The sequence below is a fragment of the Oncorhynchus masou genome, chromosome 29, assembly GCF_036934945.1.
Source record: "Oncorhynchus masou masou isolate Uvic2021 chromosome 29, UVic_Omas_1.1, whole genome shotgun sequence".
Classification (NCBI taxonomy): Eukaryota; Metazoa; Chordata; class Actinopteri; order Salmoniformes; family Salmonidae; genus Oncorhynchus; species Oncorhynchus masou.
The window spans coordinates 11,066,676-11,138,764 of NC_088240.1; the positions used below are offsets into that span (position 1 = coordinate 11,066,676).

The window sequence follows — 72,089 nt, forward strand, 5'->3', positions numbered from 1 at the left end:
CCCTTCCCCTCAAGTTCCTCTAACAACTCTCCCCCTTCCCCTCAAGTTCCTCTAACAACTCTCCCCCTTCCCCTCAAGTTCAAGTTCCTCTAACAACTCTCCCCCTTCCCCTCAAGTTCCTCTAACAACTCTCCCCCTTCCCCTCAAGTTCAAGTTCCTCTAACAACTCTCCCCCTTCCCCTCAAGTTCCTCTAACAACTCTCCCCCTTCCCCTCAAGTTCTTCTAACAACTCTCCCCCTTCCCCTCAAGTTCCTCTAACAACTCTCCCCCTTCCCCTCAAGTTCCTCTAACAACTCTCCCCCTTCCCCTCAAGTTCCTCTAACAGCTCTCCCCCTTCCCCTCAAGTTCCTCTAACAACTCTCCCCCTTCCCCTCAAGTTCCTCTAACAACTCTCCCCCTTCCCCTCAAGTTCAAGTTCCTCTAACAACTCTCCCCCTTCCCCTCAAGTTCCTCTAACAACTCTCCCCTTCCCCTCAAGTTCAAGTTCCTCTAACAACTCTCCCCTTCCCCTCAAGTTCCTCTAACAACTCTCCCCCTTCCCCTCAAGTTCTTCTAACAACTCTCCCCCTTCCCCTCAAGTTCCTCTAACAACTCTCCCCCTTCCCCTCAAGTTCCTCTAACAACTCTCCCCCTTCCCCTCAAGTTCCTCTAACAGCTCTCCCCCTTCCCCTCAAGTTCCTCTAACAACTCTCCCCCTTCCCCTCAAGTTCCTCTAACAACTCTCCCCTTCCCCTCAAGTTCAAGTTCCTCTAACAACTCTCCCCCTTCCCCTCAAGTTCCTCTAACAACTCTCCCCCTTCCCCTCAAGTTCCTCTAACAACTCTCCCCCTTCCCCTCAAGTTCCTCTAACAACTCTCCCCCTTCCCTTCAAGTTTCTCTAACAACTCTCCCCCATTCCCTTCCCCCCCTCTCTCCTTCTGTCCTACTCTTCCCAGTCTCCTTCCCTCTCATCCTCTCGCCCTCTCTCACCCACTTTCTCCTCCTCTCCTCCCCCCTTTCCCCCAAGCCTGTGGTGTCCCAGCACCACCCACCTAAGTGTCACTGAGGAATGTTCCATCACTGAAACAGGGGAAAATGGCTGGGCTAATATATAACCAATCACTCCGGTGAGTTTCCTGTGTGTCCTTTGAGCTCCACTACAGTCTCAAAGTTCAGGCCTGGAATGCCAGAACATGGCTCCTATTTGACAGGGGTCAGCGCACCAGTAACCTCACATTCTAAAAGACTATTGTTCCCAGGGCCAGAGAGACTCCACAAGACACACAGGCACACACACTCCCTGGCCCCTGGAGGACCAACATCAAGGGCTAGCTTTATTTAAATGACATCCGTCTGCACAGTAACCCTCCATTCAAGGGATTAAACAAGGTGTGTGTCCAGTGTAATATCGCATTGTATTCTGCATTGGCAGAATATTATAATTTCTCATTACCAATCCTGTCAGTTGGTGGATTTCAGAAAGAACATATCTATCAGATGTTTTATGTATGTTTTATGTATAAAAAAAACATCAATGAAAAGGCAAAAGAAGCACACAGGTAAGACCCCCACACACACAAACAAACAAACACACACACACACACACACACACACACACACACACACACACACACAAACCGCAGGTTGAATGTGTCTGAACAGTGTGGTGGTCTGTTGGTCTGCATCAGAGGTATTCAACTCTTACCCTTTGAGGTCCAGAGCCTGCTGGTTTTCTGTTCTACCTGATAATTAATTGAACACACCTGGTCTAAATCAGTCCCTGTTTAGAGGGGAACAAAGGGAGAGAAAAAAACGCAGTGGAACTTCGAAGTGCAGAGTTGAGTTTGAAGGGTCTGGATGGTGCCTGTGTGTCTGAAAAGTAATTCTTTTTGACCCTTTGGTAGGGTCAAAGGAGAAAGCAGATTGGCTGACGGAGTTGAAAGCAGATTGACTGACGGAGTTGAAAGCAGATTGGCTGACGGAGTTGAAAGCGGATTGGCTGACAGAGTTGAAAGCAGACTGGCTGACGGAGTTGAAAGCAGACTGGCTGACGGAGTTGAAAGCAGATTGGCTGACGGAGGTGAAAGCAGATTGGCTGACGGAGTTGAAAGCAGATTGGCTGACGGAGTTGAAAGCAGATTGGCTGACGGAGGTGAGGGCTGTTTGGCTGACGGAGTTGAAAGCAGATTGGCTGACGGAGTTGAAAGCAGATTGGCTGACGGAGTTGAAAGCAGATTGGCTGACGGAGGTGAGGGCTGTTTGCGCTATCCAAAACCGCAACCTGAGCCACAAAACCTCAGACACACACACAGGTATGTAGTCATGTTAACGGACACCTGAAATACTGTACCTGGCAGATCAAAACTACACCCACGCACTGTTAACCGTCAAACGGCTGGTGTGGGAAATAAATCCTTGTCTTGAGCTAATACCTGTTCTGACACAACAGACAGACGGATGGATGGAGGGATGGGTGGACTGTCTAGAAAGGACAAGGGGAAAGAGAGAGAGTGAGAGAGACAGAGAGACAAAGAGAGAGAGAGACAGAGAGAAAGAAAGAGAGTGAGACAAAGAGAGAGAGAGAGAGAGAGAGAGAGAGAGAGAGAGAGAGAGAGAGAGAGAGAGAGAGAGAGAGAGAGAGAGAGAGAGAGAGAGAAAGCGAGTAAGTTATTGATTAGTTATTTCACCTCTGTTTCCCATGTCAATAAAGCCCTTTGAATTGAATTTAGAGAGCGAGAAGATGCAGGAAAAATGCCACTAAGGTTTATCAGTTTATTTGCTCTTTCTTTTGTTGTCTCTCTCTTGGCCTTTCATCTGCAGGGCCAGGCTGCTGTGGGGTCAAATGAGAGTTTGGCTATTGAGAAAACATGATTGCAGTCTTTTTGCCCAATGCATTGATTAAAAAATATGAAGCTGTGTGTCCACTCTGTTAGAGGCGACAGAGATGAAAACCTTCACTCTGCCATGTCCCGGCCTATTCTCTCTGCCACAAAGAGCCTGTGAGAGAGAGACCTTGTGGCTTTGTTATAGCCTTTGAATACGATACAGAGCTTTTTCTATATGTAGCCTATAGACTGTGTGCTGGGAATAAGATTTCTTTTTACTGTACACTACAGATGGTGTGGAATGGACTCAGCTTCACTTCGACCACTTTTGAAGAATTAAAACGTCTGATGAAAATGTTGGTTTTGGGGTGAATTATCCCTTTAAAGGACATTATGTCAACTCAGAAGTTCAATGACCTTTTACTCCCATTCCAAACGTCAAATTACTCCAAACATCACAATCATGTTTTTGTCTATCATGTGACTGGTTGGCCTTCTCTTTGTTTTGGCCTCCTGTATTTGCACTTTGGTTATGAAGCTAACAGACTGCCCAGCTAGCACATTTAGTTCCTTGGAAGTTGTGTGAATGTATGTTGTTGGTTTCACATTGGTTGTGGGAATGAAGACATACGTTTCCTGACCGGTAAACGGAATGTTTTTTTAAATGTTCTGAGAACAGAAGTGAAAATTTCACCTGTTCTAGGAATGTTTCTTTTTAGGTTGCAGGGAGGTTTTGTGAATATTTTACTCTGGGTCCTTGAAAGTTTTCCTGGTCGGTGTTATTAATGCTCTGTGAATGGAAATTATCAAGTTTTTAGGGGGTGGGGGGTTGAATAACCTCATTAAAACATTCACTGAATGTTTCAATAAGACTTTTAAAAACACTGCTAGATTATTTTGGGATTTTTTTTTCCCCAACTACAAGCACATATGTGGCTCACGACCTGCATTTGGTCTTATGTATCAACAACTGAAATTGTTTTTTTACATTGGATAAAAGTAGAAACTAAGAGCTACAAAATTGTATATTGTACACTGCAGTATTGATGAACAATGGGAAAGTAATTCTGCTTTGAAAGTTGACAAACTTGGAAACTTACTTTTGAGAAAATGGCCTTTGAATGTTTTGGTATGTACAGGGGCTTGCAAAAGTATTCACCCGCCTTGAAATTGTTCCTATTCTGAAGTCTTACAACCTGTAATTAAAAATCATTTTGGATGGGGTTATATAATTTGACTTACACAACACTTTGAAGATGCAAAATAATTTTGGGGGTGAAACAATCAAGAAATAAGACAAAAAAATTAACTTGAGAGTGCATAACTATTCACCCCCCCGCCCAAAGTCGTTACTTTGTAGATCCACCTTCTGCAGCAATTACAGCTGCATTCCTCTTGGCGTATGTCTCTATAAGCTTGGCACATATAGCAACTGGGATTTTTGCCCATTCTTCAAGGCAAAACTGCTCCAGCTCCTTCAAGTAGGATGGGTTCCGCTGGTGTTCAGCAATATTTAAGTCATACCACAGATTCTCAATTGGATTAAGGTCTGGGCTTTGACTAGGCCATTCCAAGACGTTTAAACGTTTCCCCTTAAACCACTCAAGTGTTGTTTTAGCAGTATGCTTAACCTCTTGAAACTCTAGGGGCGCTATATCATTTTTGGATAAAATGACGTGCCCGTTTTAAGCGCAATATTTTGTCACAAAAAGATGCTCGACTATGCATATAATTGATAGCTTTGGAAAGAAAACACTGACGTTTCCAGAACTGCAAAGGTATTCTCTGTGCGTGCCCTAGAACGTGAGCTACAGGCAAAACCAAGATGAAACGGCATCCAGGAAATCAGCAGGATTTTTGAGGCTCCGTTTTCCATTGTCTCCTTATATCGCTGTGAATGCGAGAGGAATGAGCCTGCCCTTTCTGTCGTTTCCCCAAGGTGTCTGCAGCATTGTGACGTATTTGTAGGCATATCATTGGAAGATTGACCATAAGAGACCACATTTACCAGGTGTCCGCCCGGTGTCCTGCGCCGAAATTGGTGCGCAAACCTCAGCTGCAAGTATTTTTCCATGGAATTCAGAGAAGAAAGCAGGCTTCCACGAACGATATATCAATGAAGAGATATGTGAAAAAACACCTTGAGGATTGATTCTAAACAACGTTTGCCATGTTTCGGTCGATATTATGGAGTTAATTCGGAAAAAGTTTGACGTTGTTGGTGACTGAATTTTCGGTTCGTTTCGGTAGCCAAATGTGATGTACAAAACGGAGCGATTTCTTCTACACAAAGATTCTTTCAGGAAAAACTGAACATTTGCTATGTAACTGAGAGTCTCCTCATTGAAAACATCCGAAGCTCTTCAAAGGTAAATGATTTTATTTATTTGGTTATCTGGTTTTTGTGAAAATGTTGCGTGCTAAATGCTACTCAAAATGCTAAGCTAGCTTAGCATACTCTTACACAAATTAGTCCATTGCTATGGTTCAAAAGCATATTTTGAAAATCTGAGATGACAGTGTTGTTAAGAAAAGGCTAAGCTTGAGAGCAGGCACATTATTTTCATTTTATTTGCGATTTTCAGAAACCGTTAACGTTACATTATGCTAATGAGCTTGAGGCTATAACTGTATACAGGTTTTTTTCATAGCCAAACGTGAACAAAACGGAGCGATTTGTCCTACACAAATAATATTTTTTGGAAAAACTGAAAATTTGCTATCTAACTGAGAGTCTCCTCATTGAAAACATCTGAAGTTCTTCAAAGGTAAATGATTTTATTTGAATGATTTTCTTGTTTTTGTGAAAATGTTGCTGGCTGAATTCTAGGCTTATAGCTATGTTAGCAATCAATACTCTTACACAAATGCTTGTTTAGCTATGGTTGAAAAGCATATTTTGAAAATCTGAGATGACAATGTTGTTAACAAAAGTCTAAGCTTGAGAGCAAATATATTTATTTCATTTCATTTGCGATTTTCATGAATAGTTAACGTTGCGTTATGCTAATGAGCTTGAGGCTATAAATAGAATCCCGGATCCGGGATTGCGCGACGCAACAGGTTAAGGTCATTGTTCTGCTGGAAGGTGAACCTCCGTCCCAGTCTCAAATCTCTGTAAGACTGAAACAGGTTTCCTTTTAAGAATCCCCCTGTACTTAGCAACATCCATCATTCTTTCAATTCTGACCAGTTTCCCAGTCCCTGCCGATGGAAAAACATCCCCACAGCATGATGCTGCCACCACCATGCTTCACTGTGGGCGTGGTGTTCTCGGGGTGATGAGAAGTGTTGGGTTTGCGCCAGACACAGCGTTTTTCTTGAGGGCCAAAAATATACATTTTTGTCTCATCTGACCAGGGTACATTCTTCCATATGTTTGGGAAGTCTCCTACGCGCCTTTTGGCAAACACCAAACGTGTTTGCTTATTTTTTTCTTTAAACAGTGGCTTTTTTCTGGCCACTCTTCCGTTAAGCCCAGCTCTGTGGAGTGTACAGCTTAAACTGGTCCTATGGACAGATACCCCAATCTCCGCTGTGGAGCTTTGCAGATCATTCAGGGGTATCTTTGGTCTCATTGTTGCCTCTCTGATTAATGCCCTCCTTGCCTGGTCCATGAGATTTGGTGGGCCGCCCTCTCTTGGCAGGTTGGTGCCATTTTCTTTCAATTAAAAGAAAAACGGATTTAATGGTGATCTGTGGGATGTTCAAAGTTTGTGACTTTTTTTTATAACCCAACCCTGATCTGTACTTCTCCACAACTCTGTCCCTGACCTGTTTGGAGAGCTCCTTGGCAGTCATAGTACTGCTTGTTGGTTCCCTTTGCTTAGTGGAGTGCCTTTCATGTATACAAGTGGGAAGTTTACATACACTTAGGTTGGAATAATTACATCTTGTTTTTCAACCACTCCACACATTTCTTGTTAACAAACTGAAGTTTTGGCAAGTTGGTTAGGACACTTACTTTGTGCATGACACAAGAACATTTTCCAATAATTGTTTAGATACAGATTATTTCACGTATTATTCAGTTTAACACAAATCCAGCGGGTCAGAAATATACATACACTAAGTTTACTGTGCCTTTAAACATCTTGAAAAATTCCAGAAAATGATCTAATGGCTATACACAGCTTCGAATAAGCTAATTGACATAATTTGAGTCAATTGGAGGTGTACCTGTGGATGTATTTCAAGGCCTACCTTCAAACTCAGGGCCACTTTGCTTGATATTATGGGAAAATCAAAAGATATCAGCCAAATCCTCAGAAAAAATGTAGATCTCCACAAGTCTGGTTCATCCTTCCAAGCCATTTCCAAACGCCTGAAGGTACCACATTCATCTGCTCAAACAATAGTACACAAGTATAAAGACCATGGGTGTTACTTCCAAAGTTGTGGGAAAATGGCTTAAGGACAACAAAGTCAAGGTATTGGAGTGGCCATCACAAAGCCCTGACCTCAAATCCCATAGAAAATGTGTAGGCAGAATTGAAAAAGCGTGTTCGAGCAAGGAGGCCTGCAAACCTGACTCAGTTACGTCAGCTCCGTCAGGAGGAATGGATCAAAATTCACCCAACCTATTGTGGGGAGCTTGTGGAAGGCTACCTGAAACATTTGACTAACAAATATTAATTGAGTGTATGCAAACACCTGATCCACTAGGAATGTGATGAAATAAATAATAGTTGAAATAAATCATCCTCTCTACTATTATTCTGACAGTTCACATTCTTTAAATTAAGTGGTGATCCTAAATGACTTTTTACAAGGATTAAATGTCAGAAATGGTGAAAAACGGAATTTAAATGTATTTGAACAAGGTGTATGTAAACTTCCGACTTCAACTGTATATGTATTGAGATCTTGTGACACTTAAATAAAGTCCACCTGTTTGCAATCTAACTAATGATGTGACTTCTGAAAGTAATTGGTTGCACCAGATCTTATTTAGGGCCTTCCTAGCAAAAGGGATGAATGCATATGCACCACTTTTCGGTTTTACAATTTACTTTTTTTTATTTTTTTTTATTTCACTTCACCAATTTGGACTATTTTGTGTATGTCCATTTACATGAAATCCAAATAAAAATAAATGTAATTACAGGTTGCAATGCAACAAAATAGGATAAATGCCAAGGGGGATGAATACTTTTGCAAGGAACCGTAGTGAAGAGCTCTTCTAGTCTACACCCATTCAGCATCGTTCTAAAGTTTTAGCCCCACTCATCTCGGAACGTTCAGAGAGCACACTTGATGATCTCCAACTATTTGTTTAACTATGGATATCATGAAAATAGCCTATCCAGCCCTGCTGGCAACAATTTCATTTTCTTATTTTTTGAAGACGTTTGCTGATACCGGCCATATTCAACGGGTGTTGTAGACTTAGCTTAGCTTAAAACATGTAAATAGCTAGCTAGGTAAAAAAATGAACCTAGCTAGGTAAACAACATGTAAAATCACACACGTCACAAAGTTAGCTAACGAGCGAGCCAGCTAATGTTAGCTAGTTAAACAACAGAGAACACAGTGCCAAATCATGCCATTACAACCCTGCATGAATATGCTGGGAGCCAACCAACCAGGTTCAATGTTAGCTAGGTTACATTAGTCTTTGACTAGAAAAGCAAACGGCTCTGGGATACGAATAGTAATGTCAGCCAGGGAGCCAGCCAGCTAACGTTAGCTAACTAGCTAACAGTACACTTTATCTTGAAATTAAACCACTTTGTCAAAATTAGAAACGTCTAAAATGTAGCTACCGTAGCTAATGCTAGACTATCTTACCTGTATACATAATCATGCATGATGGAGTCATCCCCCATGTCATGAATGCTATGCCACGTTTGCCCTTAGTTTGAAAATTTAATCCAGAGACGTTTAATCCAGAGGTGTTTAATCCAGAGGTATTTTCAGCATCTCTTTAAGGGGCCAGACCCTGAGCTCACCTGCGTGAATTGTTTGTTTATAGTTATATCATTACATTTTGTTTTGTCTAAATCTAAGTGCGTTGCTCGTGGCAAAGTGTATTGTTCGTGGCATGTGTGAAGACCTTAATCCTAATGTGCAGAACACTTTCCAATCACTACCGGAGGTTGTGTAGATTCAGTAACTAAATCAACCACCACCACCTACTCCTATTAGTTTCTGCTCTCTTTCCGAGATAAAGCTCAACCTCTCCAAAACAGCATTGCATTGCCTAATGGTTGTTCTACAAAGTAAAAAAGAGGAATGAAGAAGAAGCGAGGCTCAAGAGGTGGTATCAGGAACAGTGTATGGAGGCGGGGACGCCATCACCCGCTCCCGGTGATCACCCTGTCAAATGTGCAGTCATTAAATACCAAACTGGATAAGTTAAATTTGAAGAGGACTTTAGGATAAGTAAACGTGGCTCAAGCAGGACAATATTGAGGTAAACATTGATGGATACACTGTCATTAGAGCAGATCCAGACAAAACAACATCACATAAATCAATAAGCGGGGAGCTGTGTATCTTTGTGGATCATACTTGGGCCACGCAGCGTGATATGATTGAACAAGTGTGCACCAGAGACTATGAGATTCTCGTTGTATAAATCAGGCTATTCTATCAACCACGCGAGTTTGGACAAATTATCATTATTCTGGTCTATTTACCTGGACCAAACAATAAGGAAGCTACTGACAGGATTACAGACAGTGTCAATGCTGCGCTTTCACGATCAACTGACCAGCCAGAATTTGTGCTTGAGGATCTCCATGCACCTCCCCACTCTGGAACTGTACGTCACCTGTCCAACTCGCTCAACTCGCATCCTGGATCTGTGTTAATAAGGCAATGTAGAGGATGCACACAAGGCAGTGTGCAGAGCACCCATCGGGAAATCAGACCATAACCTTAGCCATACAGGCAGCAGGTGAATCCTGTAGAGAAATCCATTCAGATATGGACAGAGGAGAGTAGGGAGGAGCTCAAGGTTTGCTTTGACGTCACAGACTGGGAGCTGTTCTTTGACTTGTGCAGGGATCCCCATGAGTTGACAGACAGCATTGCATCATACATCCAATTCTGTGAGGATACTGTCAATAACACAAAAACTGTCCGATTATTTCCCAACAACAAGCCCTGGGTGTCTAAGGACTTGAAAATGTGCCTCAATTAAAGAAAGTTTGCATTCCTGAAAGGATACTGATGCTGTAAAGGATAAATAAAATGAAAATATGGAAAGCAAAAAAAAGAACTTCAAGGATAAAGTTGAGCAGAGGTTCTGTATAGGCAATCCAAGTCAAGCATGTGAAAGGCTTGTAATGCAGTGATGGGAAGAGAAAGGAAAAGAGAGAACAATAATATGACAGACTGTTCAAATATTTTTTCTGGAAGATTTGATACCATCAGTTTTAAAGATGAATTTAAACAAATATGTGTGAGTATCCTCAAATCCTATCCTGTCCAGATAACAGAGAACGAGGTGGCCTCATGCTTGTTAAATATTAAGCCACACAAAGCACCAGGCCCAGATGGACTACGGGGCAAAGTACTGAAGGTCTGCGACGACCAGCTCACACGACTGTTTCGACTCCTACTGATCACCTGTACGGTGCCAAAATCATGGAAGGTGTCGACCATAGTACCGGTACCTAAGAAGTCAGGGGCCAAATCTCCATAAGACGTTCGACCTGTGGCCCTCACGCCTATTTTCACCAAATTCATGGAAAGGGTTGCTAGTAAGCACCTTACCCTGTCCATAGCAGATCAGCTGGACCCGTTACAGTTTGACTATAAGGCACAGAGGGGGACTGAGGACGCTACCCTGACCTTGGTGAACACGGTGGCTAGTCACCTTCAACATGCAAAATCATATGCACACAATTTATTTTGAGATTTTAGTTCAGCTTTCAATGCAATGCAAATACACACACTGCTGAAATGACTACTGGACCTGAACGTCAATGGAGGCCTCGCAGGTTGGATCAAGGACTTTTTAACTGACCACCCACATGGTCCTCATGAATGGGGCCCTCTCTGATGAACTGACCCTGAACATAGGGGCGCCCCAGGGGTGTGTCCTTTCACCGTTGTTGTCCTCTTTCTACACTAATGAGATGAAGATCCAAGAAAACAATTTGAGCCTTTTTAAGTACGCGGATGACATGGCTCTAGTGGGACAATTTTTAAAAAGATGCTACCTCAGATGGGAAGAGCTATATAAAAAACTTTCCAACACCCTCCAAGAATGGTGCTGGGTAACTTCTTTGGGATAGGGGGCGGTATTTTGACATCCGGATGAAAAGCATGCCCAATGTAAACTGCCTGCTACTCAGGCCCGGAAGCTAGGACACGCATATAATTGTTAGATTTGGATAGAAATTACTATAAAGTTTCTAAAACTGTTACAATAATGTCTGTGAATATAACAGAACTGAAATGGCAGGCGAAACACCGAGGACAAACCACCCCCCCAAAAAAATATTCATCCTACCACTTTTATAATAGAGTGAAATCGTGCCCGGTTGCAGTTCCTAGGGGTTCCACTAGATGTCAACAGTCTCTAGAAAGAGTTTCAGAATGGTTTTTGGATAAATAAGTCAGAAAATTAGTTTTTCTAGGTGGCTCCCATTTTGGCTGTAGTCTTTCCAAGCGCGTGAATGAGAGCGCATTCTTTGGTATTTTTCTCTGGTAAAGACTAACGATTCTCCGTCTTAAATCTGATAGATACCCTAATATGCAAATAAACTAAGGTTTGATTATAAACGTTGATTGACTTGTTTGGATAAGTTCATTGATAACGTTTGGGATTCATATTGTAGGCATTTTGAAGGAAACCGAGTGGATTATTGACTGAAGTGCGCCAGCTAAACTGAGTTTTCATGGATATAAAGAAGGCTTTATGGAACAAAAGGACCATTTGTAATGTAACTGGGACCTTTTGTAGTGCCAACAGAAGATCTTCAAAGGTAAGGCATATATTATATTGCTATTTCTGACTTTCATGTCGCAGCTCCTTGGTTGAAAAGTATTTGTTATGCATTTGTGTGCTGGGCGTTGTCCTCAGATAATTGCATGGTTTGCTTTCGCCGTAGAGCCTTTTTGAAATCTGACATGACGGCTGGACGAGAAATCCCGTATCCGGGAGCGTAATCATAGCCTCAAACGCATTAGCATAACGCAGCGGACATAAATACCCCTAGAAACTTTTCCCATTCATGAAAATCGCAAATGAAATGAAATAAATATATTCAAACACAAGCTTAGCCTTTTGTTTAACAACACTGTCATCTCAGATTTTCAAAATATGCGTTACAGCCAACGCTGGACAAGCATTTGTGTAAGTTTAACATGGTATAATGCTATGCTAGGCTCTGCTCGCAGCAGGCAACATTTTCACGAAAATAAGAAAAGCAACCAAATTAAATCATTTACCTTTGAAGAACTTCAGATGCTTTCACTCGGGAGACTCCCAGTTAGATAGCAAATGTTCCTTTTTTCCAAAAATATTATTGTTGTAGGTGAAATGGCTCCCATTTCTTCATCATGCTTCGCTGAGAAATCGACCGCAAAATGCTACAACTATAACGCCAAACTGTTTTCAAAATTTGCTCCATAATATCGACAAACACGGCAAACGTTGTTTAGGATCCATCCTCAAGGTGTTTTTAACATATATATTCGATAATATATCGAGGCAATTGTTTTCTCATAAGAAGCGATTGGAAAAATGGTTACCTCAGTATTTTACGCAAGATTTTCTCCAGGAGACACCATGTGACCACATGCTATTAAATATGGTCCCTTACGGCCATTCTTTAATGGAAATGCCTAAAAGACGTCACAATGCTGTGACACCTTGGGGAATGCGTGGAAAATGTAAGCTCATTCGTAGTTCATTCACAGCCATATAAGGAGTCATTGGCATGAGGCGGTTTCAAAAAATGCGGCACTTCCTGGTTGGATTTTTATCTAATTTGCAAGAGTAAGTTGAGACCTCAATTGAGTTTAAATATAAACACTTTTTTATCTGAGGGCCTTTAAAAGGGGGGCCCGTCAGTTTCCCATCCCCGCTATAGTGTATCTGCAGATAGACAATCCAAATAAAGGGTTGCTGTTTTCTTAACGTTCTCGGAACAATGTGAGAAAATGACTTTAAATACAACGTTATGGCCTAGTTAAATAAAGGTGAATTGTAAAAATAATAATATTCTTCCCCTGGGCGGCGACACCTCAAACAATGGAAATAAGGGTTATAAACAGGCAGGGAAAAACTGGGAGCCAATCACGTTACTCAATGATTCGAGAAATTAAGGAGAAGTTTATCTAAAGTTCCATCCAGAATACTTGTATTTTCATCAACATTTATGATGAGTATTTCTGTAAGTTGATGTGGCACTCTGCAAAATCACCGGATGTTTTGGAAGCAAAACATTACTGAACGTAACGTGCCAATGTAAACTGAGATCTTTGGATATAAATGTGAACTTTATCAAACAAAACATACATGTATTGTGTAACATGTCCTATGAGTGTCATCTGATGAAGATCAAAGGTTAGTGATTCATTTTCTCTCTATTTCTGCTTTTTGTGAGTCCTCTCTTTGGCTGGAAAAAATGGCTGTGTTTTTCTGTGACTAGGTGCAGACCTAACATAATTGTTTGGTGTGCTTTTGTCATGAAGCCTTTTTGAAATCGGACACTGGTGGGATTAACAACATGTATCTTTAAAATGGTGTAAAATACTTGTATGTTTGAGGAATTTGGCGCTCTGCATTTTCACTGGCAGTTGTCATATCGATCCCGTTAGCGGGATCTAAACCATAAGAAGTTAACGTGCTCTCAATTCAGAGAGTTCCACTTTCTTGGTGTGAAAGTCCTCTTAGGGTAGGCCCTGACCTCTGCAGTTTAAATTCAGACAGCCCAGACTCAGGACACTATTGCTTATTTAATTGGCTATAATTAACTATAACAAAACAAATACGACCAAATAGATTTGACATGTGATTTATTTTAAATTAACTAAGAGTAGGCTGAAACAAGCACAGTAATCAAGGGGCCTTTGTCAAAATTGTGATAACATTTTGACAAATAAGAAAATAAACTAGCTTAATTTAAGGACTAAACCATTTACAGCTGTGCCATACAGGTTACAAAATAGTTGGGAAGAGATTTCCATTGTAACAACTCCATAGCACATGGTTAATGGGCTCCTGAGTGGTGCAGCGGTCTAAGGCACTGCATCTCAGTGATAGAGGTGTCACTACAGACCCTGGTTTGATTGCAGGCAGTATCACAAATGGCTGTGATTTGGAGTCCCATAGGGGTGCGCACAATTGGCCCAGCATCGTCCGGGTTAGAATTTGGTCTTAATGACTTGCCTAGTTAAATAAAGGTTAAATAAATGAACTGATACACAAAACAGCATCAGATTCAAAACGTTGTTTTTCAATTACATTTTTATGAAAAATGATTGCAACCAATATAATGTTATATATATGGGGGATACAACCATCCCAGCCCTGCAGAATTTGCTACGAAGAGGCAGAATCATTGGATAAATTGTTTTTGTACTGTCTATATGTGGCTTGTATTTGGTCTCAGGTTCTGGAATGGCTGACGAATTGCAACATTAAAGTGGTGCTAACACTGCAAATAACACTGCTATGGGGTTTGAAGAGTGATAGTCAATCGGTCAAAAATATAATAATACTCTTAATCATTTTTACTATCTTTAATTTACAATCTGCACAGTAATCGAGAGAATGAGAATAGAAAGTTTCAGAACTTTTGTGAAACGTCACAGCACAGTTGAAAAATATATGGCAAAACTGGATGCTGTTCAGAGATACTGTAAATGGGAGGGGTTGAGGGTAGCTGAAGGCTGGGACTGGAAGGTCCTCATGGATAGATGGGGTGGGTTGAGGGTAGCTGAAGGCTGGGACTGAAAGGTCTTCATGGATAGATGGGGTGGGTTGAGGGTAGCTGAAGGCTGGGACTGAAAGGTCTTCATGGATAGATGGGAGGGGTTGAGGGTAGCTGAAGGCTGGGACTGGAAGGTCCTCATGGATAGATGGGAGGGGTTGAGGGTAGCTGAAGGCTGGGACTGGAAGGTCTTCATGGATAGATGGGAGGGGTTGAGGGTAGCTGAAGGCTGGGACTGGAAGGTCCTCATGGATAGATGGGAGGGGTTGAGGGTAGCTGAAGGCTGGGACTGAAAGGTCTTCATGGATAGATGGGAGGGGTTGAGGGTAGCTGAAGGCTGGGACTGGAAGGTCCTCATGGATAGATGGGAGGGGTTGAGGGTAGCTGAAGGCTGGGACTGGAAGGTCCTCATGGATAGATGGGAGGGGTTGAGGGTAGCTGAAGGCTGGGACTGAAAGGTCTTCATGGATAGATGGGAGGGGTTGAGGGTAGCTGAAGGCTGGGACTGAAAGGTCTTCATGGATAGATGGGAGGGGTTGAGGGTAGCTGAAGGCTGGGACTGAAAGGTCTTCATGGATAGATGGGAGGGGTTGAGGGTAGCTGAAGGCTGGGACTGAAAGGTCTTCATGGATAGATGGGAGGGGTTGAGGGTAGCTGAAGGCTGGGACTGGGAGGGGTTGAAAGGTCTTCATGGATAGATGGGAGGGGTTGAGGGTAGGGAGGGGTTGAGGCTGGGACTGGGACTGAAGGTCTTCATGGATAGATGGGAGGGGTTGAGGGTAGCTGAAGGCTGGGACTGAAAGGTCTTCATGGATAGATGGGAGGGGTTGAGGGTAGCTGAAGGCTGGGACTGGAAGGTCTTCATGGATAGATGGGAGGGGTTGAGGGTAGCTGAAGGCTGGGACTGAAAGGTCTTCATGGATAGATGGGAGGGGTTGAGGGTAGCTGAAGGCTGGGACTGGAAGGTCTTCATGGATAGATGGGAGGGGTTGAGGGTAGCTGAAGGCTGGGACTGAAAGGTCTTCATGGATAGATGGGAGGGGTTGAGGGTAGCTGAAGGCTGGGACTGAAAGGTCTTCATGGATAGATGGGAGGGGTTGAGGGTAGCTGAAGGCTGGGACTGAAAGGTCTTCATGGATAGATGGGAGGGGTTGAGGGTAGCTGAAGGCTGGGACTGAAAGGTCTTCATGGATAGATGGGAGGGGTTGGGGGCTAGCTGGATAGGCTGGGACTGAAAGGTCTTCATGGATAGATGGGAGGGTTGAGGGTAGCTGAAGGCTGGGACTGAAAGGTCTTCATGGATAGATGGGAGGGGTTGAGGGTAGCTGATAGGCTGGGACTGAAAGGTCTTCATGGATAGATGGGAGGGGTTGAGGGTAGCTGAAGGCTGGGACTGAAAGGTCTTCATGGATAGATGGGAGGGGTTGAGGGTAGCTGAAGGCTGGGACTGAAAGGTCTTCATGGATAGATGGGAGGGTTGAGGGTAGCTGAAGGCTGGGACTGAAAGGTCTTCATGGATAGATGGGAGGGGTTGAGGGTAGCTGAAGGCTGGGACTGAAAGGTCTTCATGGATAGATGGGAGGGGTTGAAGGCTGGGACTGAAAGGTCTTCATGAGGGTAGCTGAAGGCTGGGACTGAAAGGTCTTCATGGATAGATGGGAGGGGTTGAGGGTAGCTGAAGGCTGGGACTGAAAGGTCTTCATGGATAGATGGGAGGGGTTGAGGGTAGCTGAAGGCTGGGACTGAAAGGTCTTCATGGATAGATGGGAGGGGTTGAGGGTAGCTGAAGGCTGGGACTGAAAGGTCTTCATGGATAGATGGGAGGGGTTGAGGGTAGCTGAAGGCTGGGACTGAAAGGTCTTCATGGATAGATGGGAGGGGTTGAGGGTAGCTGAAGGCTGGGACTGAAAGGTCTTCATGGATAGATGGGAGGGGTTGAGGGTAGCTGAAGGCTGGGACTGAAAGGTCTTCATGGATAGATGGGAGGGGTTGAGGGTAGCTGAAGGCTGGGACTGAAAGGTCTTCATGGATAGATGGGAGGGGTTGAGGGTAGCTGAAGGCTGGGACTGAAAGGTCTTCATGGATAGATGGGAGGGGTTGAGGGTAGCTGAAGGCTGGGACTGAAAGGTCTTCATGGATAGATGGGAGGGGTTGAGGGTAGCTGAAGGCTGGGACTGAAAGGTCTTCATGGATAGATGGGAGGGGTTGAGGGTAGCTGAAGGCTGGGACTGAAAGGTCTTCATGGATAGATGGGAGGGGTTGAGGGTAGCTGAAGGCTGGGACTGAAAGGTCTTCATGGATAGATGGGAGGGGTTGAGGGTAGCTGAAGGCTGGGACTGAAACTGGTCTTCATGGATAGATGGGAGGGGTTGAGGGTAGCTGAAGGCTGGGACTGAAAGGTCTTCATGGATAGATGGGAGGGGTTGAGGGTAGCTGAAGGCTGGGACTGAAAGGTCTTCATGGATAGATGGGAGGGGTTGAGGGTAGCTGAAGGCTGGGACTGAAAGGTCTTCATGGATAGATGGGAGGGTTGAGGGTAGCTGAGGGGGACTGAAAGCTTCATGGATAGATGGGAGGGGTTGAGGGTAGCTGGGACTGAAAGGTCTTCATGGATAGATGGGAGGGGTTGAGGGTAGCTGAAGGCTGGGACTGAAAGGTCTTCATGGATAGATGGGAGGGGTTGAGGGTAGCTGAAGGCTGGGACTGAAAGGTCTTCATGGATAGATGGGAGGGTTGAGGGTAGCTGAAGGCTGGGACTGAAAGGTCTTCATGGATAGATGGGAGGGGTTGAGGGTAGCTGAAGGCTGGGACTGAAAGGTCTTCATGGATAGATGGGAGGGGTTGAGGGTAGCTGAAGGCTGGGACTGAAAGGTCTTCATGGATAGATGGGAGGGGTTGAGGGTAGCTGAAGGCTGGGACTGAAAGGTCTTCATGGATAGATGGGAGGGGTTGAGGGTAGCTGAAGGCTGGGACTGAAAGGTCTTCATGGATAGATGGGAGGGGTTGAGGGTAGCTGAAGGCTGGGACTGAAAGGTCTTCATGGATAGATGGGAGGGGTTGAGGGTAGCTGAAGGCTGGGACTGAAAGGTCTTCATGGATAGATGGGAGGGTTGAGGGTAGCTGAAGGCTGGGACTGAAAGGTCTTCATGGATAGATGGGAGGGGTTGAGGGTAGCTGAAGGCTGGGACTGAAAGGTCTTCATGGATAGATGGGAGGGTTGAGGGTAGCTGAAGGCTGGGACTGGAAGGTCTTCATGGATAGATGGGAGGGGTTGAGGGTAGCTGAAGGCTGGGACTGAAAGGTCTTCATGGATAGATGGGAGGGTTGAGGGTAGCTGAAGGCTGGGACTGAAAGGTCTTCATGGATAGATGGGAGGGGTTGAGGGTAGCTGAAGGCTGGGACTGAAAGGTCTTCATGGATAGATGGGAGGGGTTGAGGGTAGCTGAAGGCTGGGACTGAAAGGTCTTCATGGATAGATGGGAGGGGTTGAGGGTAGCTGAAGGCTGGGACTGAAAGGTCCTCATGGATAGATGGGAGGGGTTGAGGGTAGCTGAAGGCTGGGACTGAAAGGTCTTCATGGATAGATGGGAGCGGTTGAGGGTAGCTGAAGGCTGGGACTGAAAGGTCTTCATGGATAGATGGGAGGGTTGAGGGTTGAGGGTAGCTGAAGGCTGGGACTGAAAGGTCTTCATGGATAGATGGGAGGGGTTGAGGGTAGCTGAAGGCTGGGACTGAAAGGTCTTCATGGATAGATGGGAGGGGTTGAGGGTAGCTGAAGGCTGGGACTGAAAGGTCTTCATGGATAGATGGGAGGGGTTGAGGGTAGCTGAAGGCTGGGACTGAAAGGTCTTCATGGATAGATGGGAGGGGTTGAGGGTAGCTGAAGGCTGGGACTGAAAGGTCTTCATGGATAGATGGGAGGGGTTGAGGGTAGCTGAAGGCTGGGACTGAAAGGTCTTCATGGATAGATGGGAGGGGTTGAGGGTAGCTGAAGGCTGGGACTGAAAGGTCTTCATGGATAGATGGGAGGGGTTGAGGGTAGCTGAAGGCTGGGACTGGAAGGTCTTCATGGATAGATGGGAGGGGTTGAGGGTAGCTGAAGGCTGGGACTGAAAGGTCTTCATGGATAGATGGGAGGGGTTGAGGGTAGCTGAAAGGCTGGGACTGAAACTGGTCTTCATGGATAGATGGGAGCGGTTGAGGGTAGCTGAAGGCTGGGACTGGAAGGTCTTCATGGATAGATGGGAGGGGTTGAGGGTAGCTAAGGCTGGGACTGCTGATAGGCTGGGACTGAAAGGTCTTCATGGATAGATGGGAGGGGTTGAGGGTAGCTGAAGGCTGGGACTGAAAGGTCTTCATGGATAGATGGGAGGGGGATTGAGGGTAGCTGAAGGCTGGGACTGAAAGGTCTTCATGGATAGATGGGAGGGGTTGAGGGTAGCTGAAGGCTGGGACTGAAAGGTCTTCATGGATAGATGGGAGCGGTTGAGGGTAGCTGAAGGCTGGGACTGAAAGGTCTTCATGGATAGATGGGAGGGGAGGGTTGAGGGTAGCTGATAGGCTGGGACTGAAAGGTCTTCATGGATAGATGGGAGGGGTTGAGGGTAGCTGAAGGCTGGGACTGAAAGGTCTTCATGGATAGATGGGAGGGTTGAGGGTAGCTGAAGGCTGGGACTGAAAGGTCTTCATGGATAGATGGGAGGGGTTGAGGGTAGCTGAAGGCTGGGACTGAAAGGTCTTCATGGATAGATGGGAGGGGTTGAGGGTAGCTGAAGGCTGGGACTGAAAGGTCTTCATGGATAGATGGGAGGGGTTGAGGGTAGCTGAAGGCTGAGACTGACTGGAAGGTCTTCATGGATAGATGGGAGGGGTTGAGGGTAGCTGAAGGCTGGGACTGAAAGGTCTTCATGGATAGATGGGAGGGGTTGAGGGTAGCTGAAGGCTGGGACTGGAAGGTCTTCATGGATAGATGGGAGGGGTTGAGGGTAGCTGAAGGCTGGGACTGGAAGGTCTTCATGGATAGATGGGAGCGGTTGAGGGTAGCTGAAGGCTGGGACTGAAAGGTCTTCATGGATAGATGGGAGCGGTTGAGGGTAGCTGAAGGCTGGGACTGAAAGGTCTTCATGGATAGATGGGAGCGGTTGAGGGTAGCTGAAGGCTGGGACTGGAAGGTCTTCATGGATAGATGGGAGGGGTTGAGGGTAGCTGAAGGCTGGGACTGAAAGGTCTTCATGGATAGATGGGAGGGGTTGAGGGTAGCTGAAGGCTGGGACTGAAAGGTCTTCATGGATAGATGGGAGCGGTTGAGGGTAGCTGAAGGCTGGGACTGAAAGGTCTTCATGGATAGATGGGAGGGGTTGAGGGTAGCTGAAGGCTGGGACTGGAAGGTCTCCATAGATAGATGGGAGGGGAGGGTTGAGGGTAGCTGAAAGGTCTTCAGGATAGATGGGAGGGGTGGGACTGAAGGTCTTCATGGATAGATGGGAGGGGTTGAGGGTAGCTGAAGGCTGGGACTGAAAGGTCTTCATGGATAGATGGGAGGGGTTGAGGGTAGCTGAAGGCTGGGACTGAAAGGTCTTCATAGATAGATGGGAGGGGTTGAGGGTAGCTGAAGGCTGGGACTGAAAGGTCTTCATGGATAGATGGGAGGGGTTGAGGGTAGCTGAAGGCTGGGACTGGAAGGTCTCCATAGATAGATGGGAGGGGTTGAGGGTAGCTGAAGGCTGGGACTGGAAGGTCTTCATAGATAGATGGGAGGGGTTGAGGGTAGCTGAAGGCTGGGACTGGAAGGTCTCCATAGATAGATGGGGTGGGTTGAGGGTAGCTGAAGGCTGGGACTGGAAGGTCTTCATAGATAGATGGGAGGGGTTGAGGGTAACTGAAGGCTGGGACTGGAAGGTCTTCATAGATAGATGGGAGGGGTTGAGGGTAGCTGAAGGATTGGACTAAAAACAAACAAAAGATAACTATTGAAAATACACTCTGTCCGTAAAATGTATATAGCATGTATAAGCTGGAAGTAGAAGCCTGAGTGATGTTGTCCATTAGTTTACTCCAATTAGGGGAGGGATGGTAGGGGAAAATTATAAAGGAAATTATATTTGAAAAACATATATATATATTTCTCCAAAAATATATATGGGGTACTGTAAATGCAGTAGACAATTACACTGATAGAAGACACAATCTATCTGCAATATTAAAGCAGATCTACAGTTGTCACAATTGTGATACACACACACGTTAATCTGGTGTGAATCACGAAACATACGACATACCTCTGACAAGCAGGCTACTATTATTTACCTTAGTGTGGTCCGAATGATTATGGACCACGGCTGTTCAGATACATACACACATGCCATGGCTGAACAGTAGCGCAGACGTAGACACACGCATACAAAGTGGAGTTACGCAGGCTGGTGTTGTGACTCAGACAGAAGCAGACGTCATCTGGTCAACCACAAGGCCAACAGAATCAACTCTACTCTGGACACACACACATGAACACACACACAGATAAGCACCCCCACACACACATGGGCGCGCACACACACGCACACACACACGAACACACACACAAACACACATGTACACACACATATAAACACAAGTACAAGTATGCATGCATGTGTTTGATTAGCTGGAACCACTTCGTCCCTATCTACTTCGCTAGAACTCGATACTAGAACCTGATACCTTTAACCCGATACTCTAACCCGAGACCAGAACCCGATACTAGAACCCAATACTTTAACCCAAGACCAGAACCCGAGACTAGAACCCTGGACCTCAAAAATACACCTGGACCGCCCTCCAGAAACGTTCTTCTCAGTCGCGCCTCTGAAAAGCTGGCATTCCAGCAACGTGAGTAGAGATATTTCAGGCTGAGGAATGAGGTTACAAATTCTCATGTTACAGATGTACACACATCCTCTGTCACTGGTCACAGATCACCCTATCACATTTCCCAGAGGACAACAACTCACATGTGAGGTTGATGTACATGTCGTTCACTAAACAGTGAATCTTACACCAGCTTCCCATAACGCACTGGACTCTAGTTCTTCAGACCGAGCTATTCACACCACAGGAGGTTGGTGGCTCCTTCATAGGGGAGAACGGGCTAGTGGTAATGACTAGAGCAGAATCAGTGAAATGTTATGAAACACATCAAACACATGGTTTCCAGGTGTTTGATGCCACGTGTGCTCCGGGCATGTGCTGACCACATGGCAGGTGTCTTCACTGACATTTTCAACATGTCCCTGATTGAGTCTGTAATACCAACATGTTTCAAGTAGACCACCATCGTCACTGTGTCCAAGAACACAAAGGCAACCTGCCTAAATGACTACAGATCTGTTGAACTCACGTCCGTAGCCATGAAATGCTTCGAAAGGCTGATAAGAGCTCACATCAATCAACACCATGTTCCCAGAAACCCTAGACCCACTCCAATTTGCATTGCGCCCAAACAGATCCACAGGTGATGCATTCTCTATTGAACTCCACACTGCCCTTTCCTACCTGGACAAAAGGAACACCTACGTGAGAATGCTATTCATAGTACCCTGAAAGCTCATCACTAAGCTAAGGATCCTAGAACTAAACACCTCCCTCTGCAACTGGATCCTGGACTTCCTGACGGTCTGCCCCCAGGTGGTGAGGGTAGGTAGCAACACATCTGCCACACTGATCCTCAACATTGGAGCCTCTCAGGGGTGCGTGCTCAGTCCCCTCCTGTACTACCTGTTCACCCACGACTCCAACACCATCATCAAGTTTGCAGACGATACAACAGCGGTAGGCCTGATCACCGACAACAACAAGCGCCTATAGGGAGGAGGTCAGAGACCTGGTCGGGTGGTGACAGAATAACAACCTATCCCTCAACATAACCAAGACTAAGGAGATGAATGTGGACTACAGGAAAAGGAGGACATAGCACTCCCCCATTCTCATCGACGAGACTGTAGTGGAACAGGTTGAGACCTTCAAGTTCCTTGGTGCCCCATCACCAACAAATTAGAATGGTCCAAACACACCAAGACAATCGTGAAGAGGGCACGACAAAGCCTATTCCCCCTCAGGAAACTAAAAAGATATGGCATGGGTCCTCAGATCCTCATAAGGTTCTACAGCTGCAACATCAAGAGCATCCTGTCTGGTTGTATCTCTGTCTGGTACGGCAATTGCTCGACCTCCGACCGCAAGGTACTACAGAGGGTAGTGCGCACGGCCCAGTACATCACTGTAGCTAAGCTGCCTGCCATCCAGGACCTCTACACCAGGCGGTGTCAGAGGAAGGCCCTAAAAATGGTCAGACCCCAGCCACCCCAGTCATAGACTGCTCTCTCTGCTACCACATGGCAATCGGTACCGGAGTGCCAAGTCTAGGACAAAAAGGTTTCTCAACAGTTTTTACCCCCAAGACTCCTGAACAGGTAATCAAATGTCTACCCAGACTATTTGCATTGTGTGCTTCCCCCAAACCCTATTTTATGCTGCTGTTCTCTGTTTATCGTATATGCATAGTCACTTTAACTATACATTCATGTAAATATTACCTCAATTAGCCCGACCAACCAGTGTCCCCGCACATTGGCTAACCGGTATATCTGCATTGTGTCCCGCCACCCACCACCCTCCACCCTGTCTTTTACACTTCTGCTACTCTCTGTTTGTCATATATGCATAGTCACTTTAACCATATCTACATGTACATACTACCTCAATCAGCTCAACTAACAGGTGCCTGTATATAGCCTCACTACTGTATATAGCCTCACTACTGTATATAGCCTCACTACTGTATATAGTGTCGCTGTTATTTTTCACAGTCCTTTTACTGTTGTTTTTATTTCTTTACTTACCTATTGTTCACCTATTTTTTTTTTTAATTGCACTGTTGGTTAGAGCCTGTAAGTAAGCATTTCACTGTAAGATCTACCTATTGTAATCGACGCACGTGACAAATCTGCGTATTCCTTCAAAGCTCAGTTGTCCTGAGTCTGCACAACTCTGCCTGGACCTAGGATCAAGAGAGACGCTCAAGTGTTTTAGTACTATATCTCTTGACACAATGATGAAAATAATCATGGCCTCTAAACCTTCAAGCTGCATACTGGACCCTATTCCAACTAAACTACTGAAAGAGCTGCTTCCTGTGCTTGGCCCTCCTATGTTGAACATAATAAACGGCTCTCTATCCACCGGATGTGTACCAAACTCACTAAAAGTGGCAGTAATAAAGCCTCTCTTGAAAAAGCCAAACCTTGACCCAGAAAATATAAAAAACTATCGGCATATATCGAATCTTCTATTCCTCTCAAAAATCTTAGAAAAGGCGGTTGCGCAGCATCTCACTGCCTTCCTGAAGACAAACAATGTATACGAAATGCTTCAGTCTGGTTTTAGACCCCATCATAGCACTGAGACGGCACTTGTGAAGGTGGTAAATGACATTTTAATGGCATCGGACCGAGGTTCTGCATCTGTCCTCGTGCTCCTAGACCTTAGTGCTGCTTTTGATACCATCGATCACCACATTCTTTTGGAGAGATTGGAAACCCAAATTGGTCTACACGGACAAGTTCTGGCCTGGTTTAGATCTTATCTGTCGGAAAGATATCAGTTTGTCTCTGTGAATGGTTTGTCCTCTGACAAATCAAGAAGAATCTAGTGGTGTGGGAGCTGTGCTTTGGCAAAGTGGGTGGGGTTATATCCTTCCTGTTTGGCCCTGTCTGGGGGTGTCCTCAGGTGGGGCCACAATGTCTCCTGACCCCTCCTGTCTCAGCCTCCAGTATTTATGCTGCAGTAGTTTATGTGTCGGGGGGCTGGGGTCAGTGTGTTATATCTGGAGTACTTCTCCTGTCCAATTCGGTGTCCTGTGTGAATCTAAGTGTGCGTTCTCTAATTCTCTCCTTCTCTCTCTTGGAGGACCTGAGCCCTAGGACCATGCCCCCGGACTACCTGACAAGATGACTCCTTGCTGTCCCCAGTCCACCTGGCCGTGCTGCTGCTCCAGTTTCAACTGTTCTACCTTATTATTATTCGACCATGCTGGTCATTTATGAACATTTGAACATCTTGGCCATGTTCTGTTATAATCTCTACCCGGCACAGCAAGAAGAGGACTGGGCACCCCACATAGCCTGGTTCCTCTCTAGGTTTTTGCCTATGTTTTGGCCTTTCTAGGGAGTTTTTCCTAACCGCCATGCATCTACACCTGCATTGCTTGCTGTTTGGGGTTTTAGGCTGGATTTCTGTACAGCACTTTGAGATATCAGCTGATGTACGAAGGGCTATATAAATAAATTTGATTTGATTTAGTTGGATTTGACTTCATCCCATTTGCTCCGTTCCAGCCATTATTATGAGCTGTCTTCCCCTCAGCAACCTCCTGTGATGCACATGACTTGAGAATGGAAACAACGTCTCGCTAACATATCGCTTACTCTCCGCCGCAGATATCAAGTTCCATACAAGTGCTTTCCCTTGTAATGCATCGTGGTGAAATATGAAGATGTGCTGTGTTATGATCCTAGAAAGCCAATTGTATTCTAGAAAGTTAATGGATTCTATTTCAAAAGGATGGTTCCGGAATGGTTCCGGAATTCTTCTTCCAGTGTCATTAATCCTGGGCTTTACAAGGTTGGGGGTGGAATATGAGCTGACCTGGTTGTAAATAAAGGTGAACTAAAGGGGGGGAAAATCTACCATTGATGCTTCTGAGCTGGGCTGTGCTGAACTGAGACAAGCTGCAAAGCTGCGCTGGACTGTCCTGATTTCAGCTCCACCATATAGCTGTTGGAACCACGCTTGATCTTCTGAAATGTCCTTTGTGTCTTCTACCCCATGCAGTGCCCGTGTCTCTGCCATCCATAAAGATATGTATGTAGACATTACTGGTTAACACAGTGTCCAGGTTAATGGAGTAGTAGGCCATGACTGATGGGGCAGTTCCAAAGGCTGTGGTCTGTGTACTCTACAATGTTTCCTATGGTGACATTGACTACTAGGTTACTCAACCCTGTTACTCAAAGCCAGTGACTCGGCAGTTAGACTTCCAGCCTGGAGTCTGACATTCTACAGCAGCTAGCAACTAAAGTCCAGAGAGCATTAGCAGCACGTGTTTGGGAAGCCATTCCCGATGCTCCAATGTCTCCGGTCGGCCTTGAATCTTTGATGTTCCGATCGATTCCCATCAGTTGGGGCCAAAAAACATGCGGGTCCCCCTCATGCAGTAACATTTCTGGTCTTATCAGAGCGGCCTACTTCACACAGGTTCCTGGCCATAAAGTCCTATGATGATAACAGGGACTGGAATATGGACCATCCCACACACACTGATCTATAGAGTCATGACCTCTGGTGTGTTTTCATAAAGAAGAGCACAATACAGAAGGCAACAGTTTTTTTGTTGTTTTCAATTCAAACCAAATCACATTTTATTTGTCACATGCATCGAACACAACAAGTGTAGAGCTTACTGTGAAATGCTTACTTACAAGCCCTTAATCAACAATGCAGTGTTTTTAAAAAGTAAGAGAGAAAATGACTGCATTAATGGCGTTTCCAAAACCCATTCATTCTCTTTACCATTAACTAACAATTGTGTGAAGTCAGCAGCCGCTTTCACGTGCCGTCTTGCTCTCTGACACGGGCAGGCAGTGGATGGATATAGTGTGACAATAGGCAGGTTTCCATTGACTCAGCTTTATTCGACCAAAGCAACGATGCAAAAAGCAGCCTGGTCACCAGAAACAATCTTCGATTTGAGATGTTTCATAAGGGGCTGAGATCGGCGATATATGAATTCCTCAAAATAAACCGATGGGACAGCACTGGGCTCGAACTCTGGGCTCGAAATAATACGATCATATCTGCATGTGTGGTTCCCACCGTGAAGCATGGAGAAGGAGGTGTGATGGTGTTGGGGTGCTTTGCTGGTGACACTGTCGTGATTTATTTAGAATTCAAGGCACACCTAACCATCATGGCTACCACAGCATTCTGCAGCAATACGCCATCCCATCTGGTTTGTGCTTAGTTTGACAATAATTTGTTTTTCAACAGGACAATGACCCAACACACCTCCAGGCTTTTTAAGGGCTATTTGACCAAGAAGGAGAGTGATGGAGTGCTGCATCAGATGACCTAGCCTCCACAATCACCTGACCTCAACCCAATTGAGATGGTTTGGGATGAGTTGGACCACAGAGTGAAGGAAAAGCAGCCAACAAGTGCTCAGCATATGTGGGACCTCATTCAAGACTGTTGGGAAAGCATTCCAGGTGAAGCTGGTTGAGAGAATGCCAAGAGTGTGCAATGCTGTCATCAAGGCAAATGGTGGCTACTTTGAAAAATCAAACACTTTTTTGGTTACTACGTGATTATGTGTGTGTTATTTCTTAGTTTTGATGTCCTCACTATTATTATTCTACAATAGTAAAAATAAAGAAAAACTCTTGAATGAATACCTGTGTCCAAACATTTGACTGGTACATTTATATATACATTTTTTTAAACCATTGTGTCATGTGTAATGGTAACGTCAGATATAGGATACATTTTCCAAAGATCGACAACATACTGTACAGTGCATTTGGAACGTATTCAGACCCCACTTTTTCCACATTTTGTTTTACGTTAGTCTTATTTTTAAATTAATTATATATATATACACAATACTCCATAATGACAAAGCGAAAACAGGTTTAACATTTGTTTTATAAAATATATACTGTACATTATTTACATACTTATTCAGACTCTTTGCTATAAGACTCGAAATTGAACTCCGGTGCATCCTCTTTCCATTGATCTGAGATGTTTCTACAACTTGATTGGCATCCACCTGTGGTAAATTCAATTAATTGGACAAGATTTGGAAAGGCACACACCTGTCTATATAAGGTCCCATAGCAAAAACCAAGCCATGATGTCGAAGGAATTGTCCGTAGAGGTCTGAGATAGGATTGTGTCGGCAGAGATCTGGAGAAGTGTACCAAATGTCTGCAGCATTGAAGGTCCCCAAAATCACAGTGGCCTCCATCATTCTTACCTGCATTGCTTGCTGTTTGGGGTTTTGGACTGGATTTCTGTACATCACTTTGACATATCAGCTGATGTAAGAAGGGCTTTATAAATACATTTGATAGGAGGACATATAGGCTTTCACTGGCTACCTGAGACATGAACCAGATAGGTGGGAGGACATATAGGCTGTCGCCAATTTATTAATGCACAATTTCCCTAAACGGGAAATGGAAACACTTTATCCACTACATTTATTTTCGTTTTTGTGAAAAAGTATCTTTGTTTTTTAGTTGTGATGTCAGTAAGTCCAGCTGTTTTTATTGACACAATATAGTTCATTGGAAACACACTGCTGTCTGCAATGGTCACATTTATTTATGTAAACCTTATAAATGTCAATAACAAAACAAACAAAAAAAATCACTGCACAAGTTAGTGAAAGCAGACAATGGAAATCCAATTCAAAGTAATGTGAAAATATGACCTTAAAAAAATGATTTAGACGTGAGGTATTTCTGCTCTAGAGACCGACATGCATGTACTTGCAGAGTCAAGCTGTTAAATGGACGTCTCCCTGGTATGTGTGGCATGGGACTGTATGAGTGTGCATGTGTGTGGGTGTGTGTAGACGTTATGGTGGTTTAGGTATGTGAAGAACTGGATTGGGTTATGCTACATTAACCAGCAATACTTCGGATTTAGTCACAAACACAAAGTTAATTGCTGAAATCACGTTCATTCACAAAAATGCAACGGTTTCCTTGTGATTCATATTCACTGTTATATATTAGAGTTTTGGTAGAGTATTTCCGTTAGTTTTGGTCAATGTTTACCTGACACACTCATGGCTTGTCACGCATCACAAATTGTTTATTATCTTATTCAAGTAATAAAAGCCATGATTCATCAGTATGCAGCACTATGTACTGTAATGTGGAGAGATACAGTAGAGACAGTGTAGAACATATTACGGGACATTCATAGAATGGGATATAGCCTCTTTCTCCATCGATCCCTCTCTTTTCATACCATAGCAATAAACTGTGAAACTTATTAAATCACTGAGAGGTGACTGGGGATTGTACAGCTCTCAATCATGGTCATTCTCACTCTTCCTTTCTCATACCCTCCATCCCTGCATTGCATAGCCAAGAGGGAGAGAGTGAGTGAGAGATGGAGAGAGAGAGAGAGAGATGGGCAGAGAAAGAGAGAGAAGATTGAGTGAGACAGATGAAGAGAACGCAAGAGAGGGAGAAGATTGAGAGATTAGTCATCAATTTCAAAGGCAGTGTTTAAAAAAAACATTTTCCCCTGAGGTAAACCTGCTGAATGCAGAATCAGCCGCCCACGCTAGCACGGTGAATAAGGCTGGAAGAATGCATGGCAACCCACTCAACATGCAGCACACAGCCACACACACTCTCTCCGCTGACACAGCCACACACACATTCACATGGGCGTCTGACTTTGTCTGAAAGTGGGGGTGCAAAAGCTCGCAATTCTACACTGTTTCTTAACAATGGGAAGAACACAACCATTTTTAATATTTTGCCACATTATATTGCAAAAGAGTTTTAATGACTAGATTACTAATCTACTCCCTTCCCTAAAAACCCCACCCACAGTGATTAATTGACAGGTCAAACTGAAACAAACTGAAACAATTTGGATAATGCATGACAGTGAGGAAATAAAAATCGAAAATGGGAGGAATAATATTGTTTGAATTGTATTGATTTAGAATTGTGTACTTGGTAGGTTAAGACAAAGCATTGTTAAACTCAACATTAAGATTTCATTTTCTTTTTATCACAAATAATGCGATCCCAATAATGTAGCACAATTACACATGTGAATTTAGAAGAATCTTTGAAAAACAATCTTTGTGCCAGCGTTATCTGGTAGGGCATTGGACAACAACTATCAACTTGAAAAGGCTAACTGGAGTTAAGCATTGACATTTGGTCATAGATTATGTTCACATAAAAATAATATTGCATCCAAATTATGTATAGTTATTAATTATGATACATTTGAGTTTTATTTTGGCACACACACATATACAGTGCCTTGCGAAAGTATTCGGCCCCCTTGAACTTTGCGACCTTTTACCACATTTCAGGCTTCAAACATAAAGATATAAAACTGTATTTTTTTGTGAAGAATCAACAACAAGTGGGACACAATCATGAAGTGGAACGACATTTATTGGATATTTGAAACTTTTTTAACAAATCAAAAACTGAAAAATTGGCTGTGCAAAATTATTCAGCCCCTTTACTTTCAGTGCAGCAAACTCTCTCCAGAAGTTCAGTGAGGATCTCTGAATGATCCAATGTTGACCTAAATGACTAATGATGATAAATACAATCCACCTGTGTGTAATCAAGTCTCCGTATAAATGCACCTGCACTGTGATAGTCTCAGAGGTCTGTTAAAAGCGCAGAGAGCATCATGAAGAACAAGGAACACACCAGGCAGGTCCGAGATACTGTTGTGAAGAAGTTTAAAGCCGGATTTGGATACAAAAAGACTTCCCAAGCTTTAAACATCCCAAGGAGCACTGTGCAAGCGGTAATATTGAAATGGAAGGAGTATCAGACCACTGCAAATCTACCAAGACCTGGCCGTCCCTCTAAACTTTCAGTTCATACAAGGAGAAGACTGATCAGAGATGCAGCCAAGAGGCCCATGATCACTCTGGATGAACTGCAGAGATCTACAGCTGAGGTGGGAGACTCTGTCCATAGGACAACAATCAGTCGTATATTGCACAAATCTGGCCTTTATGGAAGAGTGGCAAGAAGAAAGCCATTTCTTAAAGATATCCATAAAAAGTGTTGTTTAAAGTTTGCCACAAGCCACCTGGGAGACACACCAAACATGTGGAAGAAGGTGCTCTGGTCAGATGAAACCAAAATTGAACTTTTTGGCAACAATGCAAAACGTTATGTTTGGCGTAAAAGCAACACAGCTCATCATCCTGAACACATCATCTCCACTGTCAAACATGGTGGTGGCAGCATCATGGTTTGGGCCTGCTTTTCTTCAGCAGGGACAGGGAAAATGGTTAAAATTGATGGGAAGATGGAAGGAGCCAAATACAGGACCATTCTGGAAGAAAACCTGATGGAGTCTGCAAAAGACCTGAGACTGGGACGGAGATTTGTCTTCCAACAAGACAATTATTCAAAACTTAAAGCAAAATCTACAATGGAATGGTTCAAAAATAAACATATCCAGGTGTTAGAATGGCCAAGTCAAAGTCCAGACCTGAATCCAATCGAGAATCTGTGGAAAGAACTGAAAACTGCTGTTCACAAATGCTCTCCATCCAACCTCACTGAGCTCAAGCTGTTTTGCAAGGAGGAATGGGAAAAAAATTCAGTCTCTCGATGTGCAAAACTGATAGAGACATACCCCATACGACTTTCAGCTGTAATCGCAGCAAAAGGTGGCGCTACAAAGTATTTACTTAAGGGGGCTGAATAATTTTGCACGCCCAATTTTTCAGTTTTTGATTTGTTAAAAAAGTTTGAAATATCCAATAAATGTCGTTCTACTTCATGATTGTGTCCCACTTGTTGTTGATTCTTCAGAAAAATATACAATTTTATATCTTTATGTTTGAAGCCTGAAATGTGGCAAAAGGTCGCAAAGTTCAAGGGGGCCGAATACTTTCGCAAGGCACTGTATATACACATATACATATATAGCCATAAATGAAGGCCCTGAATCAGCAAAATAATAGATAAAATGTAGCTCTGGTAATCTGACTCATATTTGAACGGTTAGGGCTAGAGCAGGGGTCTCCAACCTTTTCTTTAATAAGAGCTATTTCACAGAAAAATAAAAAGATACAGTACACGTCAAAAGTTTGGACACACCTTCTCATTCAAGGGTTTTTCCTTATCTTATTTTTTACTATTTTCTACATTGTGACTCTCATGAAGCTGGTTGAGAGAATGCTAAGAGTGTGCAAAGCTGACAGAGTATGATTAGCTCAGTTTCAAGGGTGTTTATTAAATAATAAATCAAAAGAAAAGGATAGGTCTCACCCATGAGACCCTCGCCGGGATACCGTCTTCTGGGCTCAGGGTCTTGCTGTATCCTGTTGGGCACCCAAACTTAACTCCCTCGTCTTTAGCTCGGGCACCGTCTCCAACTACACGGGAGCCATCAAACTTCCCCCTGTCCTCTCCTGTGTGCTGCCCTTCTGGCAGTGTTATGTGGCTTTTACAGCTGGTGAGCAATCAGCACTTGATTACTCACCAACTCCCCAATCAGCCCCAATTAGTCCTGGGTGGTGAGCCCGTCGAGACCTGGCACATCCAGCAGATGGAGCCATCGCCTCGTGATGTATACTCGACGAGTCTCCCCCTGGTGGCTGACCTGCTGTACGCCATACACCCCTCCTTAGCTCTGTCGGGGAGGAGACTGTTGTCAGTGTGACGTATGTTTCCCTTCTCGATAGGGCATCTGCGTTTCCCTGCTTCGCCCCTGACCTGTGCACAACAGAAAATGAAAGGCGTTGAATGGACAAGAACCACCTGGTAACCCGATCGTTTGTGTCCTTTCCCCTGGCCACGCAGCCTTTGAGAAATGAAGAAGTAGGGCAGATCAGAACAAGGGTTGAGTGAAGTGTACTGTTTGTTAGAGGCTGGTGAACTGAAAGCACGCTCCACTTTGTTTTTATCCGCTATTGAACGCAGTTTATCCCGTCTTAAATTTGATGGATTCTTTACATTAAATAATACCTAAAGTTGTATTAGGAAAGTTGTTTGAAATCTTTGGAACAAGTTTACAGGTAACTTATTATATATTTTGTAGTCAGGTTGTAGTCAGGTTTCTGGATCAAATGCGCTAAATAAATTGACATTTTGGAGATATAACGATGGAATTAATCGAACAAAAGGACCATTTGTGATGTTTATGGGACATATTGGAGTGCCAACAAAAGAAGATCTTCAAAGGTAAGGTGCCTGGCGGGTTGAAATATGAATGTCATGTGTTTGTTTTGTGGGGTGCTATCTTCAGATAATCGCATGGTTTGCTTTCGCCGTAAAGCTTTTGTGAATCTGACACATTGGCTGGATTAACAACAAGTGTAGCTTTAATTTGGTGTATTGCATGTGTGATTTCATGAAAGTTTAATATTTATAGTAATTTAATTTGAATTTGGCGCTCTGCCATTTCACCCGATGTTGTCGAGGGGTTCCGCTAGCGGAACATCTAGACATTACAAATTAAGTGTTGCAGTGATATCACTCGCTGTAGTAGCTGATGTGTATAGTGTTGAGTCATCCGCATACATAGACACACTGGCTTTACTCAAGGCCAGTGACATGTCATCAGTGAATATTGAAAAAAGTAAGGGGCCTAGACAGCTGCCCTGGGGAATTCCTGGTTCTACCTGGATTATGTTGGAGAGCCTTCCATAAAAGACAACCCTCATGTCTTTACTATTAGGCCCATACATTTTTTTTATTCATATATAAAATGAACATGTCTATAAAATTGACAGACTAGCTCTAAACATTACTAGTCATTGAAAATGACAAATTACCAAACAGACGTTTGCACCCCTATTTTGAAAGTGGGTGTGCAGTTGTTCCGTTTGCTCCATTTCTAAGGTTCCTAAGCACACACACCCACATATACACACACACACATACCACCAACACATCCCCATAATAGGTTTCACCTAAACCACTTTCAGCTAAACCACAAATCACAGATGAACCTTTCTGAACCACCCATACCGGATCCGGATAATTTTCATCAGCAACGCTGAATAGCATAGCGCCACAGACAAATAATATTACTAGAAAATATTCATATTCATGAAATCACAAGTGCAAAATTGCAAAACACAGCTTAGCCCTTTGTTAATCCACCTGTCGTCTCAGATTTTGAAATGATGCTTTACAGCGAAAGCAATACAAGCGTTTGTGTAAGTTTATTGATCGTTTGACAAAACAATAAGTACACTTAGCATCAGGTAACTTGGTCACAAAAATCAGAAAAGCAATCAAATGAATTGTTTACCTTTGATGATCTTCAGATGTTTTCACTCACAAGACTCCCATTATTCAATTGAAGACCTGATTTCAGGCTTGATTTTCCTCATTTAAAAAAAAAAAGATTTTGGGTCATGGGGGTGTGGTTTGATGTGGGTGTGTTCTGTTATACTGCTTACCTTTGTTTTGTCAATTTCAGGACAAGAATTCAAGTGTATGACTATTATAGATGCCACATAAGATGTAGTCAACCATAAAAGTAGCTTTTTTGGTTAACCTCTCTGGGATATGTGGGATGCCCACCTGGCCAAAAGCCAGGAAAATGCAGAGCGCCAATTAAAAAAATAAATTCTTTAAAAATCAAACTTTCATTAAATCACACATGCTACACTTGTTGTGAATCCAGCCAAAATGTCAGATTTCAAAAAGTATTTTTGGCGAAAGCAAACGATGCTATTATCTGAGGATGGCACCTCCGTCAACAAAAATATTTCAACCCTGCAGGCGCGACACAAAACGCAGATATTAAAATATAATTCATGCCTTACCTTTGACGAGCTTCTTTTGTTGGCACTCCAATATGTCCCCTAACCATCACAAATAGTCCTTTTGTTCGATTAATTCCGTCGATATATATCCAAAATGTCCATTTATTTGGCGAGTTTGATCCAGAAAAACACCGGTTCCAACTTGCGCAACGTGACTACAAAATATCTCAAAAGTTACCTGTAAACTTTGCCAAAACATTTCAAACTACTTTTGTAATACAATGTTAGGTATTTTTTACGTAAACAATCGATAAAATTGAAGACGGGATGATCTGTCTTCAATACAGGTAGAAAACAAACTGTAGCTAGCTTTCTGGTCACGCACCTCTATCTAACAGTACACTTCAAGTGACCCTCGTTCAAGATGGCCGCACTTTTCCATTGCACAAAGAACCTCAACCAATTTCTAAAGACTGTTGACATCCAGTGGAAGCAATAGGAACTGCAAGAAGGTCCCTTAGAAATCTGGATTCCCAATGAAACACATTGAAAAGAGAGTGACCTCAACAAACCAAAAAATCTGAATATTTTGTCTTCGGGATTTCGCCTGCTAAATATGTTCTGTTATACTCAGAGACATGATTCAAACAGTTTTAGAAACTTCAGAGTGTTTTCCATCCAAATCTGCTAATACTATGCATACCTTATCTTCTGGGGATGAGTAGCAGGCAGTTGAATTTGGGCATGCATTTCATCCGGACGTGAAAATACTGCCCCCTGTCACCAAGAAGTTAACTTAAAAAACTGCACTGGGGCATAGTGTAGACTTCCATGGATAGCTTCAGGTCAGGAGAGAGATTCTATAGGCGAGAGAGTGATCCCAGGGAGAGGCCTCCATTTTGGGGCACTGCTCAGCGGGAACAAGCCTGTCCTAGAGGGGTACATAAAAGTACATTTTATACTGATAATGTGTCAGATTTGTTTCTACCCCCAATGGTAAAGGTTAGGATTGGTGGTAGTGGAATCTGATCCTATATATGTGGTTAGTGGTGACATCTACCTCAAACTGTGTTATGGATCTTTGTCTTTGGAACACTCCTCCCTTCACTAGTAGCTGTTACACCAGCAACAAACAATGCTTTCAAGGGTATTTCCTCTCCCTATTGATGTGTACACACACACACCCATGAACACACACAGGAGCGCTTAAACACACACACACGTATACACACACACACACACATACACATGTAAACGTACACACACACACACACACACACACACACACACACACACACACACACACACACACACACACACACACACACACACACACACACACACAGACCATTTACCCATACTGAGAAATGTATCAGCATAGAAATGCTGAAGAGAATAAAAGAGAAATGAGGAGTAGAACAAAGGAGCTCGACATTCCAAGGTTGAATGTTCCAAACCCACACAGCCTTTTTAGAAATGTGTCACAAACATTTAAAAAAATAACATATGCTAAATCTCAGAATGCTTGTGTGGGCAGCGGTCCACAAACCTTTGAGAGAGAACGTACACAATAACAAAGTTATACTGAAACCCTTTGCAGAGCTTTTCTTATTAATCAAGATTGAACAGAAGTCAGTCAAATTCTCCAAAATATTACTTGACAAATTTGACATAATGGATCATGTGTGAGTCACACAGACAGATGCCGATATTTCATGGCCCAAAAAAAACAACACTTTGCTATGGTATGTCAAACTAGATACATATTGTAATTGTATTTGCGGGGTACAGTGATGAGGTCATTAAAAAATCACACACTATTATTGCACACAGAGTCACATTGCATTCTGTGTGCCACTTTTTGAGTTGAGGGGGTGGGGGGGGGTGCCCTTGGGGAACGTGTAGCGTGAACACGGCACCTTTTTACTCCTGAACTTACTCAGGCTTGCCCTAATAAAGGGCTTGAGTACTTATTGATTTAAGACATTTCAGTTTTCATTTTGAATTACTTTATAAAAATATCGAAAAACACAATTCCACTTTGACATTACAGGTTTTTACAATCACGTTGGCACTAATATCAGAACCTTTTTTCAAAACTCTTAGACCCAAAACTCACAACCAATGTTCAAAATGCCAATTGCTTGGATATTGGATACAATTCACATAAAGCTAAGATCATTTGTTAATCGAACTAAAAGCACCTGTTGAAATTGACACAACTTAACATCAAAGTATTACCATTTCAAAATACAATTCACATATTACATCTGAGTTGACTGGCTATTCATTTCACTACAATGATCTAATTATCAATTGATACAACTGCTCAAAATGATAAGTAACTGTTGCATTACTCTTAATGCATAGTTTTGTGGAAACTGACTAACAATAATGTTTAGTTCATGAACATTTCAGGATAACGAGATCCATTGACATAAATTACCGTGGAACATGAATGAATTGGACTACATTATCTATGGATGTAATATTTCATCATCATTCCTAATCAGACATTGTTTCTATAGTTCCATGTACCACTTTCCCAGACCATGTTTTCAGATTTGACATTACTGTACACTCACTGGCCACTATATTGGGTACACCTATCTAGTACTGGGTAGGACCCCCTTTTGCCTCCACAACAGCCTGAATTATTCACGGTGTTGTACGTTAAGAGATGCTCTTCTACACAACATGTGTGGATTTTCTGTTAGCTTGAATGAGTCTGGACATTCTCTTCTGACCTCTCTCATAAACAAGGTGTTTTTGCCCACAGAACTGCAACTCACTGAATGTGTTTTGTTTATCGCACCATTCTCTGTAAACTCTAGAGATTGTAGTCCGTAAAAATCCCAGGAGGGCAGCTGTTCTGATATGCTGGAACCACCATGTGTGGCATCAACAATCATACCACGGTCAAAGTTGCTTAGATTATGCATCTTACCCATTCTAATGTTTGGTCGAACAACAACTAAAGCTCTCTACTCTATATACTCTATATGTTGAGTTGCAGGCAGCCACATGATTCGCTGTTCGAAGAGGCAGGCTATTAGCGTTAACACGCAGGTGTACCTAATAAAGTGTATGTAGGCCATTGTAATTGCTTTTCCAATACTGCCAACTCGTTACTGATGATTGATTTCACATTGTGGTATGAGTATATAGTGAAATGAGTGGTATCCACCTACAACAACATAGTGATAACATGGAGACGGCAGGTGATCCAGGTCACAATAGAGGTCAAGCAGTGGGAGGAGGAAGACGTGGTGGTCAAAGGAATGGCAGGGGACAAGCACCCCTTCTGAGAGGTGGTCATGAGCCTCGTTTGAGAGGTGTGGGGGAATGTGGTAGAGGACAAGGCCACGGACCAAGACAGCGGCAGCAACAGCAAAGAGTGTCCAATGAAATCCGAGCAATGGTTGTAAACCATGTCGTAAATCAAGGCATGACAATGACTGAGGCAGCTACAATGATTCAACCAAAGCTCACAAGTTCAACCGTGGCCTCAATCATCAGAACTTTCCACAATGTAAGTCTTCAGCATGCACTAAACATTAGGCTACTCTCAATTGTCAAATGACTGTATACTGCATGCCAAGGTGTACCACAGAGTAGGTGATGTGACTAAATGTGTTCTTACTGTAATTTTCCCTGCAGAATTGAGACTTGGCCAAATAAGGGAGGCAGAGGCAAAATTCTGACTGACCAACAAGAGCGGGCTGTGGTCAATTTGGTTTGGGCCAGAAATTATATTCGCCTTGTAGAAATTTGGCAGCACATCCTGGACAATGACGACATTTTCAACAATGTGGAAGCCATAAGTTTGCCGACTATTGCACACATGCTGAAAAGGCACCAGGTGTCTCTAAAACAGCTATACCGTGTACCTTTAGAAAGAAATGCAGACAGAGTGAAGCAACTGAGGACTGAGTATGTTCAGGTACAGTGGTTCCTCCTATAAAAGTTGCAAGGTTACAACGCAGGACTACCCAGCGTCACGGCTTCATTGCTCCAGACCACCGCAAGGGTGAGTTTGAGCACTCATTATGCATTTGGGTCCAAAGGTTTTTATATGACCAATCATATCGAGTGTTTCCAATGACACATTTGACGTGAGCCACCAGTGCCTGGTGACGTTCTTCAGCAAACATGGCTGAAGTTTACATACACTTATGTTGGAATAATTAAAACTTGTTTTCAACCACTCCAAAAACTTCTTGTTAACAAACTATGTATTTCAAGGCCTACCTTCAAACTCAGTCCCTCCCTGCTTGACATGGGAAAATCAAAAGAAATCAGCCAAGACCTCAGAAAAAAAATTGTAGACCTCCACAGGTCTGGTTCATCGTTGAGAGCAATTCCCAAACACCTGAAGGTACCACGTTCATCTGTACAAACAAATGTATGCAAGTATAAACACCATGGGACCACGTAGTCATCAGACCTCTCAGGAAGGAGACGTGCTTTGTCTCCTAGAGATGAACAACAGCAAAGGACCTTGTGAAGATGCTAGAAGAGACAGATACAAAAGTATCTATAAAGTATCTATATCCACAGTAAAACGAGTCCTATACCGACATATCCTGAAAGGCTGCTCAGTATAGAAGAAGCCACTGCTCCAAAACCGCCATAAAAACACCAGACTACGGTTTGCAACTGCACATGGGCACAAAGATCGTACTTTTTGGAGAAATATCCTCTGGTCTGGTGAAACAAAAATAGAACTGTTTGGCCATAATGACGATCGTTATGTTTAGAGGAAAAAGGGAGAGGCTTGCAAGCCGAAGAACACCATCCCAACCGTGAAGCACGGGGGTGGCAATATCATGTTGTGGGTGTGCTGTGCTGCTGTGGGAAGCTGTGGAAGGCTACCCGAAACATTTGACACAAGTTAAACAATTTAAAGGCAATGCTAACAAATACTAATTGAGTGTATGTAAACTTTTGACCCACTGGGAATGTGAAGAAATAAATAAAAGCTGAAATAAATCATTCTCTCTACTATGATTCTGACATTTTACGTTCTTAAAAATAAAGTGGTGATCCTAACTGACCTAAGACAGGGAATTTTTACTAGGATTAAATGTCAGGAGTTGTGAAAAACTTCCAACTTCAACTGTATGTAATATAGTAGAATGTTATGAGCTGACACTGAATAGTAGGAGCTACCTACTAGCTATGTAGAAGTTGGACGGAAGATCGCCCAGGGCTGCTTACCCTGAGATGCCATCATCACACAGTTCTTCTTTGTAAGTGTCCTCTATGACTTCCTTTGTGTCGGAAAGAAAGGTTGAACAGTATTGGTTGTAGCCAAACTGAAATTCAAAAGATGGCCAAAATGGAGGGTGATTGACAGTGATAATAAATAATAAAGATAAGATAATAAAGCATAAAGTTTAGCGCTCTATCACAAAATATTTGATTTCAAAAATAGTTTTTTACTTTGAAGCCTCGTTTTTGCTTTCAGAACAATTATTTTTGACTGAAAAGAGAAGTTTTGCTCTTGACAAAAAGATACAAATGTACCTCATTAGCATATAACAATTTCCTTGTGAATAGCCAGACCTTCATACAAACTCGCTATGCAGAATTCTTGACGCACAACCGAAGGTGCTGCCATATCCTGCTAGCAAACCCACAAGCGAGCCACTCAGGTGGAGAATGACGAGTGGAAGAGGGCGAGGAACGAGATGGGTGTAACAACAATTTGTTGCAAATTGGGGAGGGGTGCTTATAGGCTTTTCAACCTTTACTAAAGAATAGTCTAATTGCCAAGCTATGCGTGAGAAAGACCAGATTTGCCCTAACGACCAAGGGGGAGATAGAGCACTGATTATGCTTTTGGGTCCCAATGCACTACTGTGTCTCTAACTGACAATGAATGGGCAATACAAACCAAATAATAAACTGATAATTGTGCACCTCAAATGAAACAAGCAGGGAGCAGGTTTTGAACCATCAACCTTCTTGCCCGAGGTCCAGCGTGCTATTGACTGTGCACCAAAGCATTCTCAAGCCACAGAGTCGATAGAGTGCGTCCTCTCAGTATCTTGCTACTCAATGTAATAAAGTAATGACTTTTCAAATAAGTTACCTTACACGTTATGTTGGCTGACAATGTTAGCTATGCTGTCCTTATGAACCACAAGAAATATCATTACAGCAGTATGTACCAGTATGTTAGCTATCTACCCAAAGTTAGTAGTTATACATCAAACTAAACAGTATATTAACTATAGGCTATCTAACTACCCAATGTTTATTGACTTGATTATCCCTGTCATTCTTAGCTTAGCTAAATGGTATAGTCATTGTGTGTTCTCAATGGGACATTCGGGTGCTTTCAATAATTCGCTCTGGCGATCTACTCCGATTTCAGAGCACTCTCATCTGAGTGTACCAGAGAGCAGAATAATGAATTTGCAAGCGCTCAACATCCGTTGAATATGGCAGGTGTCAGTAAACGTCGGCAAAGAAATCTTCATTAAATTGTTTCCAGGAGCGCAGTTACAGACACCAGCGCTCTGGTTAACACGAAAACTTCCTTACCAGCTCTGCTAGGGCGAGTAAAATGGTCAGAGCTGTCTCATTTGTGTCTAGAAGTAGCTAGCTTTGCCTGTTTGATGGTTGGTCGCAGGGCATAGCAGGATTTCTTGTAAGCTTCCAGGTTAGAGTCCCGCACCTTTAAAGCGGCAGCTTTACCCTTTAGCTCAGTGCGAATGTTGCCTGTAATCCATGGCTTCTGGTTGTGGTGTGTACTTACAGTCACGGTGGGTCCTCGATGCACTTATTGATAAAGCCAGTGACTGATGTGGTGTACTCCTCAATGCCATCGGAAGAATCCTGGAACATATTCCAGTCTGTGATAGCAAAACAGTCCTGTAGTTTAGTATCTGCTTCATCTGACCACTTTTTTATAGACTGAGTCATTGGTGCTTCCTGCTTTAATTTTTGCTTGTAGTCAGGAATCAGGAGGAGAGAGTTGTGGTCGGATTTACCAAATGGAGGGCGAGGGAGAGCTTTGTATGCGTCTCTGTGTGTGGAGTACAGGTGATCTAGAATTGTTTTCCCTTTGGTTGCACATTTGACGTGTTGATGGAAATTTGGTAGAACTGATTTAAGTTTCCCTGCATTAATGTCTCCGGCCACTAGGAGCACCGCCTCTGGGTGAGTGGTTTCCTGTTTGCTTATTTCCTTATACAGCTGACTGAGTGCGGTCTTAGCGCCAGCCTCTGTCTGTGATGGTAAATAAACAGCCATGAAAAGTATAGCTGTAAACTCTCTAGGCAAGTAGTGTGGCCTGCAATTTATCACAATATACTCTATTTCAGGCGAGCAAAATTTAGAGACAAAATTTAGAGACTTAGATTAGATTAAGATTTCGTGCACCAGCTGTTGTTAACAAATATGCACAGACCCTCCCCCTCGTCTTTGTGCTGTTCTATCTTGCTTGTGCCGTGTATATCCCGCTAGCTGAATATCCATGTCGTCATTCAGCCACGATTACGTGAAACATAGGATATTACAGAGTTTGATGTCCCGTTGGTAGGATATTCGTGATCGTACCTCATCTAATTTATTGTCCAATGATTGCACGTTGGCGAATAATATTGACGGTAACGGCAGCTTTTCCATCCGCCTTTTCTGGGTCCTGACCAGGAATCCGGCTCTTTGTCCTCTGTACCTGCGTCGCTTCCTCCTGCAAATAACGGGGATGTCGGACCTGTGGGGTGTTTGGAGAATGTCCTGTGCGTCTTGCTAGTTGAAGATTTTTTTTGTCTAATCCGAGGTCAGTGATCGCTGTCCTGATATCCAGAAACTATTTTTTTCCATAAGATATTGTTGCAGAAACATTGTGTACAAAATAAGTTACAAATAAAGCGGGAAAAAACAGATAACAGAACAATTGTTTGGGCGCCCGTAAAACTGCTGCCATTTCCTCCGCCGCCATTTTAATAACTCACCCCCGTACTCTTCTTTCCTTGACCCAATTGAGGATTTTTTTCTCCACATGGAGGTGGAAGGTATATGAGAGGCTCCCTCACGAACAAGCCACCCTTCTCCAGGCCATGGATGACGCATGCAATAACATCCCAGCAGACCAGTGTCAGGCCTAGATTCGCCTGAAGATTCTTACCTAATTATGTTTAGGATAATTATGTTTAGGATAATTATGTTTGCTTTGATTCAAAGAAACCTATGTTTTGATTTTATTGTATTTCATCAATACATTTCAATATGTTGTTCAATGATTCCACTGTATCTGTTATTTTACAGTGATGTATTTGCGTGTAGTACCATAACAAAACATGTACTATAATACTTAATGATTATACGAACAACTACACAGTGAAACTATCGATATCTTGTTTTTGGGTGATCTAAATGAATGTTCCTGTGGTATTTCATGATAAATGAGTTATTTGAACCAATGATTCTGCAAGTGCAAGATATGAATGCACAATGCAATGTTTTGAACATTGGACAGCCTGTGTTACAAGTGATTACCAAACCACAGGGTTCTGAAATTAGTGCCAAAGCGATTGTAAAAAACTGTAATCTCAATTTAATTCCATTTTTATTTTCAGAATGTGGAAAAAGTCAAGGGGTGTGGAGACTATCTGAAGGCACCTGGATGTCATTTGGTTGTTTCCCTGAGAGATGCAATATGATAAGGTGACATAGTCAAGGGGTGTGGAGACTATATGAAGGCACCTGGATATAAATTGGGTGTTTCCCTGAGAGATGACAATATGACAACATTAATGTTGCAGGAAGACTTCAAACTATCATTAGGGGGAATCATAGTGACATCAACACTGACCTTACAAAGTATACTTACACACATGCACACACACGTTCAGAGAAATCAAGAAAACCACAGGAGCTCCATTCAAACGGTCGACATTCACTCGCTTTCACACTCCGAATCAGTCAGTTTCAATAACTGAAACTCATTCTCAGACAGTTGCTTTCACCAGAAACGGTTTCTTCATGTCTTAAATGACAAGTCTTTCCATAGAAGTTATGTAATTCTGTCTTGGTGGTCGCCAGTGATTGCAGCCATGTATCTCTCCTGTCCAGCCTGTTTTCACGTCTGTTAAAAGTGTCCTGTCATGTCTGCCACCCTGTTCATTTTTCGGTCTCTATTTCTCCTCATTCATAGGTGAGTCAGTGAATTAAGCCAAAGTGAGAGGTGTTCGAAAAATGGGGACGTGTGTGTGTGTGTGTGTGTGTGTGTGTGTGTGTGTGTGTGTGTGTGTGTGTGTGTGTGTGTGTGTGTGTGTGTGTGTGTGTGTGTGTGTGTGTGTGTGTGTGTGTGTGTGTGTGTGTGTGCGTGCGTGCGTGCGTGCGTGCGTGCGTGCGTGCGTGCGTGCGTGCGTGTGTGTGTGTGTGTGTGTGTGCGTGCGCGCGCGTGTGTGTGTGTGTGTGCGTGCGTGTGCGTGTGTGTGGTTTTTCTAATGCATCTAAATGGCATTATCTAATCAGTGTTTGATTATATCTAAGTGTCAGAATGATTAACATCCTGTGTGACTCACCTCTCAACCAGGTGTTCTCTGCTCCTGCACACACACACACACACACACACACACACACACACACACACACACACACACACACACACACACACACACACACACACACACACACACACACATTAACAACAACACACCTATGACTGCATGGCCAGGTACGAATCCAACACCATCATTACGTTTGCAGACGACACAACAGTGGTAGGCCTGATCAACGACGAGACAGCCTATAGGGAGGAGGTCAGGGACCTGGCCGGGTGGTGCCAGAATAACAACCTATCCCTCAACATAACCAAGACTAAGGAGATGATTGTGGACTACAGGAAAATGAGAACATAGCACTCCCCCATTCTCATCGATGAGACTGTAGTGGAGCAGGTTGAGAGCTTCAAGATCCTTGGTGCCCACATCACCAACAAACTAGAATGGTCCAAACACACCAAGACAATCGTGAAGAGGGCACGACAAGTCTATTCCCCCTCAGGAAACTAAAAAGATATGGCATGGGTCCTCAGATCCTCATAAGGTTCTACAGCTGCAACATCAAGAGCATCTTGACTGGTTGCATCTCTGCCTGGTACGGCAATTGCTTGACCTCCGACCGCAAGGCACTACAGAGGGTAGTGCGTACATCACTGTAGCTAAGCTGCCTGCCATCCAGGACCACTACACCAGGCGGTGTCAGAGGAAGGCCCTAAAAATTGTCAGACCCCAGCCACCCCAGTCATAGACTGTTCTCTCTACTACCGCATGGCAAGCGGTACCGGAGTGCCAAGTCTAGGACAAAAAGGCTTCTCAACAGTTTTTACCCCCAAGACTCCTGAACAGGTAATCAAATGGCTACCTGGACTCTGTGCATTGTGTGCCCCCCCAACCCCTCTTTTACACTGCTGCGACACTCTGTTTACCATATATGCATAGTCACTTTAACCATATCTATCCATATCTCCATACTACCTCATTCAGCCTGACGAACCGTTGTTTGTATGTAGCCTCGCTGCTTTTATAGTCTCACTATAATATATAGCCTGTCTTTTTACTGTTGTTTTATTTCTTTACTTACCTATTGTTCACCTAATACCTTTTAGGCACTATTGGTTAGAGCCTGTAAGTAAACATATAACTGTTGTATTCTCGGCGCACATGACAAATAAACTTTGATTTGATTTGACAAGCACACACCTGACACACACCTGACACACACCTGACACACACCTGACACATACCTGACACACACCTGACACACACCTGACACACACCTGACACAAACCTGACACACACCTGACACACACCTGACACATACCCTAAGTATATTTTGGAGAATGTTGACCTTTCCCCTCACACCATACCTGACATACTGTGAAACAATTGGGAATCTCTCACCCCTGCCCCCGCCATGCCCCCTCATGCCTGGACTGATCACCCCCTCCTGCTTTAAATCTTGCTAATCCCCCCTCCCCTCTGCCCCTTTCTCGCCCAACATCCCCCTGCATGTCAGCTTTCTGCACATTTCTAAGAGATGAGCTCAAGCATTAGCCTGGTGTCTTTGATGTCGGTGGTTTTCTCTGCACATTACACACAAGCATGAGCACACACAGGTACCTTGTCACCAAGGGGTTTCTAAATCCCTCCCTCCCTTCCATCCTCCCTCTCAGCCCCTCAGATCGCTTCATGAATAACTGGTGTGGATTCGGCTCACTGACATCAGCAGGTGACACAGTAATGTCAGTCACTAAATGGCTTCCCCCTCATACGATGCCCAACATGACAGAGGTTCCAACTGATAGGGGGCAGAAGGAGAGATAACAAACAAAAGTGAAATAATCAATACAAATTCACATTAAACATTACACTGACGAAAGTTCCAAAACAATAAAAACACACATATTATGTGCAAATAGTTGATATAAATATGGGTTGTATTGACAATGGTGTTCATCACTGGTTGCCCTTTTCTTGTGGCAACAGGTCACAAATCTTGCTGCTGTGATGACACAATGTCATGTTTCACCGAGTAGATATGGGAGTTTATCCAAATTGGATTTGTTTTTTGAATTCTTTGTGGTTCTGTGTAATCTGAGTCTCTAATATGGTCACACATTTGAGAGGATGGTATTAAGTGCCGCTCAGTTTCCACCTCATTTTGTGGGCAGTGTGCACATAGCCTGTTTTCTCTTGAGAGCCAGGTCTGTCTACGGCAGCCTCTCTCAATAACAACACCATGCTCAATGACTCTGTACATAGTCAAAGCTTTCCTTAATTTTTGGGTCAGTCATTCTGCCACTGCATACTCTATTTAGGGCCAAATAGCATTCCACTATGCTCTGTTTTTTGGTAAATTCTTTCCTATTTATTATTTTTCTAGGCAAGTCAGTTAAGAACAAATTCTTATTTTCAATGACAGCCTAGGATCAGTGGGTTAACTGCCTGTTCAGGGGCAGAACAACAGATTTGTACCTTGTCAGCTCAGGGATTCAAACTTGCAACCTTTCGGTTACTAGTCCAACGCTCTAACCACTAGGCTAACCTGCCGCAAGTAATTATATTTTGTTTTCTCACGATTTGGTTGGGTCTAATTGTGTTGTTGTACCTTTTTTGTATTTAACTAGGCAAGTCAGTTAAGAACAAATTCTTATTTACAATAACAGCCTACCCCAGTCAAACCCGGGCGACAATGGGCCAATTGTGAGCCACTCTATGGGACTCCCAATCACGGCCGGATTTGATGTAGCCTGGATTCGAACCAGGGACATCTTGCACTGAGATGCAATTTCTCTTCCATCTCTCGCTCTGTATCCCTCTCTCTTCCATCTCTCTCTCTTCTCTCAAACATACTTACATGAGTTAGTGCTGCTGTTGAAGCTGTACATTTCTTTTATTTTGTCCAAAATTCCAAGGCTAATGAGGTACAATGTCTTAGACCACTGCGCCACTCGGGAGTTCTGGGGCTCTGTGGGGTCTGTTTATGTTTGTGAATAGAGCCCCAGGACCAGCTTGCTTAGGGGATTCTTCTCTTGATTAATCTCTCTATTGGTTGATGGATTTGTTGTGCAAGGTTTGGTAATCGCTTCCTTTTAGGCAGGTGTATAATTTTCTGGATTAATGGATATCAGCCTAATTCAGCGCTACATGGATTATTTGGTGTTTTACTTTGTACCCTGGGGATGTTTTTGCAGAATTCTGCATGCTGAGTCTCAATTTGGTGTTTGTCCATTTAGTTAATTACTGGTTGGTGAGCGGACCCCAGACCTCACAACAATCAAGGGCATTGGGTTAAACTACTGATTCAAGTATTTTATAACCAGATCATGATTGGAATGTCAAATGTTATGTTCCTTTTGATGGCATCTCTCTCGCTCTCTCTTATCTCTGTTTCTTAATTTCTTTCTCTCTCTCTCTCTTTATTGCATTATCTCCCTCTTGTTCTCTCCCCTCTCCCCTCTCTCCTCTTCCCTCTCTCTCCTCTCGCTCTCCTCTTCCCTCTCTCCTCTTCCTCTCTCTCTTCTTCCTCTCTCTCCTCTTCCTCTCTCTCCTCTTCCTCTCTCTCCTCTTCCCTCTCTCTCCTCTCGCTCTCCTCTTCCCTCTCTCTCCTCTTCGCTCTCCTCTTCCCTTTCTTTCACCTCTCTCTTCTCTTCCCTCCCCTCTCCCCTCTCTCTCCTCTTCCATCTCTCTCCCCTCTCTCTCCTCATCCCTCTCTCAAACATACTTACATTGTATACTGAGCTAGTGCTTCTGTTGAAGCTATACATTTATTTTATTTTCTCCAAAACTCCAAAGCTAATGAGGTACAAAAACCCTTCATTACGACACCATGCATCATTGACTCTACATCCAGTTTGGGGCAAAAAGGCACGTACCTCCTCAGATTTGTCCAGTTTTACTGTTTGTTTTTCTTCATATGTTACATTTATTACCAAACTTCACGTTTATTGATAATTATCATAATTATCACATTTTGTTACATTACAGCCTTATTTTAAAATGTAAATTTAAAAAATCCTCATCAATCTACAAACAATACCCCGTAATGACAAATCAAACACATTTTTAGATTGATCATCCCTTGAGATGTTTCTACAACTTGATTGGAGTCCACCTGTGGGCATGATTTGGAAAGGCACACACCTGTCTATATAAGGTCCCACAGTTTAAAGTGCATGTCACAGCAAAAACAAATGTAACCTTTATTTAACTAGGCATGTCATTTAAAAACAATTTCTTATTTACAATGACAGCCTACCAAAAGACCATAGGCCTCCTGCGGGGATGGGGGCTGGGATTAAACATTTAAAACATTTAAAAATATGTAAATATAGGACAAAACACACATCACGAAAAGAGAGACATCACAACACTACATAAAGAGAGACCTAAGACAACATAGCAAGGTAGCAACACATGACAACACAGCATGGTAGCAACACAACATGACAACACCATGGTAGCAACACATCATGGTAGCAGCACAAAACATGGTACAAACATTATTGGTCACAGACAACAGCAAAAAGGGCAAGAAGGTAGAGACAACAATACATCACGCACAGCAGCCACAACTGTCAGTAAGAGTGTCCATGATTGAGTATTTGAATGAAGTGATTGAGATACAATTGGCCAGTTTGAGTGTTTGTTGCAGCTCGTTCCAGTCGCGAGTTGCAGAAAACTGAAAAGACGAGCGACCCAGGGATGTATGTGCTTTAGGGACCTTTAACAGAATGTGACTGGCAGAATGTGGCAGAACGGGTGTTGTATGTGGAGGATGAGGATGAGGATGTGGAGGATGAGGGCTGCAGTAGATATCTCAGATAGGGGGGAGTGAGGCCTAAGAGGGTTTTATAAATAAGCATCAACCAGTGGGTCTTGCGACGGGTATACAGAGATGACAGAGGAGTACAGAGTACAGTGACGTGTCCTTTAAAAGGAGCATTGATGGCAAATTTGATGTACATCTAGCCGCTCGAGAGCACCCTTACCTGACAATTTATAAATTATATCTCCGTAATCTAGCATGGGTAGGATAATCTATGCAGAAAAATATACATATTTTTTACATAGAATTAGGCTTAATGATTATGGCTCTAGATTGCGGGGGGAAAAAACTGTTGTTATCCAACTTGACCCCCCCATCCTCAAGTACTTTGTGCCCCACATCTCTTTCCATGGGGTCATTGTGTTGTACACACTCATGCCTTCTGGTTGACCACCATGTAGGTTCATTCAAGATGATCTGTATGAAAAGCAATACAATTTGTTGATGAGGTGCAATGTGTGCTATCCTTGATGAGGTGCAATGTGTGCTGTCCTTGATGAGGTGCAATGTGTGCTGTCCTTGAGGAAGCGCAATGTGTGTTGTCCTTGACGAGGTGCAATGTGTGCTGTCCTTGAGGAAGCGCAATGTGTGTTGTCCTTGACGAGGTGCAATGTGTGCTGTCCTTGACGAGGCGCAATGTGTGCTGTCGTTGATGAGGTGCAATGTGTGCTGTCCTTGATGAGGTGCAATGTGTGCTGTCCTTGAGGAAGCGCAATGTGTGCTGTCGTTGATGAGGTGCAATGTGTGCTGTCCTTGAGGAAGCGCAATGTGTGCTGTCCTTGATGAGGTGCAATGTGTGCTGTCCTTGATGAGGTGCAATGTGTGTTGTCCTTGAGGAAGCGCAATGTGTGCTGTCCTTGATGAGGTGCAATGTGTGCTGTCGTTGATGAGGTGCAATGTGTGCTGTCGTTGATGAGGTGCAATGTGTGCTGTCGTTGATGAGGTGCAATGTGTGCTGTCCTTGAGGAAGCGCAATGTGTGCTGTCCTTGATGAGGTGCAATGTGTGCTGTCCTTGATGAGGTGCAATGTGTGTTGTCCTTGAGGAAGCGCAATATGTGCTGTCCTTGATGAGGTGCAATGTGTGCTGTCGTTGATGAGGTGCAATGTGTGCTGTCCTTGATGAGGTGCAATGTGTGCTGTCCTTGATGAGGTGCAATGTGTGTTGTCCTTGAGGAAGCGCAATGTGTGCTGTCCTTGAGGAAGCGCAATGTGTGCTGTCCTTGAGGAAGCGCAATGTGTGCTGTCCTTGAGGAAGCGCAATGTGTGCTGTCCTTGAGGAAGCGCAATGTGTGCTGTCCTTGAGGAAGCGCAATGTGTGCTGTCTTTGATGAGGTGCAATGTGTGTTGTCCTTGATGAGACGCAAGGTGTGCTGTCGTTGATGAGGTGCAATGTGTGCTGTTGTTGATGAGGTGCAATGTGTGCTGTTGTTGCACGTGTAATAACATTGCCTTTGGGTGTTTTTTGTAAGGTAGACTTACCGTAGATTCTACTCATTTGGTCTGTAAACATTCATCTTATGTGAATTAGATAGGTTCATCACGTGTGTGTGCGTGTGTGTGCGTGAGTACATTGCAGCTATATGTGACTGCCTATATATGTATATGTACAATTGCAGGATGATTTGAAAACAGCAAAGGAAAGATGACAAGGACCCATTTTATATAAGTAGAATATTTGGTAGTATGATTAGCTAGCTGATAGTCAGCAAAGTGTGACAGACGGGAAGATAGGGAATGTCAAATTCCCCACCCACACCAATTTCCCACAAAACTACCCAAGTACGCTAACCCCCAGAAAATACACCAACCACTACCACCGTTATTCTCAATTGTGTACAACAATTTTTTGGGGGGGGTGGGGGGACATAGTTGGAGATTTGTAAAAACAAAGTTCACAAGACAGAACAATAAATGTGTTTTCAAAATGTAGTTTCCTTCTCGAAGCTATTATACAATCAAAACGGTAAATAAATTCATCAAAAGAGCAACCAAAAATTAACGCAACCACATATATCTCTTGAGTCCAAGTAGACAAACAAGAAAGTGTAAAAAATCCCAGTAGATCAGTACATATTCTTTGCCGTCCCTAAATCATAATGATCTGTGCATAATGACAACTATCTAAAAGCTGCGGCATTATGGGACACAATGACAACTATCTAAAAGCTGCGGCATTATGGGACACAATGACAACTATCTAAAAGCTGCGGCATTATGGGACATAATGACAACTATCTAAAAGCTGCGGCATTATGGGACATAATGACAACTATCTAAAAGCTGCGGCATTATGGGACATAATGACAACTATCTAAAAGCTGCGGCATTATGGGACATAATGACAACTATCTAAAAGCTGCGGCATTATGGGACATAATGACAACTATCTAAAAGCTGCGGCATTATGGGACATAATGACAACTATCTAAAAGCTGCGGCATTATGGGACATAATTCCCTTCTACATAGTTTACCAAACAATTTCATACACATCAAAAACATTTGATAAAAAAGAAGCACATGCTGTGCAGGATTCATTCATCAGCATCATCACAGTAGATTTTCATTTATTCAATACAAAGCCTGGTTTGGTCAATGGTCAGTCCCCATTGCCTACATATTTTCCATATACTGAAGATGAAGTATGACACTGAAGGAGTGATTTTCCGATTGACTGAAACACTTAACACAATCAAACACATTTTTATTCTGATGAAAACATTGTGTTATATTCTTTGAACAGAACACTAATTGTAAGAGTGAATTTTATATTTGATGATGACTTTAGTATTTAAAGTTTTGCAATAGGTGGTCTAAGATTTGCAAGTCAGGTACTATGGCAAGAAAATGATCAGATGTTCTGTAAATGTATTTGAGCATTTGATCATTGCTGTTCTACTATAGATAGGTTTCAACACAGATCCAAAAATAGCTCGTACGTGATTGAGAAAAATTCCAGAGATTACACAAACCAACATTTACATAATTCACAGAATACCCCAACCAACATTTGCATTACACAAAGATTCATTCAGTAATCTCTGCCTACTCCCAATTCATTGCAATTCATTTCAATTCAATTCCCGGAAGCTTTATTGTCATGGGCTGTATTGACGACACACATACCAAGCAGATCACAGCTTCACAACAACAAATCAAATCAAATCAAATGAACTGGCATTTGTCACATGCTTTCTAAACAAGTGGTGTGGACTAACAATGAAATGCCCAACAATGCAGAGAGAAAAATATAAAAAGAATAGAAACATAATAACAAGAGGAATAAATACAGATTGAGTAATGATAATGTGTTTATATACACAGAGTGTTATTAGAACCTTATTATAACCTTGGACTGTATCGCAAGATGTTGTTAAAGATGTTGTTGCTAAGGAATGGTGTGAAAAGCAATCCGTTTTTTAAAGTTTTTGTGTAGATATTTGTTTATCCAATATTATTGCTGAGGGTATGAACTCATAATTAAAGCAATTATATGATTGTGAATATTCCTTTTTTATGATCATTGTAAAAATGTATTTTCGAATTTCCATAACATATCCAGGAAATAAAATGTCGTTTGAATAGAAGTTCTTATGAACCCAACGTTTGTTTGTTTGTCTTCGGTTAAGGGTGATTACCGAATGTCCTAGTGTTGTACTTGGGGTGACTGGGCTTAATGCTGAACTGAATAGTAGATTGACAGGGAAACAAAAGATTCACAAATTAACAAATACAGCCTACTGGATTCTCTGTCAAAAAGCCACAGTGAGCCCCCACACACTACCGCCCACACACAGATACACACGCACACTTATACTGTACATATACCAAGGCTTGTAAACACACACACACACATTCCCCGAAGGCTGAGATTTTCCAATCCTGACTAGAAACACATGGGAGCAGATGAAAGCTGAGGCTCCAGATCCTTTGTCATTCCAGGCATCAACATATCACAACAACAGAACAATGGGTCGATTATGGATTCTCTCTCTCTCTGTCTCTCTGTCTCTTTCTGTCTCTCTGTCTCTCTCTCTCTCTCTCTCTCTCTCTCTCTCTCTCTCTCACTCTCTCTGTCTCTCTCTGTCTCTCTGTCTCTCTGTCTCTCTGTCTCTCTGTCTCTCTCTCTCTCTCTCTCTCTTTCTCTCTTTCTCTCTCTCTCTCTCTCTCTCTCTCTCCAAGGTTCCATGGTTCTGAGGTTTAAAGATGTTAATGTTCCAAGGTTCCAAGTTTCAGAGATGATGAGGTGGTCTTCTATAGCATCTGTGGACTGTGGGATGTGATGACTAACAAGTAATTCAGTTCCAGTGTGCAGATTTTTTGTCACTGATCATTTGAACAAATCAAGATTTTGAATTTCGGAAGGGGAGAGTACATTTGGCTCATAGACTTGCCCGAAACTGACTGAGAGTTTTTGTTTAGAAGGGTGGACTCTTCACTAATCTCGTTAGCAGGGACTGGCTGCGAAAAGAATTCGGTCCTGGCATTTTATCCACACCAGCCCACATCACTGTGCTACTAACCCCAACCCCCAGAACACGAAGGCAACCTGCCTAAATGACTACAGACCCGTAGCACTCACGTCCGTAACCATGAAGTGCTTTAAAAGGCTGGTAATGGCTCACATCCACATTATTTCAGAAACTCTAGACCCACTCCAATTTTCATACCGCCCAAACAGATCCACAGATGATGAATTCTCTATTGCACTCCACACTGCCCTTTCCCACCTGGACAAAAGGAAAACCTACGTGAGAATGCTATTCATTGACTACAGATCAGCGTTCAAAACCATAGTACCCTCAAAGCTCATCACTAAGATAAGGAACCTGGGACTAAACACCTCCCTCTGCAACTTGATCCTGGACTTCCTGGCGGGCCGCCCCCAGGTGGTGAGGGTAGGTAGCAACATATCTGCCACGCTGATCCTCAACACTGGAGCTCCCCAGGGGTGCGTGCTCAGTCCCCGCCTGTGCTCCTTGTTCACCCACGACTGCATGGCCAGGCACGACTCCAACACCATCATTAAGTTTGCTGACGACACAACAGTGGCAGGCCTGATCAACGACGACAAGACAGCCTATAGGGAGGAGGTCAGAGACCTGGTCGGGTGGTGCCAGAATAACAACATATCCCTCACCGTAACCAAGAATAAGGAGATGATTGTGGACTACAGGAAAAAGAGCACCAATCACGTCCCCATTCTCATCGACGGGGCTGTAGTGGAGCAGGTTGAGAGCTTCAAATTCCTTGGTGTCCACATCAACAACAAACTAGAATGGTCCAAACACACCAAGACAGTCGTGAAGAGGGCACGATAAGCCTATTCCCCCTCAGGAAACTAAAAAGATTTTGCATGGGTCCTGAGATCCTCAAAAGATTCTACAGCTGCAACATCAAGAGCATGGTTGCATCACTGCCTGGTATGGCATTTGCTCGAACTCCGACCGCAAGACACTTCATAGGATAGTGCATACGGCCCAGTACATCACTGGGGCAAAGCTGCCTGCCATCCAAGACCTCCACACCAGGCGGTGTCAGAGGAAGCCCCTGAAAATTGTCAAAGACCCCAGCCACCCCAGTCATAGACTGTTCTCTCTACTACCTACATTCATGTACATACTACCTCATTTGGCCCAACCATCCAGTACTCCCGCACATTGGCTAACCAGGATATCTGCATTGTGTCCCACCGCCCGCCAACCCCTCTTTTTACGCTACTGCTACTCTCTGTTCATCACATATGCATAGTCACGTTAACGATACCTACATGTACATACTACCTCAATAGGCCTGACTAACCTGTGTCTGTAAATAGCCTTGCTACTCTTATTTCAAATGTCTTTTTACTGTTGTTTTATTTCTTTACTTACCTACACACACACACACACACACACACACACATACTTTTTTCCTCCGCACTATTGGTTAGAGCCTGTAAGTAAGCATTTCACTGTAAGGTCTACACCTGGTTTATTCAGCACACGTGGCAAATACACATTTGATTTCATTTGATTTGGAGAGAAATAACCCAGCCAACTAACCCCTCCAACCAGCCAATACCCATACACACACACCTTGACCTTACACACCCTGACACTACACACCTTGACCCTTCACACCGTGACCCTACACTCCGTGACCCTTCACACCCTGACACTAAACATCCTGACCCTACACACCCTGACCCTAAACAGCCTGACCCTAAACACCCTGACCCTACACACTTTGACCCTTCACACCCTGACCCTACCCACACTGATCCTACACACACATGGCATTGGCAGTACAGTACAGCGTTTCTCAACCATTTCAGTACCAGTGACTGGCAAGACAAGGCCCTCCCCACCTTTTTTAAACAGCTCATGTTTATTTAAAATAAAAACAGTATGTAGAGGAGATACAACTCACTACTATAACTGTTCCTCAGTCTGGAGATACAACTCACCACTAGAACTGTTCCTCTGTCTGGAGATACAACTCACCACTAGAACTGTTCCTCTGTCTGGAGATACAACTCACCACTAGAACTGTTCCTCTGGAGATACAACTCACCACTAGAACTGTTCCTCTGTCTGGAGATACAACTCACCACTAGAACTGTTCCTCTGTCTGGAGATACAACTCAACACTAGAACTGTTCCTCTGTAGATACAACTCACCACTATAACTGTCCCTCTGTCTGGAGATACAACTCACTACTAGAACTGTTCCTCTGTCTGGAGATACAACTCACCACTAGAACTGTCCCTCTGTCTGGAGATACAACTCACCACTATAACTGTTCCTCTGGAGATACAACTCACCACTATAACTGTTCCTCTGTCTGGAGATACAACTCACCACTAGAACTGTTCCTCTGGAGATACAACTCACCACTAGAACTGTTCCTCTGTCTGGAGATGCAACTCATCACTAGAACTGTTCCTCTGGAGATACAACTCACCACTAGATCTGTTCCTCTGGAGATACAACTCACCACTATAACTGTTCCTCTGTCTGGAGATACAACTCACCACTATAACTGTTCCTCTGTCTGGAGATACAACTCACTACTAGAACTGTTCCTCTGTCTGGAGATGCAACTCACCACTAGAACTGTTCCTCTGTCTGGAGATACAACTCACCACTAGAACTGTTCCTCTGGAGATACAACTCACCACTAGAACTGTTCCTCTGGAGATACAACTCACCACTAGAACTGTTCCTCTGTCTGGAGATACAACTCACCACTAGAACTGTTCCTCTGTCTGGAGATACAACTCACCACTAGAACCGTTCCTCTGTAGATACAACTCACCACTATAACTGTCCCTCTGTCTGGAGATACAACTCACTACTAGAACTGTTCCTCTGTCTGGAGATACAACTCACCACTAGAACTGTCCCTCTGTCTGGAGATACAACTCACCACTATAACTGTTCCTCTGGAGATACAACTCACCACTATAACTGTTCCTCTGTCTGGAGATACAACTCACCACTAGAACTGTTCCTCTGGAGATACAACTCACCACTAGAACTGTTCCTCTGTCTGGAGATGCAACTCACCACTAGAACTGTTCCTCTGGAGATACAACTCACCACTAGAACTGTTCCTCTGGAGATACAACTCACCACTAGAACTGTTCCTCTGTCTGGAGATACAACTCACCACTATAACTGTTCCTCTGTCTGGAGAGACAACTCACTACTAGAACGGTTCCTATGTTTGGAGATACAACTCACTACTAGAACTGTTCCTCTGTCTGGAGATACAACTCACCACTAGAACTGTTCCTCTGGAGATACAACTCACAACTAGAACTGTTCCTCTGGAGATACAACTCACCACTAGAACTGTTCCTCTGTCTGGAGATACAACTCACCACTAGAACTGTTCCTCTGGAGATACAACTCACCACTAGAACTGTTCCTCTGGAGATACAACTCACCACTAGAACTGTTCCTCTGTCTGGAGATACACCTCACCACTAGAACTGTTCCTCTGTCTGGAGATACAACTCACCACTATAACTGTTCCTCTGTCTGGAGAGACAACTCACTACTAGAACTGTTCCTCTGTCTGGAGATACAACTCACCACTAGAACTGTTCCTCTGTCTGGAGATACAACTCACCACTAGAACTGTTCCTCTGGAGATACAACTCACCACTAGAACTGTTCCTCTGGAGATACAACTCACCACTAGAACTGTTCCTCTGTCCGGAGATACAACTCACCACTAGAACTGTTCCTCTGTCTGGAGATACAACTCACCACTATAACTGTTCCTCTGTCTGGAGATACAACTAACCACTATAACTGTTCCTCTGTCTGGAGATACAACTCACTACTAGAACTGTTCCTCTGGAGATAAAACTCACTACTATAACTCTTTCTCTGTCTGGAGAAAAAACTCGCTACTATAGCTGTTCCTCTGTCTGGAGATACAACTCACCACTAAAACTGTTCCTCTGTTTGGAGATACAACTCACCACTAGAACTGTCCCTCTGTCTGGAGATACAACTCACCACTAGAACTGTTCCTCTGTCTGGAGATACAACTCACCACTAAAACTGTTCCTCTGTCTGGAGATACAACTCACCACTAGAACTGTTCCTCTGGAGATTCAACTCACCACTAAAACTGTTCCTCTGTCTGGAGATACAACTCACCACTAGAACTGTTCCTCTGGAGATTCAACTCACCACTAAAACTGTTCCTCTGTCTGGAGATACAACTCACCACTAGAACTGTTCCTCTGGAGATTCAACTCACCACTAAAACTGTTCCTCTGTCTGGAGATACAACTCACCACTAGAACTGTTCCTCTGGAGATTCAACTCACCACTAAAACTGTTCCTCTGTCTGGAGATACAACTCACCTCTAGAACTGTTCCTCTGGAGATACAACTCACCACTAGAACTGTCCCTCTGTCTGGAGATACAACTCACTACTAGAACTGTTCCTCTGTCTGGAGATACAACACACCACTAGAACTGTTCCTCTGTCTGGAGATACAACTCACCACTAGAACTGTTCCTCTGGAGATACAACTCACCACTATAACTGTTCCTCTGTCTGGAGATACAACTCACTACTAGAACTGTTCCTCTGTCTGGAGATACAACTCACCACTAGAACTGTTCCTCTGTCTGGAGATACAACTCACCACTAGAACTGTTCCTCTGGAGATACAACTCACCACTATAACTGTTCCTCTGTCTGGAGATACAACTCACCACTAGAACTGTTCCTCTGTCTGGAGATACAACTCACTACTAGAACTGTTCCTCTGTCTGGAGATACAACTCACCACCAGAACTGTTCCTCTGGAGATACAACTCACTACTAGAACAGTCCCTCTGTCTGGAGATACAACTCACCACTAGAACTGTTCCTCTGTCTGGAGATACAACTCACTACTAGAACTGTTCCTCTGTCTGGAGATACAACTCACCACTAGAACTGTTCCTCTGTCTGGAGATACAACTCACTACTAGAACAGTCCCTCTGTCTGGAGATACAACTCACTACTAGAAATGTTCCTCTGTCTGGAGATACAACTCACCACTATAACTGTTCCTCTGTCTGGAGATACAACTCACCACTAGAACTGTTCATCTGTCTGGAGATACAACTCACTACTAGAACTGTTCCTCTGTCTGGAGATACAACTCACCACTAGATCTGTTCCTCTGGAGATACAACTCACCACTATAACTGTTCCTCTGTCTGGAGATACAACTCACCACTATAACTGTTCCTCTGTCTGGAGATACAACTCACTACTAGAACTGTTCCTCTGTCTGGAGATGCAACTCACCTCTAGAACTGTTCCTCTGTCTGGAGATACAACTCACCACTAGAACTGTTCCTCTGTCTGGAGATACAACTCACCACTCGAACTGTGCCTAACTGCTAACTGCTGTGCTGTCTATCTGACACATCTTCTCTGCTGTCACTCTGTGCTTCTTCTTATACTCTGTCTGTCAGCCTGCTTAAGCCTTATACGTTATAAAGCCTAAGATAACGACTTAGGTTATATTGCACATGAGTGTCTGTCATATCCTCCTGGGACCCAGCAATTCACATTTATCTTCTCTAGTGGACTTCAGTTCTTTGTCCGTATCTCTGAGGCCATACAAGCCACTGTATTAGGTCATTTTATCCCTTTGAGAGGACATGCTTCACTTTTCAATGATATCACGTGTGTGGGGGTGTGACATTGACATCTTTATCTTCTTGCTTCTTAAAGAAATGTCTTTGTTAAAATGTGCACATTTTATGGAATTGTATTAATAAGTGAATGTAATTGTTAATTTACGCTTTTGTGAGTTTGATATTCAAATTGTTTATATTAAGTGAATATCACAGAATAGTTAAGTGAGTTGCCAGGACCGTGCAATTTAATGTTTAATCTTTATTTATCAAGGCACGTCAGTTAAGAACAAATTCTTATTTACAATGACGGCCTAGGAACAGTGGGTTAACTGCCTTGTTCAGGGGCAGAACGACAGATGTTTACCTTGTCAGCTCGGGGATTCGATCAAGCAACCTTTCGGTTAATGTGTTTAATGTGCTTTGGGTTTAAATGTGCTTAAGAATGTGTTCTTAACTGACTGGCTTAGTTAAATAAAGGTTAAATAAAACATTTAAAAATGTGAATAATTACACAGTCCTGGCAACTCACTTTTCTATTCCTGTGATATTCACTTACTAGAAACAATTTCAATTTCAAGTTTTCATATATACATCTTAATGACCAAGACAGAGGGTAGCCTAGTGGTTAGAGTGTAGAGGCGGCAGGATAGCCTAGTGGTTAGAGTGTAGAGGCGTTAGGGTAGCCTAGTGGTTAGAGTGTGGAGGCGTTAGGGTAGCCTAGTGGTTAGACTGAGACTGCTCTTCTCTGTATCACGGAGGCGCTCCGCACTGCTAAAGCTAACTCTCTCTCCTCTGCTCTCATCCTTCTAGACCTATCGGCTGCCTTCGATACTGTGAACCATCAGATCCTCCTCTCCACCCTCTCCGAGTTGGGCATCTCCGGCGCGGCCCACGCTTGGATTGCGTCCTACCTGACAGGTCGCTCCTACCAGGTGGCGTGGCGAGAATCTGTCTCCTCGCCACGCGCCCTCACCACTGGTGTCCCCCAGGGCTCTGTTCTGGGCCCTCTCCTATTCTCGCTATACACCAAGTCACTTGGCTCTGTCATAACCTCACATGGTCTCTCCTATCATTGCTATGCAGACGACACACAATTAATCTTCTCCTTTCCCCCTTCTGATGACCAGGTGGCGAATCGCATCTCTGCATGTCTGGCAGACATATCAGTGTGGATGACGGATCACCACCTCAAGCTGAACCTCGGCAAGACGGAGCTGCTCTTCCTCCCGGGGAAGGACTGCCCGTTCCATGATCTCGCCATCACGGTTGACAACTCCATTGTGTCCTCCTCCCAGAGCGCTAAGAACCTTGGCGTGATCCTGGACAACACCCTGTCGTTCTCAACCAACATCAAGGCGGTGGCCCGTTCCTGTAGGTTCATGCTCTACAACATCCGCAGAGTACGACCCTGCCTCACACAGGAAGCGGCGCAAGTCCTAATCCAGGCACTTGTCATCTCCCGTCTGGATTACTGCAACTCGCTGTTGGCTGGGCTCCCTGCCTGTGCCATTAAACCCCTACAACTCATCCAGAACGCCGCAGCCCGTCTGGTGTTCAACCTTCCCAAGTTCTCTCACGTCACCCCGCTCCTCCGCTCTCTCCACTGGCTTCCAGTTGAAGCTCGCATCCGCTACAAGACCATGGTGCTTGCCTACGGAGCTGTGAGGGGAACGGCACCGCAGTACCTCCAGGCTCTGATCAGGCCCTACACCCAAACAAGGGCACTGCGTTCATCCACCTCTGGCCTGCTCGCCTCCCTACCACTGAGGAAGTACATTTCCCGCTCAGCCCAGTCAAAACTCTTCGCTGCTCTGGCCCCCCAATGGTGGAACAAACTCCCTCACGACGCCAGGACAGCGGAGTCAATCACCACCTTCCGGAGACACCTGAAACCCCACCTCTTTAAGGAATACCTAGGATAGGATAAAGTAATCCTTCTCACCCCCCTTAAATGATTTAGATGCACTATTGTAAAGTGGCTGTTCCACTGGATGTCATAAGGTGAATTCACCAATTTGTAAGTCGTTCTGGATAAGAGCGTCTGCCAAATGACTTAAATGTAAATGTAAATGTTAGAGTGTAGAGGCGTTAGGGTAGCCTAGTGGTTAGAGTGTAGAGGCGGCAGGATAGCCTAGTGGTTATAGTGTAGAGGCGTTAGGGTAGCCTAGTGGTTAGAGTGTGGAGGCGTTAGGGTAGCCTAGTGGTTAGAGTGTAGAGGCGGCAGGATAGCCTAGTGGTTAGAGTGTGGAGGCGTTAGGGTAGCCTAGTGGTTAGAGTGTAGAGGCGTTAGGGTAGCCTAGTGGTTAGAGTGTAGAGGCGGCAGGATAGCCTAGTGCTTAGAGTGTAGAGGCGGCAGGATATCCTAGTGGTTAGAGTGTAGAGGCGTTAGGGTAGCCTAGTGGTTAGAGTGTAGAGGCGTTAGGGTAGCCTAGTGGTTAGAGTGTGGAGGCGTTAGGGTAGCCTAGTGGTTAGAGTGTAGAGGCGGCAGGATAGCCTAGTGGTTAGAGTGTGGAGGCGTTAGGGTAGCCTAGTGGTTAGAGTGTAGAGGCGTTAGGGTAGCCTAGTGGTTAGAGTGTGGAGGCGTTAGGGTAGCCTAGTGGTTAGAGTGTAGAGGCGGCAGGATAGCCTAGCAGTTAGAGTGTAGAGGCGGCAGGGTAGCCTAGCGGTTAGAGCGTTGGACTAGTAACCGAAGGTTACAAGTTCAAACCCCCGAGCTGACAAGGTACAACTCTGTCGTTCTGCCCCTGAACAGGTAGTTAACCCACTGTTCCTAGGCCATCATTGAAAATAAGAATTGGTTCTTAACTGACTTGCCTGGTTAAATAAAATAAATAAAAATGTACAATAAAAGATAAATAACAATATGTTGCATCTTGGTAACATGTTTTTTCTCTCACCCCGAACACTTGCAGTGACTGCAGAAAGTATTCACACCCCTTGACTTTTTCCACATTGTGTTGTACTACACCCTGAATATAAAATTGAATACATTTAGATTTTTTTAGGGGGGGGTCACTGTCCTACACAAAATCCCCCATAATATCAAAGTGGAATTATGTTTTTAGAATTTTTGGGAAATTAATATGAAATGAAAATATCTTGAGTCAATAAGTATTGAAACCCTTTATTGTGGCAAGCCTAAATACATTCAGGAGTAAAAAGGTGCACAACAAGTCACATAATGAGTTGCAGGGATTGACCAACCACCCCACCCCGCCCCAGACCTCTTACCGAAGCACTGAGGCTGACTCCGCCTGATATAGAGGTCTTGGGCGGCAGAAAACTTGGTCACAGTGATGTACTGGGCCATACGCACTACCCTCTGTAATGCCTACCACTGATGTGTCATCATCAAACTTGATGACGGTGTTGGAGTCGTGCCTAGCCATGCAGTCATGAGTGAACAGGGAGTACAGGAGGGGAATGAGCACACACCTCTGAGGGGCCCCCGTGTTGAGGATCAGCGTGGCGGATGTGTTGTTCCCTACCCTTACCACCTGGGGGCGGTCCATCAGGAAGTCCAGGATCCAGTTGCAGAGGGAAGAGTTTAATCCCAGGGTCCTGGCTCTAATCACTTCGGGCCGTGCACACCTCCAAATCAATCATCAAGTTTGCAGACGATACAACAGTAGCAGGCTTGATTACCAACAACGACGAGACATCCTACAGGCAGGAGGTGAGGGCACTCGGAGTGTGGTGTCAGCCAAACAACCTCTCACTAAAAGTCAACAAAACAAAGGAGATGATTGTGGACTTCAGGAAACAGCAGAGGGAGCGCCCCCCTATCCACATCGATGGAGCAGTGGAGAAGGTGGAAAGTGTTAAGTTCCTCGGCGTACACATCACAGACAAACTGAAATTGTCCACCCACACAGTGTGGTGAAGAAGGCTCAACTGCGCCTCTTCAACCTCATGAGGCTGACGATATGTGCCATGTCACCTAAAACTCTCGCAAACTTTTACAGATGCACAATTGAGAGCATCCTGTCGGGCTGCATCATCGCCTGGTATGGAAATTGCACCGCCCACAACCGCAGGGCTCTCCAGAGGGCGGTGCTGTTTGCACAACACATCACCGGGGGCAAACTATTGCCCTCAATGACACCTACAGCACCCGATGTCACAGGAAGGCCAAAAAGATCATCAATGACATCAACCACCCGAGCCACTGCCTATTCACCTAGCTACCCTCCAGAAGGCGGTGCATCGAGAGACTGAAAAACAGCTTCTATCTCAAGACTGTCAAAGAGCCATTGCTAAAACAAAAAGGCTGCTGCCAACATACAGACTTGAAATCATTGGCCGCTTTAAAAAATGGATCACTAGTCACTAGTCACTTTACTAATGCAACTTTAATAATGTTTACATATCTTGCATTACTCATCTCATATCTATAAACTGCATTTCATACCATCTATTGCATCTTGCCTATGTCGCTCTGTCATTGCTCAAACATATATTTATTTATATGTATATATTATTATTCCATCCCTTTACTTAGATGTGTGTGTATTAGGTAGTTGTTGTGGAACTGTTAGATTACATTTTAGATATTACTACACTGTCAGAACTAGAAGCTCAAGCACTTCGCTACACTTGCAATAACATCTACTAACCATGTGTATGTGACCAATAAATTTGATTTGATTTGGAAAATTGTAAATCACTAAACAAAACAACAACCCGAAGAGGTATCTATCCATGTCTGGGTAAACCACTTCTCCATTTGTTTTGGCCTTATAACAATGAAAACAGCAAAATCATATACATGATCAAATACAAATCTTAGAATCAACTATTAAAGACTACCAGAACCCACTGGATTCTCCAATTACATTGAATGAACTGCAGGACAAAATACAAACCCTCCTACCCAAAAAGTCCTGTCTGGTTGACGGTATCTTCAATTATATACAGGGCACAAAAATATACAGAGCACAAATTCCCATTGGCTATACTTAAACTCTGTAACATCATCCTCAGCTCTGGCATCTTCCCCAGTATTTGCAACCAAGGACTGATCACCCGAATCCAAAAAGTGGACACAAATTTCCCCCCAATAACTGTCGCTGGGGTAGAATTGGGGTCAACAGCAACCTTGGGAAAATCCTCTGCATTATTATTAACAGTAGACTTGAACATTTCCTCAGTGAAAACAATGTACTGAGAAAATGGCAAATTGGCTTTTTACCAAATGACCATATGACAGACCATGTATTCACCCTGCACACCCTAATTGACAAACAAACCAAAACAAAGGTAACGTCTTCTCATGCTTTGTTGATTTCAAAACAGCTTTGGACTCAATTTCGCATGAGGGTCTGCAATACAAATAGCAGGAAAAACACAAGACATTATAAAATCCAAACAACAAGTGTGCGGTTAAAATTGCTAACTTGCTCCTTCTATGTTGTTCTCTGGCTGTTGCGAAGCAAGTCCGTCTTTGCCTTTTCTATTTCATAACACTGCCTGACATGCTTCTCCAATGTCCTTTTAGTATATGCATCCTCCTTGAAGAGTGACTGCATGTCCTGAAAAGAACACTCACAGTGTCTGCCCTTACTGTAGACAAAGCCCACACCCTCTCTGAACCCTGGAGTTCATGTTGTAAAAGGGTGTCTCCGCAGAGAGAGATCATAGCACCATATATTGTCTTCTCTCCGTTAATAGTTAGCATTTTAACCCCACTGTACAATGCATCAGTATCTTCCTTGATTCTATTCAATATTACCTCTATACCAGATTGACGGAGGTCTGCTGATCTAGCCATGGCAGGTAGCCTGACAGCAGCCAGTCTAGACCTGTATTTTGGATGTATATGTCCTAGGGTGTAGTACACCATTGACAATTTTTTCTTTTGATGCAAAGGATCCTAGTGGATTACAGATCTCTATTTCATCCGTGTACAGAACAATCTGCAATGCCTTTGGTTTCTCTGAAAATAAGGGATGTGATTTTAGAAGTGCAACATCAACAATGTCATGAAAAAACCCATCCCTGCGCATCTGGGGTCCCTTTTCAACCGTAGACAAAAATTCTTCAGTGTGATAAGAACTGTTCTAGACTTTTGACTAATGGTACATAATGAAATCATTTGTCTTTGATGAAAATGACATTTTATCCTCCACAGTTCATCCTGCATATGGTTCATCCTGCATATGATTCATCCTGCATATGGTTCATCCTGCATATGGTTCATCCTGCATATGATTCATCCTGCATATGGTTCATCCTGCATATGATTCATCCTGCATATGGTTCATCCTGCATATGTTACATCCTGCATATGGTTCATCCTGCATATGGTTCATCCTGCATATGGTTCGTCCTGCATATGATTCATCCTGCATATGTTACATCCTGCATATGGTTCATCCTGCATATGGTTCATCCTGCATATGGTTCATCCTGCATATGGTTCATCCTGCATATGGTTCATCCTGCATATGGTTCATCCTGCATATGTTACATCCTGCATATGGTTCATCCTGCATATGATTCATCCTGCATATGGTTCATCCTGCATATGTTATTCATCATCCTGCATATGATTCATCCTGCATATGGTTCATCCTGCATATGTTACATCCTGCATATGGTTCATCCTGCATATGGTTCATCCTGCATATGGTTCGTCCTGCATATGATTCATCCTGCATATGTTACATCCTGCATATGGTTCATCCTGCATATGGTTCATCCTGCATATGGTTCATCCTGCATATGGTTCATCCTGCATATGTTACATCCTGCATATGGTTCATCCTGCATATGTTACATCCTGCATATGGTTCATCCTGCATATGTTACATCCTGCATATGGTTCATCCTGCATATGTTACATCCTGCATATGGTTCATCCTGCATATGTTACAGCCTGCATATGGTTCATCCTGCATATGGTACATCCTGTATATGGTTCATCCTGCATATGGTTCGTCCTGCATATGGTTCATCCTGCATATGGTTCATCCTGCATATGGTTCATCCTGCATATGGTTCATCCTGCATATGTTACATCCTGCATATGGTTCATCCTGCATATGGTTCATCCTGCATATGGTTCATCCCGCATATGTTACATCCTGCATATGTTACATCCTGCATATGGTACATCCTGCATATGGTTCATCCTGCATATGGTACATCCTGCATATGGTTCATCCTGCATATGGTTCATCCTGCATATGGTTCATCCTGCATATGGTTCATCCTGCATATGGTTCATCCCGCATATGTTACATCCTGCATATGTTACATCCTGCATATGTTACATCCTGCATATGGTTCATCCTGCATATGGTTCATCCTACATATGGTTCATCCTGCATACGTTACATCCTGCATATGGTACATCCTGCATATGGTTCATCCTGCATATGTTACATCCTGCATATGGTTCATCCTGCATATGTTACATCCTGCATATGGTTCATCCTGCATATGGTTCATCCTGCATATGGTTCATCCTGCATATGTTACATCCTGCATATGGTTCATCCTGCATATGTTACATCCTGCATATGGTTCATCCTGCATACGTTACATCCTGCATATGGTACATCCTGCATATGGTTCATCCTGCATATGTTACATCCTGCATATGGTTCATCCTGCATATGTTACATCCTGCATATGTTACATCCTGCATATGGTTCATCCTGCATATGTTACATCCTGCATATGGTTCATCCTGCATATGTTACATCCTGCATATGGTTCATCCTGCATATGGTTCATCCTGCATATGGTTCATCCTGCATATGTTACATCCTGCATATGGTTCATCCTGCATATGGTTCATCCTGCATATGTTACATCCTGCATATGGTTCATCCTGCATACGTTACATCCTGCATATGGTACATCCTGCATATGGTTCATCCTGCATATGTTACATCCTGCATATGGTTCATCCTGCATATGTTACATCCTGCATATGTTACATCCTGCATATGGTTCATCCTGCATATGGTTCATCCTGCATATGTTACATCCTGCATATGGTTCATCCTGCATATGGTTCATCCTGCATATGGTTCATCCTGCATATGTTACATCCTGCATATGGTTCATCCTGCATATGTTACATCCTGCATATGTTACATCCTGCATATGTTACATCCTGCATATGTTACATCCTGCATATGTTACATCCTGCATATGTTACATCCTGCATATGTTACATCCTGCGTATGGTTCATCCTGCATATAGTTCATCCTGCATATGGTTCATCCTGCATATGTTACATCCTGCATATGGTTCATCCTGCATATGGTTCATCCTGCATATGGTTCATCCTGCATATGTTACATCCTGCATATGTTACATCCTGCATATGTTACATCCTGCATATGTTACATCCTGCATATGTTACATCCTGCATATGTTACATCCTGCATATGGTTCGTCCTGCATATGTTACATCCTGCATATGTTACATCCTGCATATGGTTCGTCCTGCATATGTTACATCCTGCATATGGTTCATCCTGCATATGGTTCATCCTGCATATGGTTCATCCTGCATATGGTTCATCCCGCATATGTTACATCCTGCATATGTTACATCCTGCATATGTTACATCCTGCATATGGTTCGTCCTGCATATGGTTCATCCTGCATATGGTTCATCCTGCATATGGTTCAGCCTGCATATGGTTCATCCTGCATATGGTTCATCCTGCATATAGTTCATCCTGCATATGGTTCATCCTGCATATGGTTCATCCTGCATATGGTTCGTCCTGCATATGGTTCATCCTGCATATGATTCATCCTGCATATGTTACATCCTGCATATGTTACATCCTGCATATGTTACATCCTGCATATGTTACATCCTGCATATGGTTCATCCTGCATATAGTTCATCCTGCATATAGTTCATCCTGCATATGTTACATCCTGCATATGTTACATCCTGCATATGTTACATCCTGCATATGGTTCATCCTGCATATAGTTCATCCTGCATATGGTTCATCCTGCATATGGTTCGTCCTGCATATGGTTCATCCTGCATATGTTACATCCTGCATATGGTTCATCCTGCATATGTTACATCCTGCATATAGTTCATCCTGCATATGGTTCATCCTGCATATGTTACATCCTGCATATGGTTCATCCTGCATATGTTACATCCTGCATATAGTTCATCCTGCATATGGTTCATCCTGCATATAGTTCATCCTGCATATGGTTCATCCTGCATATGGTTCGTCCTGCATATGGTTCATCCTGCATATGTTACATCCTGCATATGGTTCATCCTGCATATGTTACATCCTGCATATAGTTCATCCTGCATATGGTTCATCCTGCATATAGTTCATCCTGCATATGGTTCATCCTGCATATGGTTCATCCTGCATATGTTACATCCTGCATATAGTTCATCCTGCATATAGTTCATCCTGCATATGTTACATCCTGCATATAGTTCATCCTGCATATGGTTCATCCTGCATATGGTTCATCCTGCATATGGTTCATCCTGCATATGGTTCATCCTGCATATGGTTCATCCTGCATATGGTTCATCCTGCATATGGTTCCAGCAATGTGAATTTCCTCTGCGTCCAAACAGCTAAACTGCATCTTAATTACACTGTCCAGTCTAAATGTTGTTGCAACGCCAGCAGAAGGCTCAATGAAATTGTCAAAGATATCCATTGCATCTTTTTCAAGATGACCTGATGTGCTTCCTGAATGCTTCCTGAGGTTGTTCAATTGTCATGAATGATATTGCTGTACCCCAGCAACAATGTCATTCACGCCTTTCTGAAAATGACAGAGAGAGCGAGAGAGCGAGAGAAAGGTGGGGATGTCATCAATCATGGAGGTTGGAACACACCATCATGTTTACCTATGATATTCAGATTTTACTTATGACATATTCATTAACATAAGGACATAAGGGATCAACAATAGTAAGGTGGACAACCTAGCACTAAGAATGAACTCAACCATCACTAAAGCACCACAAAATGCTCTGCATAATGAAATTAACCAAATGCTGTGCTCTGTTCAGAAAAAGCATCTTACCTGTGAGAGACAATACTTGGCTCTGGCATGTATCACAAAAGCAGTGGCATGTGTTGTCATATCCTAAACCAAAGTTGACATTGAGTGTACAGTCGTGGCCAAAAGTTTTGAGAACGACACAAATATACATTTTCACAAAGTCTGCTGTCTCAATATGTATGATGCGGATTTGCATATACTGCAGAATGTTATGAAGAGTGATCAGATTAATGGCAAAGTCCTTGTCTTCGTCAACAGTCACACCTGTGTTAACGAGATCTGACATGGTGTCAGCTGGTCCTTATGTGGCAGGGCTGAAATGCAGTGAAAATGTTTTTGGGGGGATTCAGTTCATTTTCAGTTTCAGTTTTTTGGGGATTCAGTTCATGAACAAAATTGCTAAGTACCCTGGCAACTTTATTTTCAAATAGCACTTAGCAAAAAATGTAGCTACTTTTAAAAATGTATTTGGAACTTTTAGCAACTTTTGAAAAGTGACTCAAATGCTAAAATGCATTTTCCCTCCAAATGACGTTCGACGAGACAAACCAAATTAATATAGTTGGTCACAAATGTTTGATCTTGAACAGAACTTACAACATCAATCAACATGTCTCAATCAAAATTGAGAGTGGGAGTCTGTACCTCATTTAAAGGGTGGCTGAAGCCAGAAATTGGGGAAGATTGTTGGGCATCCTGTGTATACTGCAAATCAGATATACTTTCAAAAATGTATGACATCAAAAAACATTGTTTTTACAACAAAGCATATAAATAAATCAAAACCGTACAACCCCACAACGCAGTCTACATTACCACAGTTGGTTAAGAAAGTGGATAACTGCAAAAGAGCAGAAGCTACCATGGTCTAGCGTTGTTCGTTGCTAGCATGCGACCATTTACGTATGGCTTGCAAAGCTGCCTTTTCAGATTCTGTGGCAGCAACAAACTTCCAAATGCACCGCACCAAGTGCACAGAAATGGTTAAGGGAGTACTTGTTCCTTATTTTCTCAAAAGACTAACATCAGATGTGGGGGATGAGAAGTTCAGTCTCCTTTTGGATGAGTCCACTGATGTCAGTGTCTCAAAATGCCTGGGTGATTCGATATTTCAGTGCTAAAAAAGAACCGTTGTGTCCACATTTCTTGGTCTGGTTGAATTGGAGGGGGGTGATGCCAGATCAATAGTAAAGGCGGTAGTTGAGTTTCTTTAGAAGTGTAACCTTAAAAAAGAGCATCTTCAGGGTATTGGCACTGACAATGTGTCTGTGATGACTGAGGTGCACAAGATTTTAAAGGAAGAATGTGCATTGCCCAATTTGGTATTCATCCTCTGTGTGTGCCAGTCTTTACAATTGGCTGTCAGTACAGCATCCAAAGAAACCATCCCTAGGAGTGTTGATCAGGGAAACTTAATCAGGGAAACCTACAACCGGTTTTCCATTTCCCCAAAACGACACGAGGAGTACAAAGCAGTGTATGCCACCATTAATTGTGGCCAAAAACCCCTGCAGATCACCAAAGTGTGTGCCACACATTGGCTATCGATTGAGCCTGCGATAACTCATATATTGAGCCAGTGGGAAGAACTGAAACTCCACCTTGAGTTGACCAAGGCCAGTGAGCATTGCTACATGGTGGATGTGCTCCACGCCATGTACATGGACAAGACCAACTATGTCTACCTGACATTCTGGAAATCAATCCTGTCCGATGTACAAATTGCAGTGAAGTCATTTGAGGGAGAGCAAACAGATCCTGTCAAGCTTTTGGACAATCTGGTACATCTCTTAACATCAATTTGCAGCAGAGTAGTCAACCCTATGGCAAAAATTGATGTCCTGAAGGATGCCATTGATGGACATCTCAGTCCATCACCATACCTTGAGTACCTTTTCGAGAGCACGGTGTACCAACTCAGTCTTGCCGCAAGAGGACAAAAAGGTCATTCAGAGGCAGTGCATCAACTACATTGTTGCTTTACGCAAGGAGCTGCAAGCAAGGCCCCCAGACAACCTAGAAGCCTTGTGACACATGGCCTTGTTCAGTGTTATGGAAACTCTAAAGCACAATAAAGGCAGCACTGAAATTATTAAAGTAGTGGAGCTACTTGGGTACAAGCCCCAAACAATTGATGAAATTGTTTCCCAATGGAGAAACATCCATCTGTTTAGGTGGGACTCAACTGAAAATACAGTCCAGTTTTGGAATGAAGGCAATAACTATACTGACTCTTCTGGGTCAAATCCATTTGAAGAACTGTGCAAAGCTACACTCGCTGCCCTCTCCTTGCCACACTCAAATGTAGAGGATGAACGGCTGTTCAGCCAAATGAGTGTGGTCAAGTCAAAGTTAAGAAATAGAATGTCACTGCACACTCTGAACTCCATATGTTACCCTTTTGGTTGCGTTACCCTGGCCTTTGGTTATTTACTCCTGGTGCGGTATGGAGTGAAGCTGGCTGGTGATACCTGTTACCAGCATAAACTACCAAGTGAAGTTCTGCAGCTGTTTGCAGCGATCGGTTAGCTGCTCAGATTGCAGATGTTTGAAGTTGGTGAGGTAGATAAAAGTCTCCAACTTCAGCGATTTTTGCAATTTGTTCCAGTCACAGGCAGCAGAGAACTGGAATGAAAGGCGGCCAAATGAGGTGTTGGCTTTAGGGATGATCAGTGAGATACACCTGCTGGAGCGCGTGCTACGGGTGGGTGTTGCCACATATCAACCGCAGTATTAAAAGGTAATGTTCATTTGTTTATACCTGTCTACCTTTCTCCTTAGCAAGCTAACGTTAGCTAACATTCATTTGAATTGGAAAGTTGGCAAACCAAGTTAGCATGATAATTTTTACTAGGTTAACGTTGACTGTTAGCAGTTAATAACTGCACGAACAGCCATTCGTTGAAAACACTTGAACTTTGGTTCGATTGATAGTGCTTTATTGTCAGAAATAGTGTTAATGAGGTGTAAATGTGCCCTAATGACTGACACCGTCGATTATTTAGCTTTGCTGTCTTTGGCACCCTTTCTATTGACAATAGAAAATAAATAGAAATGGCGCCAAAGACGGCAAAGCTAAATTATCGATATGGTGTCAGTCATTGTCTACAATCTTAGATCGGCAAGCAGAGATTAACGTAACTAGGACTTTCAATATGGGCGACAATTTAGCGTTAACGTTAGTTTCATTAGCTTTGGTTTAAAGTAGTTAACGTCAACGTTAATGATATACTGGTAGTCTAATTTTGTTAGCTAACATTAGCTAGCTTGGTAAATCATTCCTGCATTGACTGGAAAGGGAAGACATTAT

At 43.4% G+C, this 72,089-nt stretch overlaps 1 long non-coding RNA gene across 1 annotated transcript; it reads left to right on the plus strand.

Annotated features, from left to right (window-relative positions):
- The first annotated feature begins 1,454 nt into the window (after positions 1-1,454).
- LOC135521107 (uncharacterized) lies at positions 1,455-27,175 on the plus strand. Its single transcript, XR_010452490.1, has 3 exons — positions 1,455-1,539; positions 1,885-2,292; positions 26,781-27,175. It is a non-coding gene; the product is annotated as an uncharacterized LOC135521107 (long non-coding RNA).
- The last annotated feature ends 44,914 nt before the right edge of the window (positions 27,176-72,089 follow it).